Source organism: Theropithecus gelada, chromosome 17 (genome assembly GCF_003255815.1).
Source record: "Theropithecus gelada isolate Dixy chromosome 17, Tgel_1.0, whole genome shotgun sequence".
Lineage (NCBI taxonomy): Eukaryota > Metazoa > Chordata > Mammalia > Primates > Cercopithecidae > Theropithecus > Theropithecus gelada.
In genome coordinates this window covers 1,889,528-1,961,616 of record NC_037685.1, presented here as the reverse complement: position 1 = coordinate 1,961,616, position 72,089 = coordinate 1,889,528, and positions in this window count along the sequence as shown.

Here is a 72,089-nt window from a genome sequence, read left to right as displayed (position 1 = left end):
TTCATCTTTCTGCCTGAAAAATGTGGACAAAGGAGTACCAGTGTAATCATAGGAATACAGTGAGATTAAATTATATGACATACATGACATACTTAGAAGAGTGTTTGGCACATGGTGAACACTAAAAGAAAATATGTTTTACTTTCCCTCCAAGTCATGTGAACCCCAGAAAGACTGCAGTTTTTAACCTATGTATCCATCCCTGTATCCAATTGTTCCCTGAACAATGTATGGCTCAGTACTATTCAGGTAACATTTAAATGTCACAGGTGAGATTAAACACTAAGTGGTATATATGAGGAGCCTAAAATAGAGTTCTAAACTTACCTTGATTTTTTTCATAAATAAATTCCATTTTATGCAAAATTGAATTATTAACAAATGAGTTTACTACTATCACATACAGGCATTTTTATTCAAACTGGATAAAAGGGAGCTTTTTCCTTCAGGATGAAGCAGCAATGAGCCAGGGAATATGGCTTGATGGGAAGAATATCTCTGTAATCTAAGAACAATCTTAATGCCCTTATCAGACCCTTCTCAATGAAAACCACTGAAAATTGAAGAATATTGCTAAATCAAGCAGAGATTTAGAGAAAAGATGGTTAACTGTTAATAAAGCCAGTGTGTAAATTAGGATTAATACTTTTAAACTGATATTTTCTAAAACTTCCATTTCTTGATTTTCTTCTTTAAATAAATTATTTCAAAACAGAAACAAGATAAACATAAGAAGCTGTGTAGGTAGAGAGAGAGAGAATGTGTGTGTGTATGTGTGTGTGTGTGTGTGTGTGTGTGTGTGGTTTGGGCTAGAGGGTGAGAGTAATACACCTCTTACCATGTATGTGTCCACTGATATTTGGAAATTGTTGTTTAAAAAAATAGCTTTAGGGCTGGGTGCAGTGGCTTTTGCCTGTAATCCCAACACTTTGGGAGACGGAGGCAGGTGGATCATGAGGTCAGGAGATCTAGACCATCCTGGCTAACACAGTGAAACCCTGTTTCAACGAAAAATTAGTCATGTGTGGTACCACACCTGTAGTCCCAGCTACTCGGGAGGCTGAGGCAGGAGAATTGCTTGAACCAGGGAGGCAGAGGTTGCAGTGGACCAAGATCACGCCACTGCACTCCAGCCTGGGCAACAGAGTAAGACTCTATCTCAAAAACATAATAATGGTAAAAATAAAACTAGCTTTAGATATTTCCTTTTTTAAATCTGGTAGAACAGCTAAATCTTCCATTTAATAACAAATGTCTGAAAAAATCAGTTTATAAATAAATTTATAAAATTAAAATTTTGCTGTTTATTTTATTTTTTTATTTTAATTACTTATCTTTTCTAACTCAAGTTCCATACTTTTTTTGCCATTTCTGTCTTCCACAACCCTAAAAGGAATGGATATTCTTTACCCTGATCCCTTCTCTTTACAGAGTCTGCTTTGAAGCGTCTTCCTCATACTCTTTGACCAGTAGTTCCTACTTGTAATAGATTCAACTACATTATTAGTGTTTCTTGATGATGACAATTTGCAAACTTTTCTTTTTGCAGCCATTAATTTCCTATAATAAATGTCTTATTAAATCTATTATAAGTCCAGAATGGTGGTGTGTTCCTATAGTCCCAGCAACACAGGAGGCTGAGGTGGGAGAATGGCTTGAGCTCAAGAGTTCGAGACTGTTGTGGGCTATGATCATGCCACTGCACTCCAGCCTTGGCAACAGAGCAAGACTCTATTTCTTAAAAAATTAAAAACAAATAAATATAATTGTTTACAGTGATAAACTTAGAAAATTTAAATAATTATGTTGAGTACACATGATATTACAACATAAAAATTTAATGAAGTTGCTACTTCACCAATTCTAATACTTGCTTAGAAAGTGTGTCTGAATTGACAAGGAACTGTAAATAAAGATTAAATTTGTATTAGAGGCAATTCATTAGAGTTAAGAGACAAATGCATTAAGCAAAGCTCTTAGGTATGAGATGTTTGACCTGGCTGCATGTAAGAAATGAGGATTGAGGAGAGATTTACATATGAAACTCATACCAGCTGGAATAATTCTGACCATGACATCTTTTTGGTCTAAGGTTCTAGGTCATTAAAGATGTAGCTGGTGCATTTCTATTGTATTGTTATGAAACATTACACTTATAAATATATTTGTATATGGTTAAGAAGTAATTCTAGGTCACATCTGTTCATGTCCTAATGTAGTATGAATGGACAAGAATTAAAACAACCAAATCATATTACATTATAAGCCATATATATGTATTTCTTTGAAAACATTTATCAGCGTTTACTTTAACTGGAAGCATTCCGCTAGTTGCTGGGATAAAGAAACAAAGAAGATAATATATATGCACTAAATGGATTCAGAATTTTGAAGGAAGATTGAGAGAAAAGTATACATTCACTCATTCTTTTATTTAACCACTCATTTAACTTGTAGTTTTAGAACTAAAATAGAGTATTATGATAGCATACATATGGTCGAGTCAGAGTTAATACATTCTAAAGTCCTTATATTCTTCAGAAATAAGGTAAATGTATTGATTAATGTTTTAATAAGATGAACATGACTAATGGTGTTTTTATAAAATACAGTAAAAAAATTTAAGGTAATATTAAACCAGTTATGCAATATGTAACTTCCGATCGAGCAACGAGAGAGCAGCTGGTTTGTATGTGAGCACATTCATGTATACAATCATATGGCTTTCATCTCAATCACGGATAATTTTCTAAAATAACAGAAAAAGATGGAGAGAACAACTCAAATGGTAACAAAATTAGACAAAAATAACAGAAATAAAATATATTACATGCCAATGCCATTTATAAATATATGTGCAAAAATTCTGATGGAATGATTAGGACAGAGAATACAGCAATGTATTCAAAGAAAACAGTTGAGAAATTAGAAGACAAACCAGAGTGGAAGAAAGAATTTGCAAAAGGCATATCTAATAATAAACTGTTACACAAAATATCCCCCAAACACTTAAAACTTTACAATGGGAAAATGAACAGGAATTTAAAAATAGAGAAAAACACCTGAGTAGATGTCTCAGCAAAGAAGATATACAAATAATGCCAAATAAGCATATGAAAAGAAGTTTCACATCATATGTTATGAGAGAACTTCAAATTAATTAAAGCAACAATGACATATGACTACACACCTATTAGAATGGCCAAGATCCACAACAGTGATAGCAAACGCTGGTGAGGATGTGGAGCAGCAGTAAGTCTCTTTCCTTGCTGGTGAGAATACAAAATGGGACAGCTACTTTGACAAACAGTTTGGTGGTTTATTACAAAACAACATACTCTTTCCATATGATCCAGCAACCAGAGGCCTTGGTATTTATTGAGTTTAAAACTTAGGTCCACACAAAAACCTGCATATAGGCGTTTACAGAAGGCTTATTCACAATTGCCAAAACTTGGAAGCAACCATTATGACCCTGAGTAGGTGAATAAATATGATCCATCCAGATAATGAAATATTATTCAGTGATTAAAAAGCAGTAAGCAGTCAAGCCAAGAACTGACACATAGGAAACTTAAATGCATATTACTAAGTGTAAGTAAAACTCTGAAAAGACTATATACTGTACAGTTCCAGCTATATGATACTCTTTGTCTCTGGAAATGCAAAACTACAGATACAGTGAAAAGATCAGTAATTTCCAGGGCTTCGCAGAGAGAGAAAGAGACGAATAAACAAAGCACAAAGGTATTTAGGGCAGGAAAACTGTTTTGCCAGTTACTACAATAATGGATACATTATAGTCCAAATTTGTTATACAAACGCATAGACTATATTAACCTTAAAAGCCATAAATTATTAAAATGATCATACTCTCCAAAGTGATCTACAGAATTAATAGTTTCTATCAAATACAATTGATGCTCTTATTAGCAATAGAATAAAACAATTTTAAAGTTTAAATAACTTTAAAAGCAAAATTATAAACATTGAAAGATTAAAGTTTCAATAAAACACAAATCTGAGGATGTTATTATCAGTAAAAGGAATATGTTAGATGAAAGTGTATAAACATACATATGAGAAACAAGGAACATTAAAAAAGTGTATAGGAACCATAAAGATGAAAAATAAAACAAAAAGAAAAAGTATGCAGGCTGGGCGCAGTGGCTCACGCCTGTACTCCCAGCACTTTGGGAGGCTGAGGCGGGCGGATTGCCTGAGATCCAGAGTTCGAAACCAGCCTGGGCAACATGGCGAAACCTCGTCTCTACTGAAAATACAAAAAATTAGCCGGGTGTGGTGGCACACACATGTAATCCCAACTACTCGGGAGACTGAGGCAGGAGAATTGCTTGAACCCGGGAGGCGGAGGTTGCAATGAGGAGAGATCATGTCATTGCACTCCAGCTTGGTGACAGAGGGAAACTCTGTCTCAAAAAAAAACAAAAAAAGAAAAAGAAAAAAGAAAAAAAGAATGCAAGTGAGAATATGACACTTTTTAGACATCTAGAAAAATCTTGTTTCTTTTACTATTCTTGCATCAGTAAAACAGCTTCTGGGGATGTCTACTTATGGAGATTTTCTGATAAACCTTGGTTTAATATATTTAATAGGATTAACTTCTCAATCTTATCATTTGAATATGGCTGTTTTGTTGAATAAAACGTATGCAAAGATCAATTCCTTTTTATTTTACTCTTGATAGGAACATCAATAATACCTGATAGGTTCTTTTTCGGTGATTGCTGTATGTTGAAACCTAATCCTCATTGCTGTAATATTATCATCTGTGGGCCTTTAAGAGGTTATTGGATCATGAAGGTGGAGCCCTTGTGAATGGGATTAGTGCCCTCATTAAGGAGAACCAAGGAAGTTTGTTTACCCCTTCTGCCATGTCAGGATGCAGGAAGAGCACACATTGTATGAGGAACAGGCACTCATTAGATTCTTAATCTCCTGGCACATTGACCTTGAACTTCCCTGCCTCAGGAACTGTAAGCAATATATTCTATTGTTTAAAAATTACCTAGTTTATAGTATTTTGTAACAGGAGCTTGGACAGGCAAAGGTCCTGATATTGAAAGGCTCAGATCTCTCCTGTTGTCTTTGCTAGAACACAAAATTATCACGTTTTAATTTATTTAGGGGCGCATTGGATGGTTGGTGAGGATAGGCAGTCTGTAGTTCTTGATGGCAAAATGAAAAGTACTGAGTGTTATATAGGTGAAAATATTTCATGTAATATGGCTGTTGTCAACCACTCACAGTCTGACTTTCTAAGGAGAAAAAGTATAGGTTGGGTAGAGCTGAGGGAAGAACTGTAGGCCATAAGAGATGTAAGAAGACTGTAAACTTAATTAAATATAATTTTAAATTTTCTTTTTATTTGTTGAAACTTTCCAGAGACTGTGGGAGATAATGCAGTCTTTTACTGATTTGAATGTGATTTAGACTTATAAACTCTACATATTTTTTCTTCTTTCTGTTGACCCCTTTCATAATTTGGCAGGTTCTTATGAAATTAAACATGTAGTCACTACACTGCTCAGCACCATGAGTGACTGACTGGGAAAGGACACAATGGAAGATTTTGGAGTGATGGCTTTTATATCTTGATTGTGATGATGAATATGTGAGTATGTACAAGAATGTATAAATTTGTAAAAAAAAGAATCTATAGACTATATACTTAAAATAGATTCATTTTATTATAAATAAATTATACATCAATATAGTTTATTATATAAGATGGTGCTTTGAGAGTCAACTAAAGCTTTTTTTCGTGTTTTCCAAGGATCAATAAAATATGGAAATTGGTACCCCAGAAGCAGGCATGTTTGGTCTAAGCTACATTGTTCATAGAATGATTTTCTTTTTTTTTTTGATCTTTAGAATCTTTCACCTTGAAACTGCATATTAAACATTAGGAAGAGGGAAAATTAGTGCCATTTTTGATAGGCTATCTCTTGACTATTATAAAGTGTTTTGCACTATAGAATGGCAAGTATTGTCAAAACACTGGCAGAGAGAGAATTTTAAATATGAGATTTGCAAATTGTTAGACATTTTATTATAACATCTTCATAACTCACATCATGTGTGGAGAATGCAGTCTGAGCTAATGGTCATTTCAGCAGAGACTGAGATTATCATGAGAAAATAATCAAGATGAGGAATTTCTTATATGTTTTAGTTTAACTTAGAAGAACATATACATGTTAGTATGGAAATTTCAAGGAAGTGAATTCAAAATAAATTATGCAGCTTTTAGAGAGTAACGTTATTTTAAGTTGTAGAAACCTTTTGACTACATTAAACTACTTCTATTAATTGTTTATAGATTCAACAAAATAACTTCAATGTATTTAGGCAGACACAGGTTCTGTATTAGAGTTCTCTAGAAAAACAGAAACAATAGAATCTATATCTATCTATCTATCCATCTATCTATAGTCTATCTATAGATATATTTATTATTAAAAATGCCTCATCTGATTATGGAGACCTAGAAATTCTACCAGTTGCAAGCCAGAGAATCAGGAAAGCAGGTGATGTAATTCAGTGAATCTAAAGACCTGAGAACCTGGGAAGTCAATGGTGTAACCCTCAGTCTGAAGCCAAAGGCTTGAGAATAGTGAGGCTGGGGAGAATGAGGTAGAGAACCAGCTCTGATTTCCAAGGCAGGACAAGATAAATGTCTCAGCTGAAGATTAATGTCCAAACTCAAAATTCACCCTTTTCTACTTTTATGTCCTATTCAGGCCCTGAAGGAATTGGATGAAGCCCACTCACCTTGGTGAGGGCATAGTTTTTTACTCAGTCCACTAATTCAAAGACTAATGTCTTCTGAAAACACACTTATAGGTAGATCCATAAGGAATGTCTTATCAGCTATCTGAACATCCCTTAGCTCAGTCAAATTGGCACAAAAAAATTAACTACCATGCTACTACATAACTACACTTGTGAAGCAGGCACTCTAAAGGAGAGACATAGGAAGTTAATTACACTATAATTAAAATTTGTGAAAATGCCAATAAAGAAAAAATAAAGTGCTAAGAGAATATATTAGAGAAAAATTTGAAATTGATTGAGAATCTCTCCTAAAGAGGTAACTTTTAAGCTAAGCAATACATTTTATGTATGGATGTATAAACTGCTTTTCAGTATACAATATGAACTACAAATATGTCAATTTTGCCAGAAGATGACTTTTTTAAAGAATAGTACACATTGAATGTTTAGCTAGTACCTATTCTTATTTGAATACATATTTATTACATTGCACTGAATTTTAATATGCCTTCAAACGATATTTTTTGCTGAATTATAACTTCCTTGTGTGTTCTGTTATGATAAGTGATATTTTAGAGAAGGGATGACATTAGAAACACTATTTTGATAATGTATTCAAAGAAACAAGTTAAAATGGAATTTTAAAAATTTATTTTATATCAGTGGCAATACTGTATTACTAAACACATTTTACAATCAATTAATCTTGAATAAAATCAAATAATATGTTTTATGCATACGTTGTATCCATTTCCTACATTAAAACAAAAATATATTTTCATGGAAGCTTTTTGAAAATATTGTAAACTCTTCATCTTGATGTGCCATGGATCTAGCTTGTTTCAATGTTGTTGTCTTCCAGGAAATACTTAGAAGAAAGGCAGTGGATTTAGTATTAATTAACCTGTGACATCACAAACATATGGTAATTTTATAACATTATCTTCATAACCTTTATCAGGTGTAGAGAATCCATTCTGAGCTAGCAATTGTTTCAGCAGAGATTGGGATTATGAAAAGAACATGATCAAGATGAGGAAACACAATATTTTTCGGTTTGATTCAGAAGAACGTATGAATGCTAGTAAGGAAATCAGAAGGAAGTAAACTCTGGACCCAAATGTTCATATTTCATTAAGTCTCCCTGAATAAATTTTTAAAAGTAAATTTTCCCCTTCTTATATATTAAATTAAAATAATAAAGTTTGAAGTTATATTTGCAATATTGTTAGAGTTTATGTGGGGTATAGAATGTTTCAGGAATACAATAATAATTACAATAACTGTTTTATTAACAAGTAACAGATAATAATCATATCATACTGTATTTGTTAAATTTCAAATCTTTATCTAGAACTTGTGTTTTCTAAGTTCAAGACCTTTTTGTCTAGCATAGTGTTTGTCATATAGTAGGTGATAGGTAAATGTTTGTATCTTCCATTTCTTTTCTTAGAAAATTCTTTGGAATCTCATATTAATCAGCAAATATGCTTCTGCAGAATTACTGTGTTAGTCTGTTTTCACAGTACAAGATGGAGTCTCACTCTGTTGCCCAGGCTGGAATACAGTGGCATGATCTCGACTCACTGCAACCTCCACCTCCCAGGTTCATATGATTCTCCTGCCTCAGCTGGGACTACAGTCATGCACCACCATGCCCAGTTAATGTTTGCATTTTTAGTAGAGACAAGGTTTCGCCATGCTGGCCAGGCTGGTCTCAAACTCCTGACCTCAAGTGATCTGCTTGCCTCGGCCTCCCAGAGTGTTGAGATTACAGACGTGAGTCATCACACTTGGCCAGGAAAGAGGTTTAATTGACTTATAGTTCCACATGGCTGGGGAGGCCTCAGAAAGCTCAAAATCATAGCAGAAGACCAAAGAGAAGCAAGTACCTTTACAAAGGGACAGGAAAAAGAGTTTGTGAAGGAACTATGAAACACTTATAAAACCATCAGATCTCATGAGAATTCACTCACTATCATGAGAACAGCATGGGGGAATCACCCCCATGATCCAGTCATCCCCCACCAGGTCCCTCTCTCAATACATGGGGATTATCAGTTCACAAGTAGAGATGAAATTTGGGTTGGGACACAGAGCAAGATCATATAATTCTGACTATGGCCCTTCCAATATCTCATGTCTTTTTACATTTCAAAACCAATCATGCCTTCCCAATAGTCCCCAAAAGTCTTAACTCATTCTAGCATTAACCAAAAAGTCCAAGTCCAATGTCTCATTTGACACAAGGCAAGTCCTTTCTGCCTAGGAGCCTGTAAAATCAAAAGCAAGTTAGATACTTCCAAGATATAATGGCATTGGATAATATGGGCACTGGATAAATGACATTGGATAATATAGACATTGGATAATACAGGTGTATAGACATTGGATAAATGCTCCCATTCCAAAGGGAGAAATTGACCAAAACAAAGGGGCTGTGGGCCCCATGCAAGTTTGAAATCCAGAGGGGCAGTCGTTAAATCTTAAAGCTCCGAAATTATCTCCTTTGACGCCTTGTCTCACATCCAGGCACGCAGATGCAGGGGGTGGGCTCCCACAGCCTTGGGCAGCCACTTCATAGGCTGGCATTGAGTGCCTGTGACTTTTCCAGGGCATGGTTCAAGCTGTCTGTGAATCTTACTATTCTGGGGTCTGGAGGACAGTGGCACTATTCTCACATCTCCACTAGGCAGTGCCCTAGCAGGGATTCTGTGTAAGGGCTCCAATCCCACATTTCCTTTCCTCACTGCCCTAGCAGAGGCTCTCCATGAGAGCTCCACCCATGCAGCAGACCTCTGCCTAGATATCCAGCCATTTTCATATATCCTCTGAAATCTAAGCAGAGGTTCTCAAGACTCAGTTCTTGACTTCTGCGCACCCATAGGCCCAACATCACGTGGCAGCTGTCGAGGCTTGGGGATTGCATCCTCTGAAGCAAGGACTGGAGCTGTACCATGGCCTCTTTTAGCCATGGCTGGAGCTGCAGTGGCTGGGACCCAAGGAACCCAGTTCTGAACAAAGTGGCTGGGCCCTGAGGCAGGCCCAGGAAACCATTTTTCCCTTCTAACCTCTGGGCCTGTGATGGGAGGGGCTGCTGTGAAGGTCTCTGACATGCCCTGGACAAATTTTCCCTATTGTCTTGGCTATTAACATTCACCTCCTTGTTAATGAGGCAAATTTCTGCAGTAAGCTTGAATTTCTCCCCAGAAAACATATTTTTCTCTTCTACCGCATTGTCAGGCTGAACATTTTCTGAACTTTGATGCTCTGCTTCATTTTTAAGTGTAAGTTTCAATTTCAGATTATCCCTCCCAAGTTTAAAGTTCCACAGATCTCTAGGGCAGGGGCAAAATGCCACCAGTCTCTTTGCTAAAGCATAGCAAGAGTGATCTTTGCTCCAGTTCCCAGTAAGTTTCTCATCTCCATCTGAGCCTACCTCAGCCTGGACTTCATTGTCCGTATTACTATCAGCATTTTGGTCAAAGCAATTCAACAAGTCTCTGGGAAACTCCAAGCTTTTTCATATCTTTCTGTCTTCTGAGTTCTCCAAACCGTTCCCATCTGTGCCTGGTCCCCAGTTCCAAAGTTGCTTCCACATTTTCAGGTTATCTTTAGAGAAGTGTCTCATTCTGCAGTACCAATTTACTGTATTAGTCCATTTTTACACTGCCATAAAGATACTATCTGAGCCTGGGTAATTCATAAAGGAAAGAGGTTTAAATGACTCATAGTTCCACATGGCTGGGGAGGCCTCCAGAAACTTATGATCCCTGGGGAAGTCCAAGGAGAAGCAAGTGCCTTCTTCCCAAGCTGGCAGGAAAGAGATCATGTGAAGGAGGAACTGTCAAACACTTATAAAACCATCATATCTCGTGAGAACTCATTTACTATCACAAGAACAGAGTGAAGAAAACTACCCCCATGGTCCAATCACCTTCTACCTTCTCCCTCTCTTGATACATGGCGATTATGGGCATTACACTTTGAGATGAGATTTGGATGGGGACATGGAGCCAGACCATATCAATTACATTTAAATTTTAACAAAAAAAGATGTAAATCAATATATCAGTTATTAGAAACTGGAATAAATTCTTCCCTGACTACTTATGGAGAAAAGAAACAAAGAAAAAGGTGTTGGAATAGCAAGACAGAAAAAAACAAAGAGTTCATTTTAATATACTAGCATTTGCTTTTCATGCACAGCGTATGCCTCACCATTATGCAAGAAATACCAGCAGTAATACATGCAAACATACCCACATTTCATGTTGTATCCTACTAGTTTTTTTCCTAATCTGATCTGGATATTATTTTAAATTAATTTCATTGGAATGAAAACATAGGACAGTGAAAGGGAAGAACTGTGTGATGGTTTTTAGTCTTTAACCACTATTAGAAATAGAAAATTGTGGAACTAATATTTGAAAAAGCATTTTGTAAATTGTGATAGATTACATTATTATTATTTCCTCCTTTATAAATTTATAATTTCATAATATGGCATGCAAAAATTTAAGACATTTCAGACAGAACCATATCTATATCATTATTCAGTAAGTTATGCAATATTTTCAAATCTCTCTTATCTTAGATATATACTAACATCATATACCTTGGTTAAGTACTCTTTCTTTTGTGACTGTAATGCATATGGAAATGAAGAGGGGCTACTCATAGACCTCCTTGGAGCACATATTGTCTATGGATAGATCCAGTGCCTGAGAGAAAGTGAATTATCACCTCAGATTTTGCTTTTCTAAATGTCAGTGGAGTATTGAAAGTCCCTTGGTAATCATTTCTATTGGTTTCCTCGTAGAAGCTTTTCTCCCATTGTGTGTACCTAACGCCACAGTACTGAACATTGCCCTGCATACTCTGCTCTCTATCCTACTTTTGACTTGTGCATATACACATTTTAAAATTTCCTAGAACTCTTTTGCCCTGGTAAATACAGTATTACATATTGGGAGACACATGGCAACAAACATAATAAATTAAAAAATCAATCACTTCAAACATATTGTTATTAGAACATAATTGGAATATTTGTTAAATTTAATGTCATTTCTTTCAGCTCTTAGGATTCAACAGCTTTGTCTATTATACATGTTTATTTTAAGGATCATAACCTATCCAAATCTCAAACACCCATTTCATTCCTAGTGAGAACTCTTGAAAAAGCAAAATCAGTTTGTTTGCATAAATATTCCAGGCTGTTTTTATCTTAGATGTCTTTTTTAAAAATCGTAATACTGCATATCTTAACAGTCGAAACAATAATACAATTGCTCCAAAAAAAGACAGGCTGTTTTGCTCAGACACCTAATTATTAATTCCAATGTTTCCTCATTCTCTAGCTCTTTCAGTTTTTATTTCACAAGAATATTCCTAGACCTTACATTCTTAAATTGTTTTTCTAATAATATGTTAGAAATTGGATAGGAATAAAATTTATAATTTTACCTTATAAAATAAGTAATTTTTGGCCTACATAAAACTCTTAGCATATTATCAGGAAATAAGAAATTTATGCCAGGATTTTGTTATAAATCAATTGCTCTCTGTTGTTTATTCAGTAGAAAGTGAGTACCTAAGGGACACAAATCAGACTTCATTGTCCTACTTTTTAAGTATATAAATAATGAATCACCCTAACAGACTTCTCATGGGGAAGGCTGTCTGCAGCAATTACTAATCATTTTTACACATAACCTTTACTGCTTAATTTATTCAATTTAATGTCAAGAAAAATGGGCCAAGCGAGTCTTAAACTCTTCCTAGTTCTCATGTAACACATTAGTATAGCTTCTATTATTCATTTTATAAATATCTGATAAGATATATATTATAAGGTATTCTTCTTTGCCCTCATGATAAATGTTCTTTAAATACATACACAGGCCAGGCACGGAGGTTCATGCCTATAATCCCAGCACTTTGGGAGGCCGAGGCGGGTGGATCACGAGGTCAGGAGATCAAGACCATCCTGGCTAACATGGTGAAACCCCATCTCTACTAAAAATACAAAAATTTAGTCGGGCGTGGTTGCAGGCGCCTCTAATCCCAACTACTCGGGAGGCTGAGGCAGGAGAATATCGTGAACCCGGGAGGTGGAGCTTGCAGTGAGCAGGGACCGCACCACTGCACTCCAGCCTGGGTGATGGAGAAAGACTCCATCTCAAAAAACAAAACAAAACAAAACAAAAAACAAAAAACACATACACACACACACACACACACACACAATTTGGCCAGTAAGTATGGAGTATTCTGACCTGAAATTATATTTGTCAAATATGCCAATGATTATAATTTGTTAAATTCTGAATAGTGTCAAAGATTCACAATTTCACTAAATCTTATGTATTATTTTGATAACGAAATAGTGCTGCAACATAATTTTTATTCCTGCTGAAACAGTTTTAACTGCATGAATACAGTGACTGATAACTAAAAATATTCTCTTTTGTTAGTCAAGTTACTAAGGAATTTAGCAACTGTGAGTCTGTCAGAACCATTTCTTCCATGAAGTTTATCTTTATATACCTATATCAGTCAATAATGTCAAAGAGTCCAACAAGTAATATGGTGAGTAGTAAGAATTAATGTTTGGTCAGGTGGGTGACACACTATTTATTTAAATACTGTTATTTAAAAGATAGTATTTATAGTAGCTTGGGGTTTAATATTGAATTCAGTCTTGTCACTTGTGATTTATGTGATCCTACTAGAATCCTCAATTTTCTGTTTTGAAAAGTGGATCACAAATAAAGCCTAATTTAATTGAATGTTGTAAGAGTGAAAGTAAGTAATGTGTAAAACACTTAATTTAGTACTTGGCACATAGTAAACACTCAATAAATGACAATTAATACTAAATCCTAATGATAAATACACTGTGATAATAGTTATGTACTTACAATACTTCCTATCAATATAATTAAGATTAATTTGAATACAGTTGTAAAGGTTGGTGTTTTCAAAAACAGATGCCAATACTTTAGGAACTTTGATTTGGATACTCTTGTCATAATTTCTACGATGTCATAAATTTACGCAAAACATTATTTCTTTAGCATGAATATATATCCATCTCAATAAATTTGAGCTAGTCTCATTTCACTTATGAAATAAGTTGACTTTGCTGATCTAGGCTTTAATTAAAATATAATGCTAAATGCAAAATACTATAATTATAATATAAATTGAAAATTAAACTATAATACAATATGTTTTTTCTTTTCAAAATTATTTTTCTGATTATTTTTATTTTATGTAAATAAATATACTTAAAATTATTTGTGTAACTGAGTAAATGATTCAACTATGTGTTCCAAATAGTTGTATTGCTATCACATTCCACTATGATAAGTCAGGTATAAATTTTAAGTGAGTTTGTTTAATTATATAAATTTAAGTGAACATTATATTCCAGGCTAGTTAGCTCCATAATTTCTTGCTTTGATTGGCTTCTTTTACTGAAAATATACATTCTTAATAGATGAAATTTACAAACAAAAACTTTAAAAATTACAAAGCTAGATTACACACACACACACACACACACACACATTAGTAGATCAGAAACCAAGCCAAAGTAAACAAACAAAAAGAGTGGATGGGGCAAAAGATGAGGAATAACAATAGAAACTGAGACTCGTGTTCCTGGTTTTTTAAAAAGGCCTAAAAATTCTCTTTATCAAGCTGAAAACTAATGAGTTATGACTACAGATGCATACACTAGAAAGACAAGAAAATGACACAGAGAGACATAGCAAAAAGATACAAAGAAAAAAATAACAATATTCTCTTAGTCAAACTGAGTCTATAGCCAAACTTTCAAAGCACATAAATAAATCTAATCCTAAACACACATGTACAAACTAAATATAAAGTCCTATTGAAACCAATTTAATCAAAATGCCTGACAAAGACTTTACAATTACATGCTTAGGAGGCTAAATGTAATTGGGAATGAAAGCTTGGCTTCCGTTTTCCCTCCTCTAGGTTTTTCTGGAGAGAAGAAAAACAAAAAATAAATGATCTGGCCAAATCTCATTAAATAATGAAGAATGAGTTTCTACTAAATATTTTTAGCAGGATATACCTGTTCTTTCTAGGTTGTTTATAGTCTAAAAAACTAAAATTTATGACTTGATGAAGCAAACTAAAACATTAATACCACCTGTGTAATTATCAGAATACAAATCAGACATATTTCATAACCGAAATAGGTCTTTCTGTGTAAAGGATGCACTACATGCATCATTTAGAATTTCATATATTAAATCTCAACCAGATTCATTTTAATGTAACATGAAAAACCTGGGGAGTTCTCTGACAATTACTTGTATCTTTTAGATTATTAACAAATTTGAATCCTACTTAAGATTTCTGATTTTGTTGACTGTGGTTTGATAATCAGACACCTCAATGATTAACAAAAGAATATCTTCTTTTATAATTAGGAAGATAGTATAAAAGAAAGATAAACGTATAACAGAAAAGAAAATTATTAAATAAAATATAGCAAGCTTAGAGTGAAAAATAGAGTCATGGAAATTAATAAATGAGATTAACTCTTTCCTGACTACAGTTGGAAAGATAATCCGTGAGATGGAACATCATACCTAATTATTCACAAAAACCATAAAACAAAGAGAACAAGAATGTATAATAAATTTGTAAATTTTGTGTAAGGTCTGTAGGATAGATTCTGAGGCTCCAGCATGTATCTAACAGAAACTGGAAAATAATGCAATTAGGAGAATGGGCTAAATTCAATTTACAATTTACAGAATTTAAAACAATACTAAGTGTCAATCACCATCAATACTTGCAGAATACAAGTATCTAAGAACATTATCATGCTGAAGAAAAATAAACATTTGCCTAGATTTTATTTCCAGTTATTTCACACGTTTAAAGAGATTGAGGTAAAAGAAACATATGGTAATATCTTCAGGAAAATAGCAACATTTTTATTTCCAAAAGACCTTGGAAAGATATCTTGAGCATATTTCAAATGGAAATATCTTGGGCTTATGAACAGCCTCAGGAGAAACAAGTTTATCTTTTGTTTCATCCAAGACAATTAACTGAATGGCTGAATTTATAAAAATAATAATGATATTAACAATAGTAATAACCATAATCAAAATAATAAATTATTAATATTATTTCTACTATATGGCTCACATACTTGAAATATAATAATTGCTTTAAATTGAACTCCACCAAAATCCACACTCAAAGAAATAGACTTGATGCAGACATAATTATTGATTCTTCACTTATTTTCTATTTACTAAGAAATGAAGTCTATTTTGACATAAGATGCATTACAGAAAATATAGTTCATTTCTCACCTACTGGCTAGCAATATGCACTGTCTTAGTCTATTTTGTGCTGCCATAACAAAATACTTGAGACTGGGTAATTTACAAAAAAAAAAAAATAGATATTTATTTCTCATAGTTTTGGAAGCTAGGAAATCCGAGAACAAATTACCTCTATCTGATGAAGGCCTTCTTACTGCATCCTCACAAGGCAAAAGGTGGAAGGGCAAATAGTAGATTAATGTTGTTTCTTCACATAGCAGAAGAACAGAAGAAAGCAAACCCATTTTCACAAGCCATTTTAATAATGACACTAATTCATTCATGAAAAATAGAGTCCTTGTGACCTAAACACCCGCCATTAGGCCTCACTTCCCAACACTGTTGGACTGGGCATTAAGTTTCCAAGACATGAACTTGTGTGGAGGGGGAAATTCAGATCATAGCATGTTCTAAGTACTGAATTTTTGTTAATATATCTACAAATAAAAGTGCTGGGCTAATATAATTCGACTAAGCTTTAGCTTGTGCCTCATATTAAAATTATTGGATCTACAATTTTGGAGATATTGAAATTTTAATACCTAAACTAAGTGATTAAATAAAATGAACTTGAAAAGAAATGTTGATGATTTTACTGACTGTAGATAGCCTACAAGTTGTCTATACTCATTTATTTCTACAAATTCTGTGAGATTGGTATAAGAGTTTATGTCTAAAAAATCAGTGTAGCATAAAAATATTCAATTATTAATAAATACATACACATAAATAAATGATACTTAATACTAAGTGTTTGCCAATTTTACAAAGATTTCCACAGTTTAGGAAGAACATGACAAAGAATCTTTAGCCAAAATAGGGTCACATTCATTCAAAAACTGCTAAAATATAATATTTGGAAATAACGAATCATTTCTGAAGTCTCTTTCATAGATGGAAAGCATTTGTAAAGTATATAATTTTGTAAAAAAACAAATACTTAAATAATATAAATTCTGAAATTAACTTATGTTAAGCTACCTCAGAGTCAAGCCTTATCTGTTTTTTTTTTTTTTAACACAGTTAATACCAAGAAGCTAGATTCAGTATCATTTACTAACTTCTTTATGCATAGAAGAGATTGACACAGACGTAGATAATAAATATGAGCCTGAATCTCTGGGCTGAATGCAATTCACTTTTAAATGGCAGTGTCCATAATAAGCAGTAAACACCAACATAATATACAAATGAGCAGTGGTTTTAATTCAAAGTCACACTCCACTCTTGGCAAATAGGCAGAGAGAATCTCCTATACATACATTGGAGTATATTATGGATATATCAATGGTGACTCACTACAGGGTGGATTTTCATATGTTGATGAAAATGTTCAGAATTTTATATTTTATAAAACTGTTTACAGCACAGGGATTTGCACTGCAAAAGGCTCAGTAGGAGGAAAATTATTTTCAATTCCACATACAAGCGGCAGACTAACACTACTATGGCATCATCAAAATAAGTCCATACAGTTGTGCAGTCATAAGTCCATACAAACAGTCATATTTTGGTGAATGACAGACTATACAACATTGGTCCTAAAAGATTCTAATATATTTTTAATTGGACCTTTTCTAAGTTTATATATGTTTAGATACACAAATACATATCATTGTGTTACAGTTGCCTACAATATTGAGTACAGTAACATTCTGTAGAGGTTTGTAGACTAGGAGTAATAGCCTAGGTTATACCATCTCCGTGATGTTCACAAGGTGACAAAATTGCCTAATGACAAATTTATTATGATGCATCTCCATTGTTGAGTGACACATAGCTGTACATAAATATTGTAAGAGGGTGCTTGAGAATCTACGTCCAGAAGCTTAATGACAACAGGAAACACTGATGACAATCTTTTAAGATTAAACAAAGGTGATTTAAAGCTGATATGGTAATTATTCATGATTCAATTCATGAGTATAAATTAATGCTGACATTATAGATGTGCAAATGACCACTGAAAAAGACCTTGGGTTTCAAAAATACTGAGTTTGGCTCTATTTTTACTTTTAGCAAACTCACATTGTACTGTCTTAATAAATAGATTAATTTTCTACATGTTTTATTTTAGTTCCAAGAGCAGGAGTCATTTTTTTCTTTATTATTTCTTGATTATTGGTGCTTCAAGTAGGTGCCCAGAAAAATTTCAAAGATTTTGAAGTGTAAAATCTTTTATTTACATTATAATTTAAGTTGCAAACACTGTGCATGTAGCATTCTTTTTCCATTTATTAAAAAGTTCAGGCCAGGCGTGGTGGCTCATGCCTGTAATCCCAGAACTTTGGGAGGCCGAAGTGGGCAGATCACAAGGTCATGATGAGAGGAGGTGTCAGCTGGGCTTCCTGGGTAGAGTAGAAGCTCAGAAAGCTTTGAAACTCTCTCATTTCCTGCATCAGGATGACTTTCTTGGTCCTGGATGAATAATATTGAAGATTTTTCTTAAAATATTCCTAACACCAGGATTTGTGCGTGTGTTTTCTTACCCAAGAAAGTTATAAACAGTGAAAATTTTGCTGTAAGTTTCCCTGAGTCCTCTCTCCCTCTCTCCCTTCCCCCTCCCCTGAAACTAAAGTGAAATGAATGTTAACTGCCTATTTTTCTGCGACCAACAGACCTTATCTATACTCCCAATTCCAATTCCTTGTAAACATACTTTGTAAAGTCCTGTAAGATGCTGTCTCTTTTGCCATGCCACTGCAAAGTCACAAAGTAAATGAAACCTAAGTTGCAATTCTGGTTTTCCTCAAGATCTAGGACATGCCACAAAATAATTGACCGCCTTTGTTTCTCACTCTGATAACGTCTTCCCACTGCACATATTTCGTATCTTAAAGAGTTTAAAAGGCAATCATATTGGGATATTGTTTATATCCCAATGATTGGGATATAAACCCGGCATTTGAGCTGGCAATGGCTACCCTCTTTGGGTCCCCTCCCTTTCTATGGGACCTCTGTTTTCACTATTAAATCTTGCAACTGCACACTCTTCTTGTCCGTGTTTGTCACGGTTCAAGCTGAGCTTTCGCTGGCTATCCACCACTGCTGTTCGCCGCTATTGCAAACCCGCCACTGACTTCCATCCCTCTGGATCAGGCAGGGTGTCCACTGTGCTCCTGATCCAGCAAGGTGTTCATTGCCACTCCCAATTGGGCTAAAGTTTTGCCATTGTTCTTGCACAGCTAAGTGCCTGGATTCATCCTAATTGAGCTGAACACTAGTCACTGGGTTCCATGGTTCTCTTCCGTGACCCATAGTTTCTAATAGAGCTATAACAGACACTGCATGGCCCAAGATTCCATTCCTTGGAATCCGTGAGGCCAAGAACCCCAGGTCAGAGAATAGGAGGCTTGCTACCATCTTGGAAGCGGCCGGACACCATCTTGGGAGCTCTGGGAGCAAGGATCCCCTGGTAACACTTTTACTTTGCTCAGTAAAGCCTACAGCTTTTTCTCTCAGTCTGTGTCTCTGTCACTCGCCACGGTCAGCTGCCATACCATTTCTTTGGCATGGCTAGGCAAGAACCTTAAGTGTTACAAGGAGATCAAGACCATCCTGGCCAATATAGTGAAATCCCATCTCTACTAAAAATACAAAAATTAGCTGGGCATGGCTAATTACGGGTGGTGCATGCCCGTAATCCCAGCTACTTGGGAGGCTGAGGCAGGGTTCATCTCTTGAACCCAGGAGGTGAAGGTTGCAGTGAGCCGAGATCATGCCACTGCACTCCAGCAACAGAGTGAAACTCTGTCGAAAAAAAAAAAAAAAAAAAAAGTGGAATACTCAAAAGTTCTCTCTGTTATGTAATGGCAAAATATAACAAAACAAAACAACTAATGAAATCTTTTGTTTCCACTTGATTTGTATTCAGAATTTTCTCCTACAATTTCAAATATTGCTAATCACATAGATTCAAAAACATAATATACCATGAATCAAATCTCATCAAAAAGGATGTATTTATTCTTTAATATTTCTATTTCATTTCATACTGATACACATATGTGTGTGTATGTGAATTTTCCTATTTTGCATGAGATGTTCTGAAAGCAACAACTATAAATAGATGGTGAGAGGAGATTAGAAACATGTTTTAAGTTTAATTTTAAAAATCTCAGTAAATGCTCTAGAGGAAACTAATGCAATTCAGTAACGGAGAATTATGACTTATGACTGGAGTTTTTACTAACTAGCACAGCCAGAAAAAAATGTCTCTGAGAAAAAAATATAAGTTGAGGCCTGAAAAATGAGAAGCAATCAGTTATGCAGAAACACCAAGTAGAGATGAGAAACTTTCAGACAGAACAAAACCCGCAAAGCATGAAATAGCCCCAGCGTTAAAGGCACTAAAGGAATGTAAGCTACTAGAGGGTGGTGAATGTCAGAGAGAGTGAAATGAGAAGAGATTTAGAAAATGACCCAGAGGTCAATATCAAATTAAAAGTGTGCTTTGTGTGGTGTGCTATTTCCCATAATGTTATTCAATAACCAATGAGAAACCATTAAAAATGCTGATTTATTTAGATGAATGACAAGATACAATGCGTATTAAATAGATTACTGTGGCTCCTATTAGGAGAAAAGACTTGAAGTTTGCAAAAGTGGAAGCAGAGATTATTATGACAGACCCTTCTAGTCTCAACGATGTCTTTCTGTTTCCCTCTTTCATGAGTATATTTTTAGACAACTTAAGGCAAAAACCAGATCACAAACAAGAGAATAATAGGCAATGTCTCTCCCCTTCTCCAGAGAGCAAAATGTGATTATTTGAATGAATTTTTCTCATTGCCAGAGCAAAGTGAGCAGACAGTGTATATTCAGAGGAATTTAATTATTATTCCAGACCGACCAGTAACTGCAGTGATTCTGTCAATATTTCCTTCCAAACGTCAATGTTTATTGCCATTATCCTTTCCTTGTTTCATCCTTATATACAGAATATAGTAAATGTTGGGGTTGGAGACAGAATTTGTCTTATTAATTCATAGGTCACTGTACTACAGGAACCACAGACCCAAGGAGTTCCACTTTCAATACCAAATGAGAAGAAAAAACACTTACTATGTCTTAACACTGACCAGAAAAGATTGGCATTGATGCTTCAGTCTGTCTCCAAGTCACAGTACAGGGAGTCAGTGCCCTAAGGGTGAGTTTTCTTTCCTCAGTGAAAGGCAGGAAGCAGAAAGAAGCCAGCAGACAAATGGATTGCTATCTCCCCTCCCCCCACCCCACTCCCCCATGCACAATGGACTGTTTGAGACTGAGTGATTTCAATAGTCTCTGGTGACATTTGGCATGACTAAGCAATCATCTGTAACATTGTGATGCTGTGAGATGTGCTCCTTTTTTGCTGCCTTGCTTCTCTTTTTTCCCCTAATTTTTGCTCTTTTGAGATGCCCTCCCAACAACCACAATACACCCTGAGTGTTATTAGGTAAGTATTCTCTTAGCCTCTCTTGTGTGAAAGCTTGACTAAGGCAATCCTAGAAAGTGTAGGATTTCACTGCAAACATTTACATCAATAAGATTAAACCTTAATTGTTGAGTACTTAACATATAAAGCCCCTAAATCTTTTTAAACTTTATTATTTATTTTGTGCAAATATGTAACCATGTCTTTTTATATCACTTTTACAGATACTTGTAGATAGAAACATGATCTTATAGACATATGTGTTTTACAAATTACAGTTTCTTGAATATAAGTCAATTTTATTCACAGTTATCTTTAATGTGTGAAAAACAATGATTTGATAGTAAAAAGACCTTGAAATGGATAGGCTAACACTTTTTAGTTATAATTTATAATTCAGTTTAAGCAGTGAAATTTTAAATTGCCCTTTGAGTTACTATGAAATTGCCCAATATAATTTGGCAGTCCTGTTAGTTCATTGCTCAATTAACTAGATAATGCATTTTGTGCCTAGAAATCCCTAGTCAAAATTCAGTGTTATAAGTAGTTTGGTGTTTCATAATTATATACTTAAAATACGTGACTAAATCCCAATTTCTACATTAGAATTTATATATTTAAACTCTTAGTTGACTCAAGAGAACCACTTTTTTTTTTCCCCCCGTACCCTATTTTGGTATGAAGTTTAGAATTCAACTTTCGGATATTAAGCCAAAATTCTGGAAATTGAAATACCAAAAAAAGTCCATAGTATTAATTACTTCTACATTTTAAGTCAAAAGTTAAAGCTTAATTTTAAGACTTTATTATTTGTATATTTGTACGTTATATTTAGAGCCTCTAAATAGTCTTGTCCTGTCAATATTTCTGTACTATTTGAGATTATATATATATGTATATACCTGAAATTATGATTTTTGAAGTGTATTTGAACTGTCTTCCATTTTCTGCTCTGTTTTCCTGTTCCTGTCATTTCTACACTCACATATCTATCATTTGTCCTTTTATTCTTGATCATTAATTTACCATACCTTACTGAAACTATTTGGGAATACTTTTCTTCTTTGAGTACTAAGATGACCTTAACATTCCCCTCATCTTGATTAACCTTTAGAAGACTTACTCCTGACTTTACTCCCGTGATCGCCCTTTTCCTGGAGTATTCACTTTAAAAAACCTTGTAATTGCATATTTTTCTCTGCCCCTTTCATATGTAAATCTTCTCTCAGCCCCTTGACAGTTTTACAAACCAAGAACAAGTTATTTCTCAAGGATGCCGAAACCATTCATTTGAAATATAATCATTGAAATAGCTAGAGCTCCTATCTACCAGTGTCTATGGGAGGATGGGATCCTAACAGCAATATGGAGCAATTATCAAACATAGATCTCCTAATGACATTGATCCACTTCTCCCTTTAATGTTCTGTCCTCTTGTATTTTTTCATTAGCTCATCTTGGAGTTTAAAAATTTTCCCACCTTTTGTTTCAGTGGAATTGAGTTCAATTTTTCTTCTATTGCGATAGTCTTGACCCTTATCATAGTTTTGAACACAGTCTTCCTTGCTTATTTAACTGCATTAGTGCAATTTTTCTCTGACAACTCATTTTAGATATTCATTCTTGACAGGCACTTGCTATGAAGAGGCAGGTCAGATTTCCACATCAAGCCATAGAGCCGGGAATTTATGGCCCACCACTACTAAAAAAAGAATTAGATGAGTATGTGGTGGTTCTGGATTGATTACGTAGCTCTCAGAAAAGAAATCTATATTTTCTTAACAAAGATAATAAAACCTCCATGAAAACAACTCTTTAAACACGCACACACAAAAAATATACATATGTACATACATGTATATATATATGTGATTTAGAAATAAATGTTAATTTATAATTAGCAACTGAAAGAATATTCTAAAATTTTGTTATGATTTATATCTTATAAATTCTCAAATATTGATGTTGAACTTGTTTTTATCTCAGATTCAAACAGATTTTAGTAAATTCATAGAAGAGTCTCAAGTATTTCAATCTCTAATTCTACCTCCTATTTTTCAATGTAATAAGCTCTCATCTGCATAAATAAAATACTTTACAATATTTATACTTTTTTTGGTCTGATTGTTGAAGTCAAATTTGAAATACATACAAGTAATATTAATATAAAGGGTTTCTAAGAAGTCTTAAAATCTGCGGCTAACTTGTCACCTAAGTAACTGTATTTTCTAATTTTGAGACATGAGCAAATATTTTATTCATTTTTGATAGAGTAAATTTTAATATAAAAGAGTCACATAACTATAGACACAAACTTGACCCATGCTCTCAATTTTTGCCTTTTCAATCTGTTTGCCCACCAAAAGTTAGTGTCCTTATTTCCCCCAATCCATTTAATTATATCACAACAAATACCCTAAAGAATGGGCACGAAATTACTGTGAAACATATGGTGTTAGAGATCAGAGTGTTAATGGGTTTGGGGATTATTTCCTCCTTTTCACTCACTCTGCACATGGAAAAATAAAGCACATGTATAAACAAAATATGGTTTCCAAATATAATAAAGTCAAACAAAACCTCTGCACCACTGCATGGCAACATTTTAGTCTTAATGTGTAACCAAGTTAAGAAAAATGTTATAACACCACTAAAATGAGTTGCTTTTTTCCTATGTAGACTTGTAGAATAAAATTTATATTAAAGTTTTTTTTCCCTTATCTACAATCTGGGCAAAAAAAAAAAAATTGATATTAAATCATTTATTTAATGTAAATATTGAAGCCCCACTTTGAGCATTTTTCAGAAATTATGCTGTGACAGGAGGAGATATAAAGAAATCTGAAAAAAAGAAGACAACTCAAATTATCTTATTAAAAGTGAATTTTTGGTGCTCAGAATGAGAATGCTTCATTTAATTATTTTTAAAAACTTTTACCCATAGTCAACCCAATTTTTCTTTTCTGGAGTAAGAATGATTCTTGAACTTCAGAGACACATGAGATTACAAAACTTAAGAGTTCAGAGAATTGTATAGTTTTTATTTTAGTTGTTTCTTTTGTGTAAATAAATATTTACTTGCATAGAGATGGTAATTTGAATCTGTGAAAGCTTGTAGACAGTATTTTCATGTTTACAGAACCACAGATATTGAGGGAAATGACACACTCAGAGCAACTAGGTGCCATTTTTTCCTCCTGTATGTGCAAAGACTTGGAAGACATCAATTACATAAAACAACTCAATATTTTAAATCATAATAAGGTACATTGAAATTATTTATTTAAAACAGCATAGATATTAATTCTAATATTTACTGTTTTATACATGTATGTATAAAATTATAAAAATAGAAAAGAGTGCAATTACTTGGGACACTACTAATCTGCTACAATGCACCTGTCCCTATGTAGCAGCTCTGTTTTAAGTTTGTTACATATGTTCTTTACTGCATTTTTCTGCTTATTTTATATTTGACAGAGTGATCTCTTATCTTATACACTGCTAAATATCAAATATTCTGTGTATGTAGCATTTCTTTAGATGTCTGATGGATCTAACACTTTCAGAGTAAGGTCATAGTCTTTTCGTTTTATAATTACAAATATCAGAAACGTTTCTGAAGAAACTTCCTGCCTGTAAGGTTAGTGTAAAATCTTTAATTATTTCTCTACTTATTTCTCTTGTAAATAAATAGAAAATAGTATTATGATAGATGATAGCTCTGTTTCACCATTTATTAAAGAACATTCCACTAATCAATGTCATAGACCTTCAAAGTTAGATATTACAACATAAGCAGGCAGCTATGTTGTAATCAAAAAAAGTTAAAAAATTTGAAGTTCTGGATTGAGATTATGACTTTACCATTTGTAATTGATATAAACTTGGATAACCACATTGTATCTTTCCATCTCCTGGTCTTTTCAACTAAACTGGGACAATTACATTTTTTAATATAAATTAAAAGAAATAACCTAAATGAAAGGGCTTCAAATTCTTTGAACTAATTTAAAATTGAGATACTACTGAAATCATGTAAGTTTTGGTGAAATGAAGAAATACATTAGAATGACAATAGGAAATCAAATTTTAAAATGCTAGGTGGATAAAACAAAGACGTGCATGATGAATGCCTACTATGCTGATTACACTATATACACGAAAGTCCAATGAAAAGAAGAAAATTAGTATTTATTTGTCCATTTAACAGAAATTTATATTTTTGAAAACAGATTACTATGATAGATGCTAATATTTAAGGTAAAATAGAATATCTGCCCCACAAAAAGTTCACAGACAAAATAGAAGAGGATAAAATGAAGCAATAATGATCATTTTTATTTCTAAATGTAATGATGAAATCAAAAGGAAAATGTTAAGAAACAAATGCGATATATTATTAACACGTATTAATTAAATAATATACAATTCTTTCCCTGCCATATATTTCTATTACACCGCTAATATTGAACACTTAAAATTTTATATGACATTTTAATTTTTAAAATATTTTCATACACTTAACGATCACTCATGTTCTCTGCAAGACACTCATCATTTGTTTTTTTTTTTTGCTAATTTTCTTTTTATTGAGGATATTAGTTTTTCATTTTCTTCACTTTTTGGTTTTATGTGTTGAAATACTTCCTGCTAATTTGTTACTCATTTTTCTATTGCCTTTATAATTTTTGATTTTAAATTTTATTTTAGTGTTTTTTATTTTTGTTTTTAACCCAGGTGGTTGAATATAAATCTTGATTTTCCTGTCAAATTAGCTGTGAATCCTTGTATAAATACCTTAGCCTTTTACCCCTCAGCTTTTGTATCTCTTGGATTGGGATAAACAATAATACCTACCTATTAAAATTATTATGATGATTAAATAATTTAATTTCTCCTGGTATTAATAGCTTACATTTTGGAGTGTATTCACCACAATTAATAATCAATATTGATACACTGCTATTAGCTAAAATTTGTACTTTATTTAATATATATTTATTTAGTTTTTACTCAATGACATTTTTCTGTTCTAGGATCTTTTCCAGGAAACCATATTAAATTTAATTGTGATGTCTCCTTAGGCCCCTCTTGGCTGTTACAGTCTTATTCTTTTTTTTATTTAAAAATGATAATAGTCATAAGTTTTATTTTAGAGCAGTTATAGGTTAATAAAAGTGAGCAGAAAACAAAGAGAGTCATCGTATATAGTGCCATCTGCACCCACATACACATAGTCCCACCTATTCCAGCCCCTACTCTCAACTTCCCCCACCAGAGTGGTCTATTTGTTGTAATTGAACCTACACTGATACATTATTATTGCTCAAAGTCTGTAGTTTATTTTAGGGTTTAGAGTATGGGCATTTTAATAATATTTTTTCTTCCAATTCAGATACATGAGATATCCTTCCACTGATGCTCCTTCATCAATGTTTTATAGTTTTCAATGTAGAGGTTTTTCATGTCCTTGGTTATGTTTATTCCTAGGTACCATTTTTTGCTAGCTATTGTAAATGGGATTGTTTCCTTGTTTTATTTTTCAGATAGTTCATTATTGGTATGTCTTGGAGACTGGGAAAGTGGGGATCTACCAGGTGCTGAATTGTTTTTTTGTGTGTGTGTGGCAGGCCCAGTGTTGGGGTCCAAGGTAGAGCCTGTGCTCACTTTTTCTCTTTTCCATAAACACCTACTATCTTTCTCTGTGCTTTGCTGCCTGAGATTGGGAAAGGGGTGAGGCAGGTAATGTAAAATTTTCCTTCCTGGCTCTTCAATGCATCGTTTCTTATTATTGTGCTACAACCAGGTACTGTGATCTCTTGCTGGGCTTTCTTAGCTCTCGTGAAGCCATTTTTTGTATAGATAGCTGTTCAAATTGATGTTTCTTCTGGGGGAAAATTGCTAGAGAGACCTATTTCACCACCTTGCTCTGCCCCTCCTCTCTCAACTACAAGAATTTTTGACACTAACATCTCACTGTGAAAGATGCAGTCTATTAAATCAGATTTTCTTTTGTTTTGTTTCTTATAAGGGAAGCAAAATCACTCGTCAAGGTAAACATCATTATACATGCAAACACAGTAATTCCAAAGCAGACATTTTATTTTTACATAGGAAGACAAATCATTGAATATATCTTAGTGTTTGCTTGTTTCAGGCAGTTATTTGTTGCAGACTAAGTTGTATTTAATTTCACCACCATTTACAAATCAGATAAACACTTCAGCATGACATTTATGGGGGAAATGTTGAATCATCCACCTAGATTGAGAAGATGTTGTTTATTATATGAAACCCATTCAGCCTCAAGTGACATATCATCAATACATTTATGTATATTACTATTGTGAGTGGACCGTTTTCAATTTCTCATTTTACATCTGTGTCAGCATTTACTCATATTATTTACATGCTGGAATTATTAGGTTCTCAGGAGCTGAATGACATTTCTTTTTCTAGTCATTTTGTTCTGTATCTAAAAATTTTGCTTTTTGAGCCTTTTCACTAAATATCTTTAAAAAAAAAGGCATTCCTCTGTTACTTTTGTCAGTCTAATGGCTGTATAAAGCAATCAGGTATTTTACTTGTTAAATGCAGTTTTTATGACTATTTGTCTCTTTAATATTGCTGAAATAACTGCTTATTTTAAAGTTACTTGCCAGGTATGACACTAGGTGGAATAGACAGTCTTGGACTACTGGTCATGTAAATCCATGGATCAATCACTTTTATTATAACGACTGATTTTGCATTTGTGTGCCTTGTAGTGCCCATGCTGTGAAATGACTCAGAGAAGTGTTATCTTTCATCATTAACCTTATAAGAATTAGTTATAGGCCTCAAATTTTTCTCTGATGTTGTGCCTCACCACCCCCACACCCATATCACTGCTGCTTGATTCCTCAAATAGAAAATAAATTAATTGCAATAATAAAAAGTTATATTTAAAAAATCCAGTTCATAATCAAAGTCTTTTGAATGTACTTTTTTCCAAAAGTGAAATAACTGGCATTCTTGTGGCATCTACTGTAAGTTCAGCTATAAAGTTAACAATTAAGATAGAATGAATTTATTTTACTATTGTTGATATGACCACAATGTTTTATAAACCACAATGTAGTGTTAACAAGAATATTTTCCTATTCAAAAAGAAATTCTAGGGAGGGGAGGCAGAGCAAGATGGCAGAATATAAAGCTCCATCAATCGTCTCCCACTGCAAGGACACCAAGGTAACAACAATCTACACAGAAAGAGATTAACTCCATAAGGACCAAAAAGTAGGTGAGCACTCATAGTACCTGGTTTTAACTTCATGCTGCTGAAAGAGAAACTGACGAAACAGAAAAAAACAGTCTTGAATCACTGATGCCACCCCTCCCACATCCTCTGCAGTAGTGGCGTGGGTGTGGAGAGAGACTCTGAGTGCTGGAGGAGGGAGAACACAGCAGTTCAGAGGCTTTGAACTTAGTGCTGTCCTGTTACAGCAGAAAGGAAACCAGGATCAAACCCAGCTAATGCTTGCCCATGAAGGGAGCATTAACACCAGCCTTAAAAAGAAGGGAATCACTGATCCCAGTGGTCCAAACTTGAGTGTCTGCAAACCTTGCCACCAAGGGATACAGCACTCTCTGTCTCCAAGTAAACTGGAAAGGCAATCTAGGCCATAAGGACTGCAAATATTAGGTGAGTCTTAGGGATGAATTAGGTTCAGAGACAGTGGACTGAAGGGGCAAACAGCATACCAAGATATACACTGGAGCAGCCAAGGGAGTGATGGCATCGCCACTCACCTAACCCCAGGCTGCACAGCTCGAGGCTCCAAAAGAGATGCCTTCCTTCCACTTGAGGAGAGGAGAAGGAAGAGTGGGAAGGACATTGGTATCTTGGATGCCAGCTCAGCCACAGAAGGAGAAGGCACTGGTCAGAATCATGAAGTCGCTGCTTTAGATCCTAATTCCCAAATGACGTTAAGAGACACACCCTTGGCCAGAAGGGAAGCCACTGCCTTGAAGGAAAGGACCCAGTTCTGGCAGCATTTATTACCTGTTAACTGAAGAGCCAATGGGACCTGAATAACCACCAGCGATACTCAGGTACTACATGGAGGGCTTTAGATAAGCCTTTGAGACTTGCTAGCTTCAAGTGAGGCTCAGCATATTACCTATTGTCATGGCTATAAGGCAAAACTCCTTGAGAAAAGTAGAGGAAAAATTAAGGAGACTGTCTTGCATCTTAGGTTCCAGCACAGTCACAGGGGTTAGAGAACCAAACAGGCTCTTGGGGTCCCTAATTCCAGGACTTGACTCCTGGAGGGCATTTTTTAACCTGCCTTGGGCCAGAGGAGAGTTCACTGCCCTGAAAGGTAAATTCTAGGCCAGGCAGCATTCATGACAAAGATGACTTAAGAGACCTTGGGCCTTAAGAGAACATCTGTGGTAGTCTCACAGTACTCCTCATGGCCTGGGGTGGTGGTGGCTATTGGGTGAAACTCTTCTGCCTTTGGAAAGGGAAGGGAAGAGTGAGAAGAACTAAATCTTGTGGTATGGGTGCCAGCTCATCCACAATACAATATATTACCAGGTAGACTTCTAAGGTTTGTTACTCTAGCCTCTGACTCCTGAAAGGCACTTCTGGACCAACCCAAGGCCTGGGGGAACTCACCACCCTGAAGAGAAAGACACAGGCCTAGCTGGCTTTGCCATTGACTGGTTATAGAACCCAAGGGCCTAGAACAAACATTAACGGTAGCTAGGAAGGTGTTACAGCACAGTCCTTGGGTGAGACCAAATGCTGTGCTGACTTCAGGTCTAACCCAGTGAAGTCATAGTAGTGGTGGCCTCAGGGCTGCTTATGTCACTCCACTCCTAGCATTAGGTGGCTCAGAACAGAGAGAAGAGAGAGACTTTGTATGTTTGGGAGAAAGTAAGGGAAGAGAACAAGGGTCTCAGCTGTGTAATGCAGAGAATTCTCCCAAATCTGGTCCAAGACTACTAAGGTGGTACCTCCACAAGTCTGCAAGAACCACAGAGTTACTGGGCTTGAGCTGCCTTCTAAAGCAGATACAGCTTAGATTACAATATCTAAATGCTTTTAAACATCTGGAAAGTATCCCCAAGAAGGGTGGCTCAAATAAGCCCAGACAGCGAAAACAACAATAAATACCCAACTCCTCAATGCCCAGACACTGAATAACATCTCCTAGAATAACACAATCAAAGAAACATGACCTCATCAAATGAACTAAATAAGGCACCAGGGAACAATCATGGAGAAACACAGATACGTGACCCTTCAGACTGATAACTAAAAATAGCTATGTTAAGGAAACTCAAAGAAATTCAAGATAATACAGAGAAGAAATTGAGAATTTTATCTTAAATTTAACGAAGAGATTGAAATCATTAAAAAGAATCAAACAGAAAACCTGGAGCTAAAAAATGTAATTGGCATACTGAAGAATGCGCCAGAATCATTTAATAGCAGAAATAATCCCGAAGAAGAAAGAATTAGTGAACTTGAAGACAGACTAATTGAAAATGCACAGTCAGAGGAGGCAAGAGGAAAAAGAATAAAAAACAATGAAGCATGACTACAAGATCTAGAAAACAGCCTCAAAAGGGCACATCTGTTATTGGCCTCAAAGAGGAGGTAGAGAAAGATACAGGGTTAGAAAGTTATTAGAAAACATAATAACAGAAATCTTCCTGTATTAGTCTGTTTTCACACTGCTGATAAAGACATACCTGAGACTGGGAAGAAAAGGAGGTTTAATCGAACTTACAGTTCAACCTGGCTGGGCCTCAGAATCATGGTGGGAGGTGAAAGACATTTCTTACATTGCAGTGGCAAGAGAAAAATGAGGAAGAAGTGAAAGCAGAAACCTCTGATAAACCCATCAGATCTTGTGAGACTTATTCACTATGATGAGAATAACACGGGAAAGACTGGCCCCCATGATTTAGTTACCTCCCCCTGGGTCCCTCCCACAATGTGAGAATTTTGGGACATACAAGTCAAGTTGAGATTTGAGTGGGGACATAGCCAAACCATATGATTCCTCTCCTGGACCATCCAAATCTCATGTACACATTTCAAAATAAATAATGCCTTTCCAACAGTCCCCCAGAGCCTTTACTTATTTCAGAATTAACCCAAAAGTCCACAATCCAAAGTCTCATCTGAGGACAAGGCAAATCCTTTCTGCCTATCAGTCTATAAAACCAAAAGCAAGCGAGCTATTTCCTAGATACAGCGGGGGTACAGGAGTTGGATAAACACAGCCATTCCAAACGGGAGAAATTGTCCAAAACAAAGAGGTTACAGACCCCATGCTTGTCTGAAATCCAGCAAGGCAGTCAAATTTTAAAACTCCAAAAGGATCTCCTTTGACTCCAGGTCTCACATCCAGGTTATGCTGATGCAAAAGGTGGGTTCCCATGGTCTTAGGTAGCTCCACTCTTAAGGCTTTGCAGGTTACAACCTCCCTGCCATTGCTGGTGTTGAGTTCCTTGGGCTTTCCAGGCACACTGTGCAACCTGTCAATAGATCTACCACTCTGGGGTCTGGAAGATGTGACCTTCTTCTCACAGCTCCACTAGATGGTGCCCCAGTGAGGACTCTGTCTTGGGGCTCTGGACCCACATTTCCCTTCTACATTGCCCTAGCAGAGATTTTCCATGTGGGCTCTGCCCCTGGAGAAAACTTTTGCCTTTGCATCCAGGCATTTCCATAATCTTCTGAACTCTAAGTAGAGGTTCCCAAACATCAATTATTGACTTCTGTGCACCTGCAGGCTCAACACCATGTGGAAGCTGCCAAGGCTCTGGGCTTCCACTCTCTGAAGCCACAGCCTGAGCTCTATGTTGGCCCCTTTTATCAATGGCTGGAACAGCTGGGTCACAGGACACCAGGTCCCTAGGCTGCACACAGTATGGGGATCTGGGCCCAGTCCGAAAAACCACTTTTCCCTCCTGGGCTTCCAGGCTTGTAATGGGAGGGGCTGTTGTGAAGACCTCTGATAAGGCCTGGAGACATTTTCCCCATGGTCTTGGGGATTAACAGCAGGCTACTTGATACTTATGCAAATTTCTGTAGCCAGCTTGAGTTTCCCCTCATAAAAGGGGTTTTTCTTTTCTACTCCATCATCAGGCTGCAAATTTTCTGAACTTTTATGCTCTGTTTCCCTTTTAAAACTGAATGCCTTTAACAGTACTCAAGTCACTTCTTGAATGTTTTGTCGCATAGAATTTTCTTCCACCAGACGCCCTAAATCATCTCTCTCAAGTTCAAAGTTCCACAAATCTCTAGGGCAGGGGCAAAATGCCAACAGTCTCTTTGCTAAAACATAACAAGAGTCACCTTTGCTCCAGTTCCCAACAGGTTCCTCATCTCCATCTGAGGACACCTCAGGCTGGACCTTATTGTTCATATCACTATCAGCATTTTCGTCAAAGCCATTCAGTAATGTAGGAGGTTCCAAACTTTTCCACATTTTCCTGTCTTCTTCTGAGCCCTCCAAACTGTTCCAACCTCTGCCTGTTACCCAGTTCCAAGGTTGCTTCCACATTTTTTGATATCTTTTCAGCAACACCCCATTCTGCTGGTACCAATGTGCTGTATTAATCCATTTTTATGCTGCTGATAAAGACATACCTGAGACTGGGAAGAAAAAGAGGGTTAATTGGACTTACAGTTCCACGTGGCTGGGGAGGCCACAGATTCATGGCATAAGGTGAAAAACACTTCTTACATGGTTGTGGCAAAATAAAAATGAGGAAAAAGCAAAAGCAGACACCCCTGAGCAAGTCTTCAGATCTCATGAGACTTATTCACTATCATGAGAACAGCCCAGGAAAGACCAGCCCCCATGATTCAATTACCTCCCGCTGGGTGGGAAGTTTGGGAGATAGAATTCAAGTTGAGATTTTGGTGGAGACAGAGCCAAGGCATATCACTTTCCAAACCTAGAGAAAGATATCAATATCCAAGTACAAGAAAGTTATAGAACACCAAGCAGATTTTTCCCAAAGGAAACTATCTCAAGAAATTTAATAGTCAAACTCAAAGTTCAACGATAAAGGAAAGATCCTAGAAACAGCAAGAGAAAAGAAACAAACAACTTGCAAGGGAGCTCTGATACATCTGGCAGCAGACTTTTCAGTGGAAACCATACAGGCCATGAGGGAGTGCCATGCCATATTTAAATTGCTAAAAGAAGGTAACTTTTACCCTGGAGTAGTATATCTGGCAAACATGTCCTTCAAAAATGAAGGAGAAATGAAGACTTTCCCAGAAAAACAAAAGTTGAGTGATTTCATTAATGCCAGGCCTGTCCTACAAAAAAAAAAAAAAAGGCTAAAGGAAGTATTTCAATCATAAACAAAAGGACACTAATGAGTAACAATAATCACCTAAAGGTACGAAACTCACTGGTAATAGTGAGTACACAGAAAAACACCGAGTATTATAACAGTGTAATTGTGATGTGTAAACTACTCTTATCCTAAGTAGAAAGACTAAAAGACAACCAAATCAAAAATAATAACTACAGCAATATTTCAAAACATAGTCACTACAATAAGATATAAATAGATATAACAAAAAATTTAAAAGTAGAGAATAAAGTTAAGGCATGGAGTTTTTATTGGTTTTTTTTTTTTTTTTTTTTTGCTTATTTGTTTACGCAAATACTGTTAAGTTGTTATCAGGTTAAAATAATAGGTTGTAAGATAATATTTTCAAGCTTCATGGGAGCCTCAAACCAAAACACATACAATGGATACGCAAATAAAAAGCAAAAATTAAATCATATCTGCAGAGAAAATCGCCTTCTCTAGAGGAAGTCAGGAAAGAAAGAAGGAAGAAAAGACCATAAAACAACAAGAAAAAAAAGAGCAAAATGGCAAGAGTAAGTCTTTACTTTTCAATAATAGTATTAAATATAAATAAATAAAATGCTCCAATCAAAAGACATAGACTAGCTGAATGGAAGAAAAGACAAGACTCATTGATCTGCTGTTCACAAGAAACATACTTCAACTATAAAGAAACACATACACCAAAAGGGATAGAAGAAGATATTCCATGTGGATGGAATGAAAAAAAAAAAAAAAAAGAAAGAAAGTGGGAGTCATGATACTCATACAATAGTGGTACAGGTATTGGATAAATGGTACTTATATCAGACAAAACAGATTTCAAGACAAAAACTAAAAAGAGACAAAGAAGGTCACTATATAATAATAAAAGTGTCAATTCAGCCAGATGGTATAACAATTTTAAATATATATGAACCCCAACAGGAGTACCCAGATATATAAAGAAAATATTATTAGAGCTAAAGTGAGAGGCCCCAATACAATGATACCTGGAGATTTCAACACCCCACTTCCAGCATTGACAGATCGTCCAGAAAGTAAATTACAAAAACATTGGACTTAATCAGCAGTATAGACCAAATGGATCTAATAGTTATTTGTAGAACATTTTATAAAACAACTGAAGAATACACATGTTTTTCCTCTGCACATAGGCCATTCTCAGGAAAGACCATATGTTAGGTCACAAAACAAGTCTTAAAACATTCAAAAATATTGAAATAATATAAAGTGTCTTTTCTAACCACAGTGGAGTAAAACTATAAATTATAACAAAATAAATTTTAGAAACTATGCAAACACTGCAAATTAAAGAAATGCTTCTGAATAACAAGTGGGTCAATGAAGAAATTAAGAAGGAAACTGAAAAATTTCTTCAAACAAATGATAATAAAATCATAACATACCAAAATCCATGGGATACAGCAAAAGCAGTACCTTGAGGGAAGTTTATAGGTCTAAGTGCCTACATCAAAAAATAAGTAAGACTTCAAATGAATAATATAATGATTCATCTTAAAGAACTAGAAAACCAAGGGCAAACCAAACCAAAACTTAGTAGAAGAAAATAAATAATAACCATCAAAGCATAAATAAATAAAATTGAAATAAAAATACAAAAAAAGAGTTTTTTTTAAAAGTTAAAAATGTTGACAAACCTTTAACCAGACTAAGAAAAAAAAAGAGAGAAAAGGCAAATAAATAAGGCTTGAAAAAGAGACATTACAACTGATACTGCAAAAATTCAAAGGATCATTAGTGGCTACTCAGAGCAACTATATGGCAACAAATTGGAAAATCTAGCAAGAAGTGAACAAATTCCTAGGTACATAAAATCCACCAAGATTGAATCAGGAAGAAATCTACAACCTGAACCGGCCAATAACAAGTAATGAGATCAAAGCAGTAGTATAAACTCACCCTAAAGAAAATCCGAGGACCTGATGGTTTCACTGCTGAATTCCAGCAAATATTTAAAGAAAAGCTAATACCAATCCTACTCAAACTATTCTGAAAAATAGAGAAGGGGGAAAACTTTCAAACTTATTCTATGAGGACAGCATTACTCTGGTACTAAAACCAGACAAAGACACATCAGAAAAAGAAAACTATAGTCCGAGATCGCTGACAAATATTGATGCAAAACTCCTTAACAAAACACTAGCAAACAAAATTCAATAACACCCTATAAAAGTCTTTCATTATGACCAAATAGGATTTATCTCAGGGATACAAGGATGGTTTAACATACATAAATCAATCAATACATCATATATGTATTATATCATATTGATATGATATAATACATCATATCAACAGAATGACGGACAAAACCTTATGATCATTTCAACTGAGGCTGAAAAAGTGTTTGATAGAATTCAACATCCCTTCATGATAAAAACCCTCAAATAACTGGGGAGAGAAAGAACATACCTCAACATATTTATATAATTAAATATAACAAAAATATAAGGATTAAGACAATCTTTCTAATAATAGAATTTGCTAAGATAATCAAAAATTTCAGTGCTAATATGAAGAGCATATTATCAACTTAAAAATTTTGTGATCTACAGAAGAGGATCAATTGAAGGTGTCAAAATGTTCAAATTTGATAGACAAACATCAAATTTTGAAAGGGGCCCAAGGGTCCCATAGACAGTTGCTTTTGGATAAACATAGAAATTAACCCTTTTGCTGTTAAAGCTTGAAAATTGTATTTGTTTTATCTGAGTTCTTTCACCTGGAAAGGACCTCAGGACTCTCAAAAAAAAGTATCAAAAGCTGAAAACAGACCACACCACCACATGCTTTTTGCCCCTCACTACTTCTTGTTTTCTTACACATTGTTAAATTTCTTCCCTGCCACTAAAGCCCTAGTTTTAGTCACTCAGGGAGATGGAGTTGAGACTGAGCACCGATCTCCTGGGCTGTGCTGCAGCACCTGATTAAAGCCTTCTTCCTTGGCCATACTCAGTGATTGGCTTTCTGTCCCAGTGATTGGCTTTTTCGTTTTAGTGACTGGCTTTCTGTGCAGTAAGCAGCAGGACCTAGACCAAACCCCCAGTGTTTGGGTAAGACTTTGATGGCAATTTTATATTTTAAAAATATCATTATATATGAAAATCTTTTTTTTTCTTTTTTTACAAAAAGACCAGTGACATGGTATTTGAGACATAAGACCCTGATTAAAATACATTTAAAAACACAGATTATTTGTTTGCATGTCAATTTTAATATTTATATAGTTTATAAAGGTTCTTTAAATTTTCTTTAGCACAGACATTTGCTGTTTTCAGAAAATATTTTTGAAAATAGGTTTAAATTTTTTTCTAATAACACAAAGTTGTTTTTGTCATAATAAATACTTCAAAATAATTTTAGATAATCTTTACATGCTCTTCACTCTCAAAGTATCCTGTTTGGTCATCCAACTAAAGTAAATTCCTCCAAAACAAAGTTCTTACAGAATTTCACATTAGCTTGTTTTTTTTTTTTTGCTGTGTTTATAAATATGAAGAACCAATAATCGTCAGATTTTTTTAAAGGCTCAATTTGAAAGAGGTAAAGTGAATGAACAAATAAAAAAATCCAAGAAAAGCAAGCAAGCAAGCATATATTTATAGCATTTGTTATATTAACCTTTTTATTTATTATTTTTCTCTTCATTTGTTTCAATGTTTTCAAGTTAACAGGTGGTTTATTACCTACTCAAATATGCTTGTCTCCTACCTGCCTGTTTTGAACTGTTATTCTCAAATATATTACAATTCTTTCTGCTAAGCAACCACAAAGCCAGAATATTTTGTCTGCTCCCCACTACCCCAATCTTCATGTTTTGATTATACTTTACTGGTTATTTTCACCTCTCATATTGTGTGTATGTGTGTGTGTGTGTGTGTGTGTGTCTGTATGTCTGTATACATATAGCCAGTTACAGGCACAGAAAGCCAGTCACTAAAACGAAAAAGCCAATCACTGAGACAGAAAGCCAATCACTGAGTATGGCCAAGGAAGAAGGCTTTAATCAGGTGCTGCAGCACAGCCCAGGAGATGGGAGCTCAGTCTCAACTCCATCTCCCTGAGTGACTAAAACTAGGGCTTTAGTGGCAGGGAAGAGTGTATATATATATTTGGACATTTTAGATAATATAGCAACTTTGCACACTAAGCCCCCTACCTCCAGATCTTGTTGATATGTTTTGCTTCTTTGCCTATTTGTTTACCAACTTTTCTAAATTATTTTAGTAAAGTCTATTCTCTCCTTGATATACAGCCTCTGATGTCACTATTCAGAGGCTGCAGACTTGAGCATAATCACAGTTAATCTGTCCCCATGACAGTGGCTTTCGCTGAACTCTCTTTGGATGTCTCTTTCCCTGATCTCCCTGTATACTTTCTAGATTTAATTTCTTTATTGGCATTCTATCCAGCTCTTAGCAGCTACTAAGTGCAATCTTATTTCTCTACTGTTCTTGACAATACATTAAGGTATAAGTGGATCCACATTTCAAACAATAAAATGTAGGCCCCTTTGGAGAGATTGTCATTGAGGCCAATCTTTAAGGCTTGCTCTGACCCCAGCAGGGCTCTTCTTATTTCTGACTCTTTTCCTTATCCTTTCTGATAAATCATTAGCTGGTTTGAAATTTAGCTGTTGTTCCAAGAAGCTATCAGCCTCCTCTTAATTTCTTATAGACAAAATATCCATTATTTAAAATTGCATTGTTTGACTAAAACTGGCAACACTCTTTTTAAAATATTTGTCCCAGTAAAGTGTGTCCCCTTAGGGAGAGCTAAAATGCCATATGTTTTCATGGCCTGCCTCTCCCCATGGGTGGAAGCTCTATGTTGCAGTTCCAGAGTTGGAGGCAAGGACAGCAGCCCATTTCTCTCAAAGAAATGTATCTGCTCTACAAGCAGAGTGCTAGGTGGACAACAGCCTCTAATCTTCTTGACCTGCCTCTTTCAATGTAAAACTTCCCTGTAATCAAGCTAGAGTGAATCCAATCATAGTACTGTATTCTCAGCCAGCCTTGTACAAGGTAGAGTTTCTGCCATATGATTAGGGACTAGATGATGGAAATAAAGAGCCCCAGATAACAGCACTTACCCAGAATTGGGTTTCTTTGAACAGATATGGAGATACGAGAGCAGCCTGCCACTCCTAAAGAGAAACCATTGCATTAGACTGGGAGGTGGTGGGAAAGGCAAACCCTGTCTTCATGATTGCACCCACTTGGAATAGGGCTTCCGTCATGCAGTAGGGGAAGAGTGAGGGGCAGATCATGGCTCAAATGCCACGGGCTGTCGCTGTTCCTGAAATAATGACCACATTTTCCTTAACAAATGTTTTCTCATATCCTATGTATCCTTATGACGATTTCCAGAGATATCAAATTTTTGTGTGTGTGCGTGTGTGTGTGTGTTTATACAGAATTTTCAGCAATTATGATTGACTCAGTGGAAAGAAAGTCTGAAAAGCTCTTTATGCCACCATTCTGGAAGTGCTTCTCTTCAGAGAGTGAACTGTTGACCGAAAATGCTAAAATATAGCAAAACACAGTCCCACCATAAATGTAGCATAATTAACATATCCCACCTATAAGAAATGTTATGCATTATTAATTAAAGCATTACTTTTATAATTAAAATTTATCTAATTTGTGTACTCTGTATGTCTTTTTCATTTCTGAGTGTTATTTCTTCATATACATTAGCTATGATATAATACCCAATTTATGTGAAATACCATTTTAAGTTCTTTTATAAATTATTTTTGGTGTAAGTTATGTTTTTCTTAGCTCTAAATATAAACCTGATTACCTATACAATTCCTCTCCTGCAGTTTGTTGTGTTCTACTTTTTTTTTTTTTTTGACATAGAGAATCTCTTAATTTCATTGTATATATTCACATATTTTAGGTTTCCCTTTAATGAATTATTTCATTGTTTAAGCTTGAAGAGGTCTCCTTCTTTGAAGACTTGGAAATACCGTTAGTGATAATTTTACTTTATGCCACTTTGTGTTTAATCTGATTTTTATTTTAAATTTAACTTTCTTTAACCCATTTAATGAATATCTTCATGGGCATGCTGAGGCAAAGGTCTAAGCCAGATTTTATTTTTCGAAAAATCAAGCCATTAATGTAGCTTCTTTGAACATTCTTTCCTACTGATTTGAGATGACATCATTTTTTCTACACTAAGATATCATATATTGTATACAATGGTCTTTTAGGCTCCATTAAACATTGACACTTAATAATAGATTTCAACATTTATTAGGCAAAATTTCTCATATTTTTAATCTTTTATCTATTCTACCCTTTTTCCAGATGACATTAGATTCATGCTACAAAGTTGAAATACGTTAATTGTGAAGAATTCACTGTCACACAAAATTCAGATGGGAAGTATTCAAACACGCAGCTATATAGAGCAAAGCATTTCAGGCAGAAGAAACACCAAATGGGATTAAGATAAGAGAATGCCTAGAATGTTCCAAGAAGAAAGCAAAAAAGCCAGAATGGCTGGAATAAGCGGAATGAGAGCAGGGAGTGGTGGTAGATGATGTCACAGAATCAGAGAATTAACAATGGCAGGGGAGCCACATCACACAAGGTAGACATCATTTACTGAGTGAAATAGGATGCCAAAGATGGGCTTTAATTAGAAGATGTAAAACAAAATAATAACAAAGAAAAGAAAGAATTACTGAAGCAATGTCCTTTAATAGAATTGTATGAAAACAGATATTTTACCTAGCAAGGAACAAAGCTATTTCATCTATGATATCACAAATATAGAGGATATGGGAACAGGCCAAAGTGGCAAAGGTGTGGTGAATGTTTGTAAAAATTCAATTTTTTCAGTTTTCTCAGTAAAGTATAATCGTCATTAGCTAAGAAAGGGTGAGAACATGTTGGAAATTTGAGAAGAAAAGAGAAAATGTAAACTTATTATTTATAGGAGTGGAAAAGAGATTGGACTAATACTTACAGGTCAGTAATAAAGTGGTTCATTTTCATGCCTTGTCAGTATTTACCCAAAACTTTATTTAGCAGATAAAAGTCCTACCTAACACTTGTAACTATTCTACACTTTTGTATTATTGTTTGTTTTTCTGTTTGACCTGATTTTGAGAACAGATTTTATATTCCAGAATCAAAAATATATTTAGTATATTCCATTTTATATGTATTGTAGGATCCATTTTTAGGCAAATAATTTTATTACATTAGAATGTTTGAATAAATATTGAAGAAGCCATCTGGGTTAAGACCCTTTTTTTTTTTTTTTTTTTTTTTTTGAGATAAGGTCTTACTCTTTTATCCAGGCTGGAGGGCAGTGGTGCAAACAGAGTTCATTGTAGCCTCTACCTCCTGGGCTCAAGCTATCCTCCCACCTCAGCTTCCTCAGTAGGTGGAACCACAGGTGCATGCCAGGATGCCAGACTAATTTTTTTTATTTTTTTAATTTTTTGTGGAGATGGGGTGTCACCATGTTACCTGGGCTGATCTCCAACTCCTGGGCTCAAGTGATGTTCCCACTTTGGCCTCCCAGAATGCTGGGATTACAGGCCTGAGCTATTGTACCCATCCTGGGCTGAGGCATTTATGTAAATAATACCTTATAAAATTAAAAAATATATAGTCTCTTCAGGTTTATTTTCTTCCTGAATAAGTACTCATAACTTGTATTTTAGAAAATTATCCATTCATTTTTATTATAGAAAATAATTTAAATAAGCAATAAAAATATTTTATCTCTAGTTCCGATTTATTTTCCAGTATTATTTTCACCAAACCAAGCATTCTGTAAAATGAAAAGCAAAAACACAAAATACAATGAACAGTGATATAACACTCAAATATTCAATTTTATATGTTGAAAATAGATAATTCAGTGAACACTGCATATACACTCAGGTATTTTTGTCCGTTTACAATTTATCTCCAGGAATAAGGAAAATAAATAAAAACTAACCCTGGTTATATTACTAAATAATGACAATATGACCCTTTCATGACAAGACTTTAAGTATTGCCATTAACTAAATTCAGTGTGAGGAAGTATTTTTATGATCTTCAAAGCACAAATAATTTAACACATTTTACATTCTTCAATACCTGGACAAAATAAGATAAGTTAAATATAGAACTGCAACCTTTACTTCAATTTTGTTGCTTTTATGTATTTAAACTTGACCATTAATGCGCTTTTGCTGATTTAATTTCCTATACAATCATTCTTAATTGCTTGCCATATCATATAATGTTCAATAAAGCAAAGCAATGAAGCAAAAAATTACAAGATCTTTTAAAGAGGTTAAAAGGAAACCAGTATTAGGATAAGAGTGAATAACACCTCCATGCTAATTACCACTGAATGGCTGAAGCTTATAAATAGTGAAAACTCTCATTAATGCTATTAAAAGGTAAGTTTTAATTTGATATGGTCAGGTAAATAAATGTAATTTGGTAGTCATATTGTCTCTTAATGTTAACTTGTTATATTTATCTGTGGTTTACTCAAAATACTTTTCTCAGTCATGAATGTGTGATAAAATCTATGTATTGTTTTTAAAAAGTTATAAGAATATAATATAAATGGTGTATAACACTGAAAATTATCACAAGATAACAATCTGAAAACGGTAAATAGAAATTTTTATTTTGTGTTTGAAAATATTGTAGACACACTTTCTCTACAAAATTAGCAAACAAATTCTGTTTGATAATTGTTTCATTTATTTCTATCTTTTCAAGCACCTGGTTCTATTAATTAATCTTTTTTCTTTATCTATCTATATCTATGTATGTATGTATGTATGTATGTATCTATCTATCTATCTATCTATCTATCTATCTATCTATCTATCTATCATCTATCTATGTATCTATCTGTTTTGTTTACTGATTTCCCCTCAGTAGCCCTTCTGCTCACGTTAAAATAATCATTGGTCATTTTACATATGTAGTCTTTTATACTTTCTTTGGCTGGCACTTTAAATTTCAGTTGACCTTCCAAAGAAGAGTTTTAAATAAAACATGAGCCTATTATTTACTAAAATATTATAATATATATGTATTTAATATAATTAATATATTAAAATATACATTTTCATCAGTAAAGGGCATTAATCATCAAAAACTTCATTTGGTGAAACTGAGAAACTGTTCAATTACTTCCTATACTGCACTAGTTTCTACATAAGAAGTTTGATTTGTATTCTTCATTTTCCTTAAGCAAAAATCTATGATGCTATACCATTTACATATTTACAAGTTTTTCAAAGAATAATTGAATTAACCTCAACACTTTTAAAATTTGCACCAGCAGGTTCGTTAAGCAGAGCCAATCATTCTCTTTTAAGTGCTACTTATATCAAAGGTCTCCAGACTTCTGAAAAATCAATTGTTGCCTTTATGAATATATTTAGACTTCTGATTGTAAAGGTCATATTCTTAAAACAAGATATATTATTTCATGTATTTGCGTATTTATGTATTTAAACTAATACATAAGTATTGTATATATTTATGGTGTACAATTTGATTATGTATACATTGTGAAAAGGCTAAATTATACTAATTAACATATAATTTACCTCACATATTTTTTGGTGAGAACATAAAATTTACTTTCTTATCATTTTCAAGTATGAAATATATTGTTATTAACTATATTTGTTATAACTATATTGTTATAACTATATAACTATATTGCTATAATTATATAGTCATCATTGTTATTAACTATACTCAATATATTGTTATTAACATAGTCATGTACAGAAGATCTCTTGAATTTTTTCTCCATCTAACTAAAATTTCATATCCTTTCACCAAAATCTCCTTGCCTCAGTGCCCGAAATCTTCAGCATAGGGTAAATACCATCTGACTTTCTGTGTCTATGAGTTCAACTTTTTAAGATTACAAAAATGAGACTTTATTTATATTTCTGTGCCTGCCTTATTTCACTGAACATAATGTCCTCCAAGTTCATCCATTTTGCCACAAATGAGAGGATTTTCTTATTTCTTAAGACTGAATATCATTTCATTTTGTACCTAGACCATATTTTCTTTACCCATCCATCAACAGTCTTTTTAGCTTCTTTACTACTTGGAAGAAAATGTCTTCTTACATCTCTGTCATAATACCACTACTAACAGGCCAATTCCATTACATTGGAAATACTTATAGTTTATTTTTCTTGTCATTTGCCAATGAGATTAATATAATCCCATTTGTCTATTTTTGCTTTTGTTGTCTTTGCTTTTGGGTACATATTCAAAACATTGTTAGCCAGACCAATGATAGAGATTTTCCTCTAGATTTTCCTGTAATAGTTTTTACAGTTAGAAGTCTTATGTTTCAGTTTTTAATCCATTTTGAGTCAAATTTTGTATATGGTGTGACATGAGGTCTAAGTTCATTATTCTAAGTTCATGTGGATATCCAGTTTTTCCAATATTATTTATTGAAAATATTGTCATTTATCCATTGTATATTCTTGGCATTTTTGCTGAAAATAAATTGGTCTTAAATGTATGGATTTATTCCTGGGCTCTCTACCCTCATCCACTGGTCTTTTTGTCCTTTTTATGCCAGTACAATGCTCCTTTGATTACTTTATTTTGTAGTTTATTTTAAAATCAAATAGTATAATGTCTGCAGCATCGTTTTTCTTGCTCAATATTGCTTTGATTATTTAGCGTCTTTTTTTGTTCAATATAAATTTAGGATTGTTTTATCTATTTCTGTGAAAAAATCATTACAGTTTTCATTGGGATTGCACTGAATTTCTAGATTGATCTGGTAGTATGGGAATTTTGGCAATATTAATTCTTCCAATCTATTGCTTTCTCTTTACCTGTCTTTACTAATGTTTTCAGAAGGGGACGTTATTCTCAGGTTTTTTATTACTACTTGGAAAATTAAATTCTTACATCTCTGTTATAATACCAATACTAAAAGGCCAAGGCTATTACATTGGAAACAAAGTTTCTTCTTTTTGACTTTTGCCATTATTCTGATTATTTCTAATAATGGATCCTAATTTATTTATCCTGATCCTGCTTATTATTTTCAGGAAATAAAAAAGTTCAAAGATAATCAGGACTTTATCATCCTAGTTGTGTTAATTCTTCACATCTAATTAGAAACTGCTCAACAGCAAATTATTGATTTAAGCTTTTCTGGTCTCTATCTTCAATATTCCATCATATTCCATTATTCTGATTCCATCATAGTTCAATATTCCATTATGCTATTACTTCAGGTGAATCATTTTTTTTATCTCCATTGAGATTCACAATTCAACATGCTCAATTCTTTACTTTTTGCCAGCACATTGATTATCTCAGTTGCTTTCTTTTTATTAACCTTTCCAGTTGGAATATATTTATAGTCATTCTTTTAAATGGACTCAACTGCCTTGGACTTCTTTCCAGTATACTTACCTCAGAAATCCCTAATCTGTTTTAACCTATCTTTCACATAAGCAGTTGGATTTTGTAAAGCGAACAAACAAAAAAAAAAATACAGATAATTTTGACTTAGTTCTCTTTAAATCAATAGGCTCTCAACATTACATGATAATTTAAATATATATTTTTATTTTACGATTTCTTTCCCCAAAAACTAATTTCCAATTATCTACTCTTATCAAATTTCCAATGTAGCTACCCAATCCTACTCCCAATAGTTAACTTCATGTTATATTTTCCTTCATAAAAATCTTTGCAACTTTATCCAAGCCCTTTGCCTTTATATTTTCCATAATGTAAAAAAGACCTTGCTTTGCTTTAACTCATCCACTTATTGCTCTAGGTCACAATATCTATTGCTTTTTCCAAATCTTTGCCTTTGCATAGATAGATCTCTTTTTCATATTTAAAAAATCCTTTGCTGGTTTTCATTCAATTTTTCACGTCAGCATTAAAACATGTTCTAATGCCAGAACTTATTTATCTTTTGTATGATGGTATTTTTGATAGTCCAGTGAAGCCTATGGATCTCTTCTGAAAAAAAATAATTGCATGAAATAAAACCATGGGATTACAGGGGAAACTGATCATACTAACATGAAGTTACCACATGAGCAAGTGGGAAAGGATGAAACTGGCCTAACTAATATACGTACAAAGGGAAAGATACAGAAATAATAATAGCTATATATATAGTCATGGGTTAATATATACATAAATATATCTTAGCCCTGTCCATGGAGACAGTACAGAAACAGTGATTTCCTAATAACAATTAACACACCCCAAGCTCAGACTTTGTTTTCTAAGTACCATTCTTCAATAAAAGGAATCAGGACTTCTTAAAGAGATAGCTGGCAATGGACTGCAGGAGAAAATTATGGGCATAGCATATAAAGCATAGCATAATGCCAGAAAAATACCAGCCAAACCCAAATTTAGAGAAACATTATACAAAATATTTGATCAGAAGTACTCCTTCAATGATAGATAATAAAAAACTATGAAACACTGAAAACTGTTACAAACCAGAGGAAGCTAAGGAAATATGAGGACTAATGTGGCCTGTTGACTTGCATCATGGAACAGAAAAATAATGTTAGTGTGAAAACTTGAAATCAGTATTAAGGTTAAGAATTTAGTTAATAGTAGTGTACTCATGTTTTGTTTATGTTTTTGTTTGGTTTTGACAGTATTAGAGTGGTAATGTAAAATGTTGCATTAAGGAAAAATGGCTGAGGGAACTACTAAGTTGTTAGTGCAAATTTGTATAAAAATAAATTACAGTTGGCCTGGTGCAGTGGCTCAAGCCTGTAATCCCAGCACTTTGGGAGGTCGAGACGGGCGGATCACGAGGTCAGAAGATCAAGACCATCCTGGCTAACACGGTGAAACCACGTCTCTACTAAAAAATACAAAAAACTAGCCAGGAGAGGTGGCGGGCGCCTGTAGTCCCAGCCACTCGGGAGGCTGAGGCAGGAGAATGGCGTAAACCCGGGAGGCGGAGCTTGCAGTGAGCTGAGATCCGGCCACTGCACTCCAGCCTTGGGGACAGAGCGAGACTCTGTCTAAAAACAAATAAATAAATAAATAAATAAATAAATAAATAAATAAATAAATTACAGTTAACCTTTGAACAACAAAAGTTTGAAATGTGTGGGTCCACTTATATGCAGATTTTTTCTATAAATATATGGGAACCATTTATTGGAGATTTTTGACAATTTGAAAAAACTCGATGAACTGCATAGAATAGAAATATTTTTAAAATAAAAAGATACGTTATGAATGCAAAATTATATACAGCTGCTAGTCTATTTTATCTTTTACTACAATAAATTTACAAAAATCTATTATTAAAAGTTAAAATATAGCAAAACTGATGCACACAATCACAGATCATATATGGCTCCATTTCCAGTAGAGAGAAATGTAAACAAATATTAAGATGTTGTATTAAATTATAACTACATAAAATTTTCTGAATTGCATATTGTACTACCGTAATAATTTTGCAGTACCTCCTGTTGCTATTGAGGTGAGCTCAAGTGTTGCAAGTATCCACTTAAAACGCCACGTGACACTAATCATCTCCATGCGAGTAGTTGTCTCTCCAGTAAATTGCATATCACAGTGAAAAATGATCTCTTGTGGTTTTTGTGTATTTTTCATCATGTTTGGCACAATACCGTAAACCTTGAATAACAGCATGGGACCCATACAAAGTGCCACTAATGATGCTGAAAGTGCTCCCAAGAAGCACAGAAAAGCCATGACAGAAGAAAAAGTTGAATTGCTGGATATGTTCCGTAGATTGAGGTCTGTAGCTATGATTGCAGCAATTGCAGAGGATTCATCTTGTAAACAAATGATATAGACTTACAGTATCAATAAATACAGTATAGTACTGTAAATGTATTTTCTCTTACGATTTTCTTAGTAACATTTTCTTTTCTCTAGCTTATTCTGTCATAAGAGTATGGTATGTAATACATATACCAGACAAAATCGGTGTTAATTGACTGTTTGTGTTATTGTAAGGTGCCTGGTGAACAGTAGGCTATTAGTACTTAGCTTTTGGGGGAGTTGAAAGTTAAAGTTGAATTTTCAACTGTGCAACAGTTCCCCTAAACCCTTCATTGTTCAACAGTCAACTGTATTTCAAAATGAAAATATTTTTTTAAATGTTATTAATAACAAAGTTTGGATATAGTAATGCATGCACTTTATTAAATAACAATAATGAGCAGCATGATTTGTAACAACAATTTCAGAGTAAGAATGAGTGTAAATAATATCTGGGGTCACTATGACATTATTTGAAAATGACTGTGATTTCTACTGCTGATGAAATGAAAGATATGGCTAAATTCCTTAAAAATTGAAATAAATGTTAAATTTAATTAGAAACTAGTGAAAATTAGCATGAACATTTTCCCTCATTCAATTCCATAAACTTTGTGAATTCTATTCACAAACCTTATACTAAGAATTTCATTCAAACATTTTCCAACTTTAAAAATAAAGCATCAAAGCATCATCTCTATTTCTCACTTTCTTATTTCATAAACATGTCTTAAAAGAAATGATTTACTCTGAGTCTGCATCTTAGTTACAATTAAGAATTCAAACGCTGATTTTTATCTGAAATTGTTCTTGTCAAGGTTAATAACAAACTTTATATGCCTAACTCACTTGTCATTTCTTTATCCTCATGTAATTCAAATTACCCCAGTGTTTTACCTAGTTTACCATCCTGCCTTCCAAAGAGTTTATCTTTTTAAGGCTTCCCTGATACTCCACTTTCCCAGCTCTCTTCTTATCACACTGATGGCTCGCCCTTAAATTATCTTGCTCGCAGGTTTTTGGTTTTCTGCTCTTAACTTATAAAACTGGAGACCACAAGCATGTAAGCAATCTGTGTCTATATTGTTCACTGTAACATGAGCAGCAAAATTCTGAAGATCGATAAATATTTATTACATAAAATGATGTCTCATTAATATGGCTAGAAGTCTAATCTGTTAATCTGAGAAACTCTTGCTCTGTAAAATGCAATGTTGTTGCTTGAAAAATCATAAACTTTAGACTGCTAGTACTGAGTATGATGACATTAGGAAGTGTAGTGAATATTTTCTAACCACTGATATACAGTGCCCTAATTTCTCTCAGTAAAACAATTATATTATTATTTTTTAAATCTTCCAATGCCGACTTTATGCCTAGAGGAGTGTCTGGAGTGTAGCAACTGTTAAATGTTTTGTTGAAGTAATAAATTAATGCATGACCAGGCACTATCTGTGCCTACTTCATGTTCTCAGAATATAGAATTATGAGATCTGAAGTGAGAGTTTAAGGAAGAGATAAGGGAGGAATTGGCATGATCTATGTTCTAAGGCAGTACTTTTTGCCCAGAATTGAATCATCAAGCCCATTATTTGTCTGCATAATTTAAAAGTGGTATTGACATTTAAAAAAAATTTACTAAATTAATTTTAGTCCGATTAAATGCATTATGTGTCAATGCTTCTCAGGTGACATTTAATAAACTGTATTAATATTTTGTTAAATAAATTTTATTTTAATAACCTCAAGGAGAGAATGCATATAACCATTTTGAAAGACCTTCATTGGTTTCAAGGGATGAATTAATACAGAAGAGTCTATTCCCCCAATCTGACAAAATAATAATGTAAATATCACCTAAATGTGTCAGAAATAAATACCAATAAATTGGTATCTTAGTGTATTTTCTCGAATGTCACAAGATGCAATTAAATACTTCCAGTTAATAACTTTGTTCATTGGACAACAGTGGGTACCTTAAGTATATTATAAAAATGTTTACCATTGTCTATCCAATTAAGGAATTTAGCAAGTAAAACTAGAGACAAAAATTGTTTGCTCCTGTCTGTCTCTATGTCTCATCAAATCATGTCTGATTATGGCTAGATTCCCTAGTATTTAACTATTATTGAAAGCAGTAATGAAAGAAGCCATGGAGATACTTAATTATCCACACAGTGGGAGTCCAATGGAGAAGCTTCTTTTTAACCTTTTCCTCTGTGATAAGATAATTACTGTCTGGTGCAATTGCTACTAATATAAATATTCACTGATTGCAAACTGTGGCCTAAAGGCTGCTACTGATAAAAGCTTCTCTGTGACCCTGTGGGGGTGCCATTGCTCATTTCTAAACAAATAAGGCCTCATCAACTAAAGAACCATCAGTGTTTCCATATCCAGAAAATTTAAATAAAATTAGAAGATAATTTCTGGCAAAGCATTATAAATGCATTTTACCAAATCAAATATTCAGTAATGTTTCTTACTTTTTATTTAAAATAGAGCCAGATAATCATCCATGAGACTATGAATTAGCATTAGAATAATTATCCTGTTACGTTTTCATAAATTATTGTGAAAATGTAATGCAGATTCTTTTCTCCAGGCAGTATTTCTAACCATCTATGTTTTATAAAGGGATATTTCATTGTTCAGAGTAGTGGAATCAATTTGAGTTTTCTTAATATACTAAATACTCAACAAAATATCAATGACAAATACTGACAGATGGTACTTGTATGCTTCATCAATTCAGTGCTGAGAAATGGTAAAGATTTTGATCCTAAGAGATTTCACGATTTTTTTGAAACGAGATAAAATTTTGTCCAACTTAGTTTGTATACAGTACACTAATACCCTGCTAGAATTCCTTAAATATTGGTAGTTCATATATATATGGGCTTATACTCTTTTGTGAATCAGAATATGCAATTAAAACTTCCATTGTTAATCTATATTGGATAACAAATTATGTACTATAATGGAGCTGAGTTGATGAGAAGGAATATTTTAAAAGAAACATATGTTTTGTTCTCTCACTTCCTGATATAGAATACATCTTCCAAAGAAATCATCATTGTTTTTTATATTCATGAGTAATCGGACACAAAATTGAATACCAGTGTAATTCCCCTGCGGGGAAAAGATAGTAGAAACTTACTAAGGTATAAGCATGTAACAATATTAAAATTACCCATCTCTCAAATCCTCCTAGTGTGCTTTCTGCAACTGTTATTCCAAATTTAGCAAACTCAGTGTAATCTCAACATTTGCCCATACCTCTACTTACAGAAATTAAAATCAGGTCCTATTCTAAGGACCCTCTTCCAGTAAGTTGTGAGAAAGAGAGTTTTGTTCTGTTTTTTCACAACTTTATGTGGAGAGAGATTTGGTCCATTACTGTGTTCGAAATGTACATTTTTATGGCAAACATTCTAAACTTTAACCTGCCTAATAAATACAATAATATTTGGTCATTATTATACTTAACATTAGCATACTGATTAATAATGTTTATTAGACTTTCTTCATTTCTAATGCCTTTCAATACAAAACACCAGCACTCTTTCTGCTTCTTTTTGCAGGCTCTTTTACAATGTTATTAAATATTGGTGTTTTTCAAGGCTCAGGTGAAGAACTTCTCTCTTCTTAATCTATTTTTTGTCCCTTGATGACCTCATTCAATTACCACCTCTATGTGAAATTAGTTTGATACGATTTCCAGACTGACATATCCAACTCATTACATTGTATCTTTACTGTAATTTCTCAAGGTCACCTCACCTTCAAATCATCATGCAAATATTGAAATATTGATCAATATCTACTCTTCACAGTTATTCTCAAATATTGAGAAATATTTTGAAATAGACCAAAAGATTGCTGGATGTCTTTAATGAAAAATCAGATACTGTCTGGCATATCTATCTGTGAATTCTGTCAATTTTATGTCATTATATTGCATTTCCTTGTCTTTGAGCTATTGACAACCCTCTAAGTAATAGATGACTGATAGCAATTCACATTATTTTTTCCATAGTCATAAATAAATTTTGTCTGATAGAAACTCAGTTGATTTCCATTCCTTAGTATGAAATAAACCACTTTGACATCCATTGAACAAATACATTTCAGCATTCCATTCCTGATTGCCTATATATTTGTTATGCACCTTTAAGCTAGAGGCAGTTGTAACTTCTTAAAAGTTCTCCTAATAAGTAAAATAAAATAACCAGCTTATAATATTAAAAGTTTTGACTTGTGTTTCTTTTAAATTTGTTTGAAAAATCATGATTATACCTTTCAAATATTATTCTTAATAAAAGTAACAATTATTTGATTGTGCAAAATAGAAATAAAAAATCTTGACCGATTACTCCTCACCTACATCACCAATTCTAAACAAATCCTGTTGTTTTAGTGACATCAACTCCCCATTATCATGGTCTCAGTCAAAATTATCATAATCTCTCTCAAGGACTATTGCAACTGATATCTCACATCTATTTCTTCCCTCTTTTAAATTACTCTACATACTGTATACAGAAAATCATTTTTAAAATCCATTAATATCAATCGTACACCTTTAACAGTTCAAAAATCTTTGTAAAGTAAAAACCAAAATATTGAAGTTTTGTCATGTTCTCCATGTCACCTATCTCTAAGATTTCATCTCTCATCATGCCTCACACACTTTTTTACATTTCTTATTTTAGTTAGAAATTGTCATAAAGCTTCATAATGCCATATTTTTGAAAAATGTGATTCCTACTACTGGGAATGTGTTTAACATAGATGCCTTCTGTCACAGGATCTTTTGGATATCACTTCATCAGCCGGAAACTTCTGTGGTTGGCGGCACCTCTGCCTGAGGTTTGCTCGTGCCTGCTGGGCTCATTTCACCCACACGGCCCAGCAGGCTGTACTTGACTCGCGCTACTGGCCTAGATCCCATGCCTGTGAGGCCAAGCTAGGCACAGAGCAGTGAGGGGTGTGTGAGCAAGTGAGTGCAGGGTCCAGCCACTCCACACAGCCAGGCGTGCTGGCTGCTCTCGTGGGGCGGGCAGCTCCAGGTGTTGGCACAGGCATTGGCTCCGTGCGAGGCTGCAGCTGGACCAGTAGATGTACCAAGCGTGCCACAAACAGCTTTCACTGTCGGTGGCAGCTTTTGGATGTTGAGAATATGGTGACTCCCAAAAAAGTGATACCAGCAACCCTGGAGCCCCAAGGTTGGGGGTGTTCTATAGCTTTCTTGTTCCCACCACCCACAGCTCAGTGAATGGCGGGAAGCCTGTCTCAGCTCGTTTAGTGCTGCCACCTCCCACCAGCCCTTGGCTCCCGGGCTGGCCTAGCCCTGCCACCAGTTTCCATCACATGGAGTGGCCGTCTGATACTGGCAGAGTACGGGAAGGGGATGGAGTTACAGGTCTGGGTCCCCAGAAGTGTCACGCTCTTCACTCCTGCTGTCTAGCATACAGGAGCATGGCATCACCCCCAGTGGCGAACCTGCCAAGAACGTGTTACACTCCTTTTTAAATCCACCATTCAGTAGGTCCTGAGTTCTTGTCCCTCATCCAGGAAGAATGAGGTTACCCAGACAATTGAAGAGTGAGCAAAGTGCAGAGATTTTATTGAGTGGCAGAACAGCTGTCAGAAGAAGTGAGTAGTTTCTATCCATAGGCAGGCAGCCACGATATGTGGCTCAGTCCAGGGTCTTTATGGGCTCAGAATGGAAGAAGTGTGTGCTCATTGGTCCAGGGGCAAGAGGAAGTACATGCTGATTGATCCATGGGCAGGCCTGGAAAAAGCACCATTTGATTGGCTGAAAGACACAAAAGAAGTTCTCACTCCTGGTGTTGGACTCCACCTGGAACTGGCAGTCTGGTTTTCAGGCTTAAGGCTGTCTCCAGCCTGAAGTGGTTTTTCCTGGGAACCCACCCCTGTCTGCCTAGAAATTGATCTGCCTCCTGCCACTGTCACTTCTCCAACTTGTTCTTTCCTACTCATCATAAAATATTATCTTAGAGATTTTTAATAATTCTGCCAATCACATGTTTTCTTTCATTTTGAATAAAAAATACATTTCTGTAGCTCGTAGAAAATTCCAATTATTAAGCAGACATATAAATATGTAAATTTTTTGTCTTTAACTCATTTTACTTAGGCCACAAGTCATCATTTCTGCTAAGTAACAGAAAATAATTTTCTCATTTGTAGTAATTTTCTAGTTTTATAATTAATCATTCGAAGTCATCACCTGAAGTCAATTTGAACTTTCAATTAATTAATTTCAAAATTATTATTTCCCTTTCTTCTCACCCTCCTTTTTCTCTATGGACATTATAAGTTTTTGGATACAGAAAGGGGAGAGAAAAGAAATTATACAGCATCCTAGTATGTATATAGGGTACACTGACCGTAATTATATAGCAGTCCCTAGCTCACCTTGGGCATTTGAGCATTTATTATTTCCCCGCACCAAAAGTGAGGTTACTGGTCCAACTAAAACCACTGATTGTGATGGTCAAGTGCTGTTCATCTTTCTTGCTCCCTGGTTACTGTGTTCTTCCTCAATTATCTCAGTATCTTTAATGTTCCTTTCCTGATATGAGTTGTAAGTTATGTAACATATTACTACTTTCTCTGAACATTAATAGCCAAACAACAGTTCTTTTGCTCAAATATTTCTAAATGTGTCTGGGAATTCTTTAATATTTCCTCTTGCATGCCCACTTGCATGAATGTGCACAATGTGCACACACCACCCCACCCCCCACCAACACACACAGATACTTAGCTAGGTTTGCGGACAACAGAAGGGGACAGTTATGAGGACTTTTTCTCAAACATTCTCTGTTCTATAAATTCTAATTATGTTTCTACCAATATGCCTCAGCTTCTTTGTGTTTTCTTAATGTGTACCTTAAAGTTCTAAAGACAGTTCAAGCAAACTGCCTTTGACATTTTTATTCAATACTTAGAGAATGGGTATTTTCAACTGGGTAATTAAATTTATACTTATCTCTGCTTGAATAAATATAAAGTATTATAGTATGGATGTGTCACTAAGAATCTAAGGCTGAATATACATTCACTCTCTGAGATTTTCAGTTTAGTATTTTCATTTGCTTATAGATTAAATATTCAGCTATATCAATATAACTTATATATTATACTTCTCCAGTATTGCACTCTTTCATCTGACTTTAAAGTAATACATTCTATTTCTGGTTCATTCAATTTTGCATGCACAATTTCAACAATGTAGGTCACTAATAAAATATTAAGAATTATTATTTTTTTAATTTTATTTATTTATTTATTTTTATTTATTTTTTATTATTATACTGTAAGTACTAGCGTACATGTGCATAACGTGCAGATTTGTTACATATGTATACTTGTGCCATGTTGCTGTGCTGCACCCATCAACTCGTCAGCACCCATCATCTCGTCATTTACATCAGGTATAACTCCCAATGCAATCCCTCCCCCCTCCCCCCTCCCCATGATAGGCCCCGGTGTGTGATGTTCCCCTTTCCGAGTGTATGTGTGTGTGTATGTGTTTGTGCTTAATTCTGAATAGAAACGTTTATATTCCTTAAATCTTAACTATGAAAATAGTATTGTCAGTAAAAAACAAAATATTATTTTGAATACAATTAAAATATATTCTCTGAAATAAATGTAAAAATCAACTTAATTTCTTTAGATTAAATTTTATTGGACTTTAAATTTTCTCATTCTATTGCGTATTTTAATGTCAAAGAATGATTATATGAAACTTAAATGCAAAGCTCTGTATTAAAAATATTATCTTTATTCTTGGAAAATTATTACTGGACTTCTTTTGCTCTCAGAATATTTAATTCTATTTTCTTTAAACCTTTTTTCAAAATACTACAGAGAAAATAATTAACAATCTAATGAAATACATCTGATATGGACTGAATTGTGTCCCCTATAAGAGTCATATGTGGAAGCTCTATATTCCAATGTTACTGTATTCAGAAATAAAGCCATTAAGGTTAAATGCATCATAAAGATGGGGCTCTAGTCCAACCGAAATGGTATCTTCATAAGAAAACCAGACACCAAGAGTTCATGAGCACAGAGAAAAAGCTGTGTGGGAATACAGGAAGGCAGCCATGTTCAAGACAGGAAGAGATGTTTCACTAGAAACCAACCCTGCCAGCACCTTGATCTTAAGATATCCAATCTCTATAATAGAACAATTTATATTTCTTTGGGTGTATACCCAATCATAGGATTGCTGGGTTGAATGGTATTTTTGTCCTTAGGTCTTTGAGGAATCACCACACTGTCTTCCACAATGAAGTAATTTACATTCCCACCAAGAGTATAAGCATTCTTTTTTCTCCACAACCCCACCAGCATCTGTTATTTTTTGACTTTTTAATAGTAACCATTCTGACTGGTGTGAGACGGTATTTTCTGAGGTTTTGATTTGCATTTCTATAATGATCAGTGAAGTTGAACTTTTCTTCATATGATTGTTGGCTGTGTTCCATTATAAAGACACATGCACATGTATGTTCATTGCAGCACTATTCATAATAGCAAAGACATGAAATCAACCTAAATACCCATCAATGATAGACTGCATAAATAAAATATACTACATATATACCATGGAGTACTATGCAGCATAAAAAAAGAATGAGATCATATCCTTTGCAGGGACATAGATGGAGTTGAAGGCCATTATTCTTAGCAAACTAACAGAGGAACAGGAAACCAAATATTGAATGTTCTTACTTGTAAGTGGGAGCTAAATTATGAGAACACATGGACATAGGAACAACACACACTAGGGACTTTTGGAGGTTGGAGGTTGGGAGGAGGCAGAGGATCTGAAAAAATAATAATGAGGAAGAGGCTTGATACCTGGGTGATTAAATAATCTGTACAACAAACCCCCATAATACAAGTTTACCTATATAACAAACCTGCACATGTATGCTGAATTTAAAATAAAAAATTAAATAAAGATACCCAACCTCCTTAACTCTAAGGCAATAGATTTCTTTTGTTTAAACTGCCCAGTCCATGGCATTTTATTATGGCCACCCAAGCAGAGTAACACATCATTGTATAAAAGGGTCCTGGAAAGAGAATACTTTAAAGTATCAATAAAATATCAAATAATTTAATCCTTAAAATTCTGATAATGTATACTCTTGTCCCAACTTAGAACTAGAAATTCTGGAGTTCAAGATAGTAAACAAACTAATAGTAATATTAGTACAAAAGTAAGAATAAGAATATGTTCTCATTTTCTAATTCATACTACATATTTACTAATAAGAAGAAATTAATGAGTTTCTGCTTTAGTTTCATATACTGAAGGTATTTTTAGAAACTAATTTATTTGAGATATGTTCAAATTAGAATGTAATTCTCAACTTTCATATCTACAAGAACTATAAAAACATTAAAAGAGAAAGAAACAAACAAAAAAAGAAAATAAAAAAAATCTCTGCCACTAGATTATTGAACTCAACATAACAGAGAGGTCTTATAAAACCCAGAATATAGTCTCTTACCTTTTTGGTGGCCCTGAAACACACCTGTCATAACTGGTTGCGCTACAGCTCAGAAGTGTTGGCTAAAAAGGAATTTTAACTAGGTCTTAGTTATCTTCTTCGGAGTGGCTAAAGTCAATTGTACTTTTTCATCAAAGGAACATGTCTTAATGGAAGAAAAACCAGAGTGTCATCTCAGTCCCTAGCCCTTCTTTCCACTTTTTTTTTCCTCTTAACTTAAAACAACTTTTTTCTCATTATCTCAATATTGACTCCATAGATAGGTTATGTTTGTGATAAAATTTAACTTCAACTTCTCCTCTAATTTAGCTTCTTTCTCTCTTGAGTCTAACATACAAACTTAATATCTGCTATCTTTCCTGGAAAAACAAACCCCAAACATCATGAGAAAACAAGGATATTTATATTGTATTTCATGTTAGAAGAATAGAAGAACAGGATAAAAGATTAAGTGGTGTATTCTATGGGCAAGCATGAAGAAAATATGGTTTGTTTTCACAAAAATGTCCTATCATTAACGAATCACAAGATGTGAACAATTTTCTTATTTAAAATCAACTAAATATGGAATTTAATAACATATGCAAAAAAGAGAAATCTTCACAGCAATGCCAAACTTAGTGTTTGATTGAATAACTGGACACTATAGGAGAGCCAAATTAACACAACAAAAACAATCACCACATTTCAGTTTGTATTATGGTTTACCAAATAGATGAAATAGTGTTCTAACTATGACATCATCTGCTTTGCAACTAAGAGTAATTCAACTCCAGTCAGAATCAAACTTTAAATATTTGAAGCATAAAATGTACTTATTTTCAGATTTGTCATCACTTATTTTCTTCTTGATATAACAGATTAGGAAAGATTCTTTGTTTCATTGGGAAAGGAATTCACCAAGGGATGGCAGTGCTGGAGGAAGGAGCCAAAGCTACTGGAGGAGCATCAACATCACTGGTGTTGCCATTCTTCTTACACAGGAGAACACCATCTCTATGTGTCTGCCTGCCATGGCAAACACATAGCAAAGTCCACTGAACTTTGGATTTAATCAATTGTAAACATCCTAAAATCAGTACAGCATGACTAGAACAACCTAATTATATCAGAGGATGTAAACTGTGCATCAAAAGACTCCACAATGGTATCCCATAAACATGGATATCCAATTATACAGACATTTTCAATAAGACTGAGATAGACAAAATCATGGTGTCCAAAGTAATGACACAGAGTAAACAGAAAGCAATCCAGTTTTTCTATCTAGTGACTAAAACTTAAGGAAAAGTTGAGTACAAACATTTGACCTAAAGAGTGGCTTACCATTAAGTTAAAAAATTAAAATAAAAAATCTCTGCTACTAGATTACTGAAATCATCATAACAGATGTCTTGTAAAATCCAAAATACAGTCTCTTACTTTTTTGGTGGCCCTGAAACATGCATTGAAGGGGTGATTTTAACTTCAATTTACATGAACTAAGGTAATAATTTATTCTGGAAGCCACATATTGCTGTTGTGTTTATTAATGTATGAAATATGCTGATACCTATTTGCCCTATTATTTGATAACTTAAGAGCAGGGATAATGGTATGTAGTAGCTTCAGTATGAAAAATATTTCACCAATATCAATAATATTCATGCTGATACCCAAAGCTACTAGTTTTGTTTTATATTCTAGGATAAGGAGCATTAGAGACAGCAGGTAATTCATTAATTTTAATAACAATACCTTATTATTGAAGAAGTTTCCAAACTTTCTCAGTTTCCAGCATTCTTCGTATTTCAGTAATTTTTTCACTATGCCTCCAGGCCAAAAGAAATACCTCGAGTCCTTTTTATTAAGGAGTTAGTTTCATACTACTTAATGTATATTTGTGCTTTAACAACTCAGTAGTTATTCGTTAAAAAATGCAGGAATTTAAAGAAAAATATTGTTAAATATTGTTAAATAATCTCAATTACTTAGTAATTTTGAGAGACAGGATTAGATGAATTTTCTAGGACAACTAAGAATCCCGAAGCCTAGCTGGGAAAGTGACCGCATCCACCTTTAAACACGGGGGCTTGCAACTTAGTTTACACCCGACCAATCAGGTAGTAAAGAGAGCTTACTAAAAAGCTAATTAGGCAAAAACAGGAGGTAAAGAAATAGCCAATCATCTATTGCTTGAGAGCACAGTGGGATCCACAATGATTGGGATATAAACCCAGGCATTTCAGCAGGCAGTGGCTACCCTCTTTGGGTCCCCTACCTTTGTATGGGAGCTCTGTTTTCACTCTATTAAATCTTGCAACTGCACTCTCTTCTGGTCCGTGTTTGTTACAGCTCGAGCTAAGCTTTTGCTTGCCATCCACCACTACTGTTTGCTGCTGTCACAGACCCACCACTGACTTCCACCCCGCCAGATCCGGCAGGGTGTCGGCTGTGCTTCTGATCCAATGAGGGATCCATTTCTGCTCCCAATCAGGCTAAAGGTTTGCTACTGTTTCTGCATGGCTAAGTGGCCGGGTTCATCCTAATCGAGCTGAACATTGGTCACTGGGTTCCACAGTTCTCTTCCATGACCCACGGCTTCTAATAGAGCTGTAACACTCACTCCATGACCCAAGATTCCATTCCTTGGAATCCGTGAGGCCAAGAACCCTAGGTCAGAGAACACTAAGCTCGCCACCATCTTGGAAGTGGCCCACCACCATTTTGGAAGTGGCCCAACACCATCTTGGGAGCTCTGGGAGCAAGGACCCCCAGTAACAATTTGTTGTATTGTTGGAAATGGACACTGTTAGTACTCAGACTGGACACTAAATCCTCATTTATCTTTCCATATTAGCATTCACATAGTTGTTGCTTTTTATCACAAAAATTGCTAAAAACCCAATTTCACAAAGATATGAATGACACTGGAAAAAAAAATGTAGCATTAACATGGAATCTGAACTACCTTGAGCAAATATTTCACAAGCTTTTCTACAGATGTTAAGCATTTCCATGTTCCCCAGGAGCATTCAGCATGTCATACTGTGCCCCTGTGACTATGCTGAAGTACCCCAGGGTGCTTTGGTAGACGTACTGAAACCCGAGGCCTTATTAAGCTGTCAGTTTCTGTTTATAAATGTACATTCTTGTGATTTTATAAGCCAATTTAAAAACTATAAATCTTATATCTCTGAAATTCAGTATCCCTCTACTAAGGGAAGATATTCTATTCAAACACAGTGGATATATATACAATGTTTTTTAATTTGTAGATAAGAATAACTGGCATCTCTGCTTCTACAATGGCAATCTCATCATGACAACTCTTAATTTTTTTGTATAAAATTTATATACACTTTACTCCACTACCATGCAGTCATGAATACCATGCATTCATCAATACCATTTTTAATTGCTCACTCATGTTACAGTTCATTCTCCAGGGAGTGATTACCTGGTAAATCCACAGATTATTTAAGTTAACCTGTAAATGCTTCTACTACAAATGAAAGAACTACAAAAGATCTGATAATCATCTGTATAGGAAAATTCTTATACACAGAGATCAAGTATGTTTATGTTACTGACACTTCAAAAATGATCATAAACATTTTACCATTGGACACTTTTTTATTTCAATATACTTGTATTAAATATCTAGTAAATATAAGAGAATTTTACAGTCATTGGATGAAATGGCAGGTATCAAGTTTTTTCCTGAATATCATAAAACTTAATTCAAATTCACACATAAACTAAATCAAATTGAAATATTCAGTGTTTAAAAGAATCTTTACAAGCAATGCAAAACAGTAATGTTACTGAGATGTCAATGAACCTCAGGACTCCAACAATCTTAGAACCTAAATGGTCTGTTTTCTTCCTGAAAAATTCAAGGTCAAGGTCATATGTCAATTTTTATTTCAAGCTTTGCTTGAAAGAGAAATTTTACTCACCGAGTCTATGTGAGAAGAATCACTTTAAAATCTTGTTATAATAATATGTTTTAAAAAAAGATATATTTTAATTATGACAAAACTTGAATGTATAAGGAGTTTGATGAATGTGTCCAAAATTCATCTGGGTTTTCAACCCTCCTTAAATCTTAAAATGGATCACTAAATAACTACTTGCATGACAAATCTCCCAGTGGCTTTGGACTGACTCCATTCTCCCCTCCCCCCCCCTTTTTTTTTTTTTTTTTTTTTTGCTTGTAGTTCTCAAGAATTACTGTAGAAGGTGTTGAAAATGCAACATCTAAGATAGGGAGGTACTGGCTAGAACAGCCCAGGCTCTGTTTCAGTTCCCTTGCCCCAAAATAGAATGACCTTCAAAGTTTTAGCCCACTATATCTCATTGTCCAAGTGTATAAAACCCATCGGTTGAAGGGAGACTGTTTTCCAGGGCCCTCAACTGTGTTACAAGTTGGGCATGCATAGTTTAGACTCCATCTGTCCTGTACTAGCATTCTTGAGTTTCATAGGACCATTTCACAATGAATTCTAGGCTTTTTCCTTATTACCCATCTGTAAGTAATAAACCCATTTCATGTAACTTGTGTGTGGATGGTCTATTGAACAGACTCAGGCAAGCTGCTAACCAGTGCACAGTGAACCTCTTCACATTACTATTCTTCTTACCATAAGTAACTGTTCCAATGATTCGTAACCTTACCAAAGCATCTAATTTCAGCATCTTTCTCTCAGTCATATAATGAGACTTTTGTTCCCATTGAATTGATAAAATTTAGACCACTGTGCAAGAATTCTCTCATGTTTCTAGTACCACATGAATGTTACTTTCCCTTTGTAATGTTACTTGACAGATTGACAGAATGTTAATCTGTCCCTTGACCATATCCTTTACTTCTCTCCTAATCAATGTAATACATTTGGAAGGTAAATACTATATTAGAAGACAAGAAAAGCATAGTATATAAGAATTAAGTTGCCAGAATGAGAATACCTTGGCATTAAATTCCAGATTCTTAATTAGTGAAGATTTACTTATGGAAATTACTTAACATTTCCATCTCCAAAATGATATCATTATAATAATATTTATCTCATAGTTATTTAGAGGTTATTAAAGTAAGTGCAAAGTATTTGGCAATTAATAAGTGCCACAGTGTACAACCTGTACTATATATTTCTTCCTGTCAGATTTCTACAAGCAGGTTGGCACACTAGAAAGTGTGCCGGCAATTTTTATTTTCAGCCATTTTTGACATTAAGTCTTTTTAATCTAACAGATGTGCACATGCACACCCTTCTTCAAATTTAAGCTCCTTTCTACAAAAAAACAAAACAAAACAAAACAAAACAAAAAACAGTTCTGTTTCTTCTCTATCAACCTTCTAAACAAAGGAGGCTACAGTTGGTATTTCTAAATCTCCACCTCCTAAGTTGAATTAAATACAGCCTCTGCCTTAACTGTCTTTTACTTGGAGCTGTGACTTGTTCAGCTCAATAAGGTCCTATTAATTCCAAAATTGAGAGGATGCTTTAATTTTCTTTCTAATGTTTTTAGCCCAGATCCAACATTTTGCAATTGGATTGTTGGCCAATACTTTTAACATTTTTCTTTCCTTCCATTCTATGGAAAGAAAAAGTTCTTCCTTCAAAATTTTCTTCCTATAGTTCTACTTGGCTTTTCAATAGGAGCCATTTTCCATAAATATGAGGATATCACTTATATTTGAGCTCCTATTCTCTTTTTCTCTTCCTACCACACAACTAAAGTACATTGTACATATTTTATTGTATTTTGGCTACTTGTCTATATTTTCTACAATGGAATTTGAGCCCAGAAGTTACTTGCACCACATCCAACCCTGGTTTTCAAAACTTCCCATGCATGCTTCTCCATAATCTTTCACTTCCAACTAGCTGTGTATACCAAACAAAAGAATCAAAATGTGGAAGAAACCAGGGTTTATCAATAACTGCATGAAGAAAAACATACCTGAAAACCTTGTCCACTGTTGTTAAATAAATAAGAAATAAATTTATCTTATGTTAAGCAGCTTACACTTGGGTTATAGGTGATGCTAGAGCCTCACTTGCCTCTATTAAAGAATGATCAACCTCCTAGGCTCTCCACATCTGTCACCTTTCCACCTTACACTCTCAGCTAAGCTCACATTACTGTTCTAACATTGTCATGACTCACATATTCCAATGTCAGACAACTCATTTACAGTTTCTGGAAAACATTAACCATTGGTTTGCCTCGGCACATTTCAGTATGATCTTTTGAAATATTTCAGAATTTTTTCCCGTAATTTTGTTATTGATTTCCAGCTTAAAACTCTTATAGTTTGAAAACATACCTTGTCTACTTTTTGCTTTTTTAAATTTGTTAAGGTTTTTTTTTTATAACTCAGAATATAATCTATGTTGGTTCAATTCCATGTGCATTTGAGAAAAATATACATTCTGTTCCTGTTGAGTGGACTGTCCTAAAGTACCATTTAGGTCAATTTCACTGGTGGTTTTCATGTGGGTCACCTTTACTGAACTTAAGCCAATTTGTTGCATTGGTTACTGAGAGAGGCAGGTTGGGGTTCCCACTCTAATTGTTGATTTGTCTATTTCTTCCCTAAGATCTATCAATTGTTGCCTCAAGTATTGCCTGAAACCCCCTTGTTAGAAACATACAATTAAGATTCTTACGTCTTGGATAATTTACACCTTTATATTATGCAAAAATATCAATCTTTATTCCCTCCTTGTTCTGAAGTCTACTTTTGCTGAAATAAATATAGCTATTCCAGCTTTTGCTTGATTAGTATTTGTATTGTACATTTTTCTCCATCCTATTACCTTAACCTATGTCTTTTTTTAAAAAATAAGTTTCTTGTAGACAGCATATGGTTTCTTCGAATCTTTTAAAATGAAATCTGTCAATCTGGTATTAAATGTCTTATTTAATTTTGTGAAGAATGTCAATGATAATTTAATGGGAATAGCTACTTTAAAAATTAATATGGAACCAAAGAAGAGCGCATATAGCCAAATCTATCCTAAGCAAAAAACATAAAGCTGGTGGCATTATGCTACCCAACTTCATGCTGTATTACAAGGTTATAGTAACCAAAACAGCATGATACTGGCACAAAAACAGACACATAGGCCAATGAAACAGAATACAGAACTCAGATATAACACTATACATCTATTAATACAACCATCTGATCTTCGGCAAACCTGGCAAAAACAAACAATGGGGAAAGGATTCCCTATTCAATAAATACTGCTGGGAGACCTAGCCAGCCACATGCAGAAAAATGAAACTGGACCGCTTCCATACACCATACAAAAATTAACTCAAGATATATTAAAGACTTAAATGTAAAACCCCAAACTAAAAAAAAAAAACCCAGAAGAAAATCTAGCCAATACCATTCAGGACATATGCATGGGCAAAGATTTAATGACAAAAACATCAAAAGCAATCGCAACAATAGCAAAAATTGACAAATGGGATCTACTTAAACTAAGGAGCTCCTTCACAGCAAAAGAAACTATTATCGGAGTGAACAGATGACCTACAGAATGGGAGAAAATTTTTGAAATCTATCCATCTGACAAAAGTTTAATATCCCAAACTACAAGGAACTTAAACGAATTTACCAGAAAAAACAACCCCATTAAAAAGTGGGCAAAGGACATAAACAAACATTTCTCAAAAGAAGAAGACATACATGTGACCAACAAACATGTGAAAAAAAGCTCAACATCACAGGTCATTACAGAAATGCAAATCCAACCCACAATGAGGTACCATCTTACGCCAGTCAGAATGAAGATTATTAAAAAGTCAAGAAACAACAGATCCTGGTGAGGCTCTGGAGAAATAGGAACGCTTTTACACTGTTGGTGGGAATGTAAGTTAGTGCAACCATTGTGGAAGACAGTATGGTGATTCCTCAAAGACCTAGAACCATTAATATAATTTTTGACCCAGTAATCTCATTACTGGGTATATACCCAAAGAAATAGAAATCATTCTATTATAAAGATACATGCACGTGTAAGTTTATTGCAGCACTATTCACAATAGCAAACACATGAAATCAGCTGAAATACCCATCAGTGATTGACAGGATAAAGAAAATGTGATACATACACACCATGGATTACTATGCCACTATGAGAAGGAAAGAGATCATGCCCTTTGTAGGACCATGGTTGGAACTTAAAGCCATTATCCTCAGCAAACTAACACAGGAAGAGAAAACCAAACACCGCATGTTCTAACTTATAAGTGGGAGTTGAACAATGAGAACACATGGACACAAAAAGGTAAACAACACACACGGAGGCCTGTTTGAGTGGAAAGAGTTGGGGGGAAAGGAGAGCATCAGGAAAAATAGCTAATGCATGCTGGGTTTAATACCTAGGTCACGGGTTGATAGATGACGAAAACTAAGATGTAACACATTTACATATGTAACAAACGTGTACATCCTGCACATATATCCTGGAACTTAAAATAAAATAATAAAAACAAATTTTAAAGTGGCTTATTTAAGTCACTTCCATGTAAAGTGATTGTTGATATGATTAGACTAAATATTACCAAGTTACTGCTAAGTCCTTTTCGTTGTGTTTGTTTCTTTTTTATGTTTTCCTGTCTTTTATGTTATTTTCTGTCTGATACATATTACATATATCATACTGAGAGAATAAAGGCTATTATATGTTTATAGTTTTTCTTTATCAACTGTCTGTTATCTGTGGTTCTCTTCATTTGTTTTTATGGATTTGAGTTACCACATGGCATTATTTCCTTAGGCTAATGGAGCTTAGCTACTACCCACCATTATTAGGTTATTATTGGAAAAAAAAATATTGCATTACTATATATTACAGGCTCAACAGTATATTGTATACGTATTATTTTATACAACTGCTTTTCAAATCAGTAAAGAGAAGACAAATAAATGTTAAATTTCTATTATCTTTTGTAATTATATAATTACTGGGATTATTTGCTTTTTGTATAGATTCAAATTATACTCTAGGGTCACTGGTCACTTGATTTCATCTTGATGAAATTCCATTAGTATTTATTTATTATGTATGTATTTATTTATTTATTTATTTTTGAGATGGAGTCTTGCTCTGTCACCCAGGCTAGAGTGCAGTGGCATGATCTCAGCTCACTGCAATCTCTGCCTCCCAGGTTCAAGTGATTCTCCTGCCTCAGCCTCCTTAGTAGCTGGGATTACAGGCACCCGCCACTGCACCTGGCTAATTTTTGTATTTTAGGAAAGATGGGGTTTCACCATCTTGGCCAGGCTGGTCTCGAATCCTGACCTTGTGATCCACCTGCCTCAGCCTCTCAAAGTGCTGGGATCACAGACGTGAGCCACTGTGCCTGGCCAGTATTTATTTTAAGGAAGATATGCTAGCAACAGATTCCCTAGTTGTTCATTTATTTTTAGCTTGAGATACTTCTATCTTGGTTTCAGGTTTAACAACTTCGTCAGATGTAACATTTTTGATAGCCAGTTTTTTTTTTTTTTTTTTTGAGGGGCTCTTTGAACACATTTTCCCTGCTGTCTTCATATCTTGATCTTTTCTGCTAATAAGTCAGCTATTAATCTTACTTAAGAGTTTCTTGCAAGTGATGAATCATTTTTTCTCTTGCTGCTTTCATAATTTTCTTCTCATATTAGGTTTCTAGCATTTTTGCTATTGTATATCGATTAGTGGATCTCTTTGCACTTATTCCATATAAATTTATTGAGCCTCCTTAATGTGAGGGCTAGTGTTTTTAATAAATTCGAGATGTTTTCACCCAAAACTGTTTCTTGAAAAATTATATCTTCCCCTTATTTGCCTCCCTTTCTGGTACTCCCATTATGCATATGTTGCTTTATCTAATGAGGTTCCACATTCTTCTGATTCCCTGTTTATGTTCATTTATCCTTATTCTTTATTTTCTGTTTTTTGGGTTGCATAATCTCTATGGATGTATTTTTATGTTCACTGATTCTTCTACCAGTTCTAATTTACTGTTCAATTCCATTAATAAATTTTTTATTTCAGTTATGCTTTTCAACTCCAGAATTTCTTTTGGTTCTTTTTTATAATTTATATCCATTTATTGATATTCTCTGTGTGATGCAATGTGATTCTCATACATTCTTTTTCCTAATTATGACTTCCTTTAATTCTTTGAGCATAAATATTATGGCTACTTTGAAGTCTTTTTTCCACTAAATCTGACATCTGTAAGCTCTCACAAGCAGTTCATTTTTTTTTTTCCCAATGGATTAGTCATATTTTCTGTTTGTTGCATGTCTTGGGAATGTTTTGTTGGAAAGAAGACATTTTTCATAATATTGTAGGAACTCTGGATTCCTGTCTCCCTACTTCCAGGCTTGTCATTTTTACTTAAGTTATTTTTTCAAAATAAATGACAAGATTATTAGATTATTTTAGCGAAGACTTTTCCTCATCCCTCTGTTAAACCTCTACTGTTGCTCCTCAGAGAGACATGACTTTGAGTATGCCCACAGCTACCCTGAAATAACAGTGGTTTTGGCAGGACTCTCTTCTTTTCTTTCCCTGACCACACCCAGAAGTTCCACTAATTTCTGGCTAATTATTTTCTTGTATTCAGTAATTTTCTGAAGATATAAATTCCTCAATAGCCTAATCCAATTATAAAGGGCTACTTTGCAGTACTTTCTGAGATCAGTGTATGATTTAAGTTCTAAAATCAGATAGCTTCTTCTGGCTGTCACTTTTCCCAGCTCTCTTCACCAAACTAGCTGACTACAGTTTAAACTGTGTCTTCAGTAAATTTAGCAGTCTTTTTCGAATTGCCTTTTACTGAAACCACCGCTACTTGTGAAAGCTCCCTTAGGTTTGAACTTTTCTACACTCTATCGCAAATGAAATCAGTTCTTCAGTGAACAGATTAGAAGCTATCTGTTTAATGGTCTGCTTCTCCCCTCAGGCAAAATCTCTGAATGTGGGCTTTGGAGTTGAGAAAATAAAGCAAATTAACAACTATTTTTCATAGTTAATTTTTAAAAGAAACAAATAACTTTATTTTGGGGAGCAGGATTCACATTCTAAGATGTGCCTATTAAACAGTGGTAATAACAATGAGAACAATAGTAACACTACTGTATTTTTAAAATAGCAGGTTGTAGTACTACAATATAGTAGAGGAGTAACATATTTGTTTAATATATGGATTATCTTACTTTTATCTATTGAAAATGTTTGTTTGTTTATTGTTTTATATTTTTTAGATGGAGTTTTGCTCTGTCGCCAGACTGGAGTGCAGTGGCGCAATCTCGGCTCATTGCAACCTTTGCCTTCTGGATTCAAGTGATTCTCCTGCCAGCCTTCAGAGTAGCTAGGACTACAAGCACATGCCACCATGCCCCGCTAATTTTTGTATTTTTAGTAGAGACGGGGTTCACCACATTGGCCAGGATGGTCTCTCTCAAACTCTTGACCTCATGATCCGCCTGCCTCGTCTTCCCAAAGTTCTGGGATTATAGGTGTGAGCCTCCGTGCTCAGGTGAAAATTTTAAATCTTAAAGACTAGAGATCCATGATTTCACACCAAATAAGAGATTATCTCCTATAGCACTAAAATTAGAAACATTATACAACATATCATTCCAATAGAATGTTGTCTAAGTTGGGTAACATTTTTAGCAACATTCAAAACAGACTTTTTTTCTGGTTATGTAACTAGTGCAAATAAAAAGGCTCTTAAGAGAAAAATATTAATACACAATTCTTGTCTTACATATAGTTTGCTGGTGGAAGTGACATATTGAGCAACCACTTTAGATAAATGTTAGGTAATTTCCTGTAATTGAACACACACATCCCTTATATTAGAGTAATTCTAATACTCAATAATTTAATAAAATAAATTTAAACACATAAGCCAAAAATTTTTTAAAGCACAAATATTGTACAAAAACAGGCAAAAGTTCTTACTCCTAAGAACAAAAGTTGGAAACATTACTAATAACAGTTAGTAGGGAAATGTATACACAAATAGGAGCATACCATTTAGACCATCATTACTAAACAATATCACACAGCAATAAGAGGTACAAATTACTGATACATACAACAGCTTGGCTGAATCTTAAAAAGACATTATGTTGAGTGAAAGATGCCAGACAGAGAAATACACACTGTATAATTCTGTATATTTGACATCCAAAGGAGGCAAAAATAATATTGGGGGATAGAAAATAGTTGTCTCCAGAAATGGATAAAAAAAGTCTAAAAAAAGCCTTGAAGAAAATGTTGGAGATCATGGAAATATTCTACATCTTGGTTTGGGCAGTGTTTCCATGGATGTATGGTATTATGAAAATTCATCAAAATAACAAAATTAAACTTTGTACATTTATTGCATGCAAATTATACTTCAATTAAAAATGGAATCTTTGCTATGAATGCATGAGTATTCAAGCATTACATTGAGGTCTGTGTCCTGTGGCAGGCAGTTTAGCTGTGGACAAGAACCAGGGAAGGAAAGCTAGACAAACCTGTGTTCCTTTGCCAGCCCTGACATTTAAATAGTTGTGTGAGAAACTTGTCATCTTTGTGTCTCTTAAATCATTATTAAAAGATCTTTCTCACAGATCTGTTTTGACAATAAAGTGATGGTGTGCTTATAAATCAACCATTATATGACCTGAAGAAACTGAAGTAGTTGGAGCGCTGTTTTTTCCACCTAACCCCTTCAGTTGTATTTTGCTTCTTCACATGAGTTATTCAATCCCCTTAAACAGTTCCTAACCATCATCTCATATGAAGAGCACTTCATTCTTATTCTTGGAAAGAAAATTCCCCACCATCCATTTTTAAAAAATGACTTTAGGAGAGTGTGGCAAGTATTTTCATCTTTTTCTGTATTAGTCTATTTTCACACTGCTGATAAAGACATACCAGAGACTGGGCAATTTATAAAAGAAAGAGGTTTAATGGACTTAAGTTCCATGTGCCTGGGGAGACCTCACAATCATGGTGGAGGTTGAAAGGCACATCTCACATAGCAACACACAAGAGAAGAGGGCTTGGCCAGGCACAGTGGCTCATGCCTATAATCCCAGCACTTTGGGAGGCCTAAACAGGCGGGTCACAAGGTCAGGAGATCAAGACCATCCTGGCTAACACGCTGAAACCCCGTCTCTACTAAAAAGTACAAAAAAATTAGCTGGGCTTGGTGGCGGGTGCCTGTAGTCCCAGCTACTCTGGAGGCTGAGGCAAGAGAATGGCGTGAACCCGGGAGGCAGAGCTTGTGAACCGAGATTGCACCACTGCACTCCAGCCTGGGCAACAGTGCGAGACTCTGTCTCAAAATTTAAAAAAAAAGAAAAAAAAAAAAAGAGAAGAGGGCTTGGGCAGGGAAACTCCTCTTTATAAAATCATCAGATCTCATGAGACTTATTCACTATCATGAGAGCAGCACAGGAAAGACCTGCCTCCATGATTCAATTACCTCCCACCACATGCATTACAACATGTAGGAATTCAAGATGAGATTTGGGTGGGGACACAGCCAAACCATATCACTTTTACTTGTATGCCTTCATATTTAGATGTGATGAAATTTTACAAATATGAATAAAACCATTTCAACTTCTTAAGCGGACATTAAAAAATGACATATACTTACACTATTAGAATATATTCTGTTTGTAACATTTACCCAGACTATATGCATGACCAAGAAACCATTTTACAGTTTATTTTGGCTTATTTTATTTTTCTTTTCTGCTGTTAGATATGTGCTATATATTCTAGAGTTGTGTATAAGTTTTCCATGTTGTGAGAAAGAATAAGGGAAGAAGTGGAAAACAATATGGTGAGTCAGGCTGTCCAACCATGTAGCATAAGACGTTGAAGTGATAATACAGCAAAGGTAGGCTTAGGGCAAAGACTTGCCTGTGACAAAGTAATAGCCTAACAATGGTGAAGTAAAGGGGTGTATATATTGCTTTTTTACAACGTGTAATTCAGGAGAATAAAAGATAGATTAAAACAATGGACGTCAGAGGTTCATGATTTCACAGAAAATAAGAGATACTTTACAGCACAAAAATCAGACAACGCTATAATTATATATACATTTTTTGAGACAGGATCTTGCTCTGGTCGCCCAGGCTGGAGTGCAGTGGTGCAATCACGGCTCATTGCAGCCTCAAACTCCTGGCCTCAAGTGATTCTCTCATCTCAGCATCCCAAGTAGCGGAGACTTGACGCATGCGCCACCACATCCAGCTAATTAATTGTTTTTTTTCATTTTTACTGGAGACAAGGTCTCACTATGTTTCCCAGGCTAGTATCAAACTCCTGAACACAAATGGTTCTCCCACCTCAGCCTCCAAAGATGCTGGGATTAGAGTCATGAGCCACCACACCTGGCCAACATCATAATTATATTATTCTACTAAAATATTGTTGAAGTTAGGCTACACTATTAACTATATTCAAAACAGGCTTTTTTTCTGGTTAGATAAGTAGCTAAATTCTATTAACTGTGATTGCCTGTAAAAGCGTGTTGTCGATATGTTAATGTGGAATTAGAAGATAAAGACATGAAGACAAGGGCTTTCATAAGCATTTCCTGCCTTTCCTTTCTTTGTTCTTTTTTTCTAAAGTAGATAAGAGTCCAGAAACAATATATCAAAATATCTAGAGTCTATATTGCC